The 71,500-nt window shown below is 43.9% G+C and overlaps 2 protein-coding genes and 1 long non-coding RNA gene across 11 annotated transcripts; all 3 read right to left on the reverse strand.

Annotated features, from left to right (window-relative positions):
• Positions 1-1,289: 1,289 nt before the first annotated feature.
• Positions 1,290-7,925, reverse strand: LOC130579757 (M-phase inducer phosphatase 2-like). Of its 3 annotated transcripts, none has more exons than XM_057376803.1 (11): positions 5,947-7,925; positions 5,616-5,737; positions 5,201-5,252; positions 4,963-5,004; positions 4,640-4,676; positions 4,400-4,498; positions 3,359-3,454; positions 2,732-2,992; positions 2,149-2,282; positions 1,938-2,049; positions 1,290-1,720 (listed from the first exon to the last, which is right to left on the reverse strand). In XM_057376803.1, exons 1-11 carry the CDS (start codon positions 6,066-6,068, stop codon positions 1,508-1,510), a joined length of 1,290 nt encoding a protein of 429 aa, XP_057232786.1. In that variant the 5' UTR covers positions 6,069-7,925; the 3' UTR covers positions 1,290-1,507. The 3 variants fall into 3 exon arrangements, with proteins under 3 accessions (XP_057232786.1, XP_057232785.1, XP_057232784.1); XM_057376802.1 differs by having other exon boundaries at positions 2,732-2,830; positions 2,930-2,992; positions 4,400-4,676; XM_057376801.1 differs by having other exon boundaries at positions 4,400-4,676.
• Positions 7,926-7,987: 62 nt separating this feature from the next.
• CAST (calpastatin) lies at positions 7,988-59,084 on the reverse strand. Of its 7 annotated transcripts, none has more exons than XM_057376793.1 (30): positions 58,776-58,868; positions 54,050-54,115; positions 46,877-46,948; positions 32,040-32,099; positions 27,818-27,868; positions 27,483-27,539; positions 27,210-27,326; positions 26,126-26,224; positions 25,501-25,602; positions 24,671-24,751; positions 24,520-24,573; positions 23,756-23,851; positions 23,515-23,610; positions 22,743-22,841; positions 21,578-21,661; positions 20,907-20,954; positions 18,437-18,541; positions 18,036-18,134; positions 17,574-17,675; positions 16,440-16,523; positions 15,893-15,940; positions 15,634-15,732; positions 15,006-15,104; positions 14,158-14,259; positions 12,833-12,925; positions 12,284-12,337; positions 11,805-11,894; positions 10,844-10,923; positions 9,684-9,750; positions 7,988-9,166 (listed from the first exon to the last, which is right to left on the reverse strand). In XM_057376793.1, the coding sequence occupies exons 1-29, from the start codon at positions 58,803-58,805 to the stop codon at positions 9,693-9,695; spliced, it is 2,325 nt and encodes a 774-aa protein (XP_057232776.1). In that variant the 5' UTR covers positions 58,806-58,868; the 3' UTR covers positions 7,988-9,166; positions 9,684-9,692. The 7 variants fall into 7 exon arrangements, with proteins under 7 accessions (XP_057232776.1, XP_057232782.1, XP_057232777.1 ...); XM_057376799.1 differs by lacking the exon at positions 58,776-58,868 and adding an exon at positions 58,260-58,332; XM_057376794.1 differs by lacking the exon at positions 58,776-58,868 and adding an exon at positions 55,781-55,801.
• A 6,186-nt stretch (positions 59,085-65,270) lies between these two features.
• On the reverse strand, positions 65,271-68,381 carry LOC130579759 (uncharacterized). Its single transcript, XR_008966049.1, has 3 exons — positions 68,224-68,381; positions 67,954-68,043; positions 65,271-67,692 (listed from the first exon to the last, which is right to left on the reverse strand). It is a non-coding gene; the product is annotated as an uncharacterized LOC130579759 (long non-coding RNA).
• Positions 68,382-71,500: the final 3,119 nt, after the last annotated feature.

The following is a 71,500-nucleotide window of genomic DNA, read 5'->3' on the forward strand; positions in this document are numbered from 1 at the left end:
CTTTTTAATTGAGGACATGCTTCTTTGCCTACATGTGTGCAGATGTGCCTTTTAAGGGTTTTAAAATAGGATTTTCCCTGAGGAAGGAGCTGATCCGGGAAGCTGTTCACAGCTTGGGATGGAGCAGGATGTGAGTGGGGGGCTGAGGAGATGAAGATGGGGAGCCAGGGGGATTTTGGCCATGGMTGGATTCCTTGTGGGGTACAAACCAAAGCAAAGGTGAGACCCAACACCAATAACCAGGCCACCATCAGCCCACTGGGGAAGGAGTCACTGGTGGGCACATGGAAAAGCTCCTCTGGGTAGTTTTGGAGTGGAATCAACTCATCAGGAATTTGGGGAGGTGGAGGGGAGGACAGGCACTCCAAGGGTGGCTAAAGCAGTTGGCACTGGAAGGCCACTGGCCACGGACAGAATGGGGGACCCTCAATTAAGGACACCCATCCCTTCAAGGTCCCACAGCCCCGGGGGCCCCACCRAGCCCTTTCACCCAAAATAGGATTGTTACAGTCCTGGGGGTCCTGCAAAGGCCAGAAGAACACCCTACAAGGAGGGATGAGGGGGTCCCAGGGAGAGGGATGAGGTGTCACCACCTTAGGGGTCCTGATGATTCCAGCTCCACAAGGAAGGGTGTCATTACTGTGGGGGTCCCATGGAGAGGGGGTGTAATCACCATGGGAGGGTCCCAGAATTTGGGGTGTTAATGGTCCTGAGGTCCTGCTGAGCCCTGACCCCCAAAATGGGGCTGCACAGTTCTGGGGGTGCTACTGAACCCAGGGTCCCCTCCTCAGCAGTGGGTGTCCCAGCCTTGGGGGGGGAGGGGCTACAAGACTCAGGAGACCCCCTAAAAAAAATGAATATCCTGGCTGTGGGGATCCCAGGGATATCACCACCCCACGGGTCACAGAGATCCTGCCAAGCCCAACAGGCCCTAAAAAGGGGGTCCCATGGACAGGGGTGTCCAGGGCCATTCTGGGGCCACCCCACCAGGCAGAACAGCAGCCAAAGGGGCCAAAACCTGCCCCTACCCCACGCACCCTGTCCCTGGGGAAGCCACCACACCCCTTCTGTCCCTGTYCCCAGGGTCCCCAAGCCCCCAGATCCCTCCAGCCCAGCCTGCGCATCCCCCCAGCCCCAGATCAGGGGCTCCCATCCCCGCAGAGCCCTGGTGTGGGCAGTGAGAGCTCAGGAGCCCGGTTTGTTCTCCTTCAATCCGAGTTTATTAAAAGAGACTGTAACTAACAATCCTAACAACAAACAAACACAAAAATATTTATAACAATGAACGAACACAAAATATTTATAGCAATGAACAAACATAAACGTATTTATAACAATAAATTAACACAAAATATTCATAGCAATAAACGAACATAAAAATATTTATAACAGTAAAGAAACACTAAACGTTTGTAATAAACGAACACAAAATTATTTATAAGGGTAAACAAACGCAAAACCAATCTTAACACTACATTCCACCTCAAACCCATCCTGACAAACCAGGCTAAGTCGAGGCGCATCCCCGGCCAGGGGAACAGCTCCCAGCTCCGGCGTTTCCCCGGGGGCGCTGCGGGACTCCCGAGCGCTCGCAGGTCCCGCCCGCGGCCAAGAGCACCCGCCGGCCGGCGCGGAGCCGGCGCTGYCCGCGGAACCGCCGCAGCTCCTCCCTGAACGCCGGGTGCTCCATGGGCCGGTAGTCCCGGGGCTCGCAGTGGCCCTGCAACCCACGGCGCCGTCAGCCCCCGCAGCGCAGCCCCCGGGCCAAACCCAGCGCCTCCCGGCGCAGCCCCGGCGCTGGGGATCCTCTCCCATTGCAGCGAGGATGCTCAGAGCCAGAGCTGCGTCTCCGCACTGCCTTGTGCCCCCCCAGTCCCTGCCCTCTTGGCACGGGTCCTCTGCCACCGAGGGGACAGCGGGGAATGTCGGGGACTCACCGGGAACTGAAAGAAGAACTCGCGGTACCCCCCCTTCAAGACGTAGAGCTCGGGATAGTGCAGCTGCGGGTACACGTGGCAGGACCGATCCCTCTCCCGCAGGAATYTGCACCTGTGCCACGGGGAAAGGTCACGGGATCAGCCCGTGCGGGGATCCGGGCGTGTGTGGGGGGCTGGCAARCCCCACTGTGCCCCCCGTGCCATCACTCACATCTTGGGGCCCCTCTCAACAGAGAACTCGCAGTGGAAGATGATGATCACCCTCCTGCTGGCGTCCGGGGGCACGATAGGCTGCTCCAGCAGGAATTCCTCCACTTCCCGCTGCAGCGGCAGGTTGACAGCGCCCTGGGGAGGGAAAGGAGKCGCCTTGTTCCCCTCTGCCTCCCATTTCATTTCCTGCAGGGAGCCAAGGATGCTGCCCTCCAGACCAGCACCATTACCCAGCCCACTGGGGCACCATCACCCTCCTCTTTCCAGTCGGGGATCAACTCTTGAGGAGGTTGTTTGACACTTTTCAGGGGGCTCCTCCACCCCTCTGGGTTCCCTGAGTAACTGTGGGGGGCTGCTCAACTCCTGTGGGAGCTCAGCACTTTCACAGGCTCTGATTATCGTTCGGGSAGTACCTCAACTGTTCCCGGGGGACAATGAAATGGACAATTAAACCCTTTTTGCAGCGGTCTCTGCACCTCCTGGTGAACTGCTCAACCCCTCGTAATGGGCTCAGCACCTCCGAGGGTGGCTGGGGTGCGGACACCCCCCTTCCTCCCGGCCCGGGGGCACGGGGTGGTTCTGACCTTGACGTGGCCCCCCTCGTACTCGTAGGGGTACCGGCAGTCCACGACGACGCTTCTCTCGATGGAGCCGCCGAACTGCCCCGTCAGCACCGCTGCCAGCTGCGGGGGGAGCGTGTCACCGAAGGGAGGGGACAACGGAGGACAGGCAGAGGGGGAAGCGGGCAGGCAGCCCCTGGGGAGGGGCTGCAGCCCCCTTACCGTGGCAGGGGAGATGTACTTCAGGGCCGGGTCCTTCCCCTCCACCATCGGCAGGAGGTGAGCCTGGAGGAGATAGGTTGTGGGATCATCCCCATCACACGGACATGTCCCGGGGCTGGCAGCTGTCCCCCCAGCCCAGAAGCCACCCCGGTGGCCAGCTCTTCTCCCCAGGAGGGGAGGGGGCCAGTCTGCCCAGGGGACACGTGGCTGTGGCACAGAACTGGACCAGGGGAGCAGTGATGGGGCTCTTCATCCACCGCAGGGGCTGCAGGGTGGGAAGTCACAGTCCCGAGTCCCCGTGTCCCCAAGCAAGGGTCCCCTTTGGACATCMCTTTGGGCTTCTGCAGAGGTGCAGGGTTCTCATGATGGTCCCTATTACAGAATAAGGGGGGCAGCACCCCCAGACCTGCCCCATCCTCATGGCCCTACCTTGGAGAAGTCCCCAATGAGTTCCGGGTCATCGCTGGCCAGCAGGTTCTCTATCTCCTCAAGCCGGACTGACCTGGAAGGCTCCAGCCCCGCGCCCTGTGGAGGCACCAAGCAGAGACGCCCAGATGTCAGCAGGGGCTCTGGCAGAGCCGGGGCACAGCTCAGTCTCTCCAGGGACAGGCTCGGTTTCACCCCACGCCTTCCCCATCACCCACCGGCTCCACCAACGCCTCCGGGCCAGAAGTGCCCGCCACCGTCCTCTGCCACGTGGCTTTGACAGAGGTGTCCCTACCCGAGGGCTGTCCCCACTYTGGGACAGAGCTGGGGACACTGCCGGCACCGAGGGCAAGTGGAAGAGCTGCCGGCGCTGGGTGCGCTTGCCCGGACGCTGTGGGGAGAGCTCTTGCAGCTGCCTGGGGGTCTGGCAAGCGCCCCACGCCCCCTGCCCAAGACCCTGCGCTGGTGCTGCTCACCAACCAGCCCCCACCCCAGGGTCCTCTTTGGAGACCCAAGAGGGGGATGTGGGGCTCCSTCCACGTACCAGCTTTCCCTCCTCCTCCTTCACCACGGACATGGTCACCGGGTTCTGTGTGCCCCGGTGCACGGTGGGCTTGGACAGGGCRGCAGCCGGGGGGACTTGGGGGAGATGGTGAAGGGGGCCAGTSCCACCAGATGCTTCCCACCCCCAGGAAGGGGCGGATCCTGTACCCAGGGTYCATCCGCCTCCCAGCACCTTCCAGTTTTGGAGACGGGGTGTCCCCGTGACCCCCCAGCCCGTCCATCTCCCGCACCCMCAGGTSTCCAGGGAAGGCTGGAGCGGCAGCCCCGGGGTCACCCATCCCCGGTGCCCTCCCGAGCCCCCAGCCTCTCTCAGCGGCAGCTCTGACGTGGGGCGGGGGCTCGGGGATCCTTCCTGGCAGCCCCTTGGCCGGCGGGCAGCCGGCTCCGCTGGCCCAGCTTCTGCAGCTTTTTGGGGACAAAGCCCTCCTGCAGCACCCTCTGCCCCTCCTCTGCCCCACTAGGTCTCGCTGTCCCACTCACCTCATCCTCGGGCTCCCTCCGGCGCCGCCGCCCCCTGTCTCTGCGCACCGGGAGCTGGGAGATGTCCTTCAGGACCGGGCTGGCTCCCAGCTGCCATGTCTGTGGGACAGTCAGGGGATGAGCGGTGCTGCACAGCCCTGCCCGCCTCTCCTGGCTCCATCCTCCTCGTCCCAGTTCGGCCGGGGACTCGGCAGGACCCGGCCTCACCGTGYTCAGCCCTGCACAGCCTCCAGCACTTACCGGGGACGAGGGCATCCTCTGTCCGAGGAGCTTCCTGCTGCAAAAGCCGGGAAAGGAAAGGATCAAACGACAGCAGGGGTCCTGGACCTGTGTGTCCCACCCCTCTGCCATTGTCACCTCTATCGCCAGGTCCTCAGGGTGGTGTAAGACCTCCCAGGGCTCAGSTCCCCAAAGGGACCCGGGACAGAARCACCTCCAGGCACTGAGCAGTGAGTGAGCTGTACCCAGGAGGGGCACGGGGACAGCCTGGCTTTTGGATCTGGGACAGGGACAGCCTGGGCACGGACACAGCCTTGCCGCAGGGACAGAACCCCTTCACTTACTCTTTGAGAGCTCTCCCAGACTCTGGGATCTTTTTCTGGAAGCTGTGGGGTGAGAAGAGATGGGGTTACTGGGGGATGACGTCCGTGTCCCCTCCCAAGCAGTGGAGGTTGTCACCCCCCGGACACAGACGGGGGGTCACAGCACAGCTCCCAGCAAGGCTGAGACCGGGCCCTGCTCCCCGGGAGAGCARGAGAGGGACACGGGATGTCCGCAGGACACAGAGAGGAAGCCACTCACTCTTTGTGCACCGAGGCGGAGTTCTGCTGTGCGGGGGAATCCGGCCCCAAACCTGCGGGAAAAAAGGGCAGGGGTAGCCCCGGTGTGGGGATGGCGGTCCTGCCCCCAGCCCATGGCTCTGGGCAGGATGGGCTCCTGTCCTCCACCAGGCGGGTGGCACTGCCCCTGGGAGCACCGGTCCCCATGGAATGTCGCGCGTCGYCCGCAGCAGGTTCCCCGCCGGGCCGGCTCCTGGCTGAGCCTCAGGGAATGCAGTTTTGAGCTCCCCAGAAGCTCTCCTCTCCTCGTCCTCCTCTCCAGCCCCTCGGCCAAGCCCCCCGCCACATCCCTGATCCCGCTCCGACACCCCCTGCACGACCCCAGGCCCGAGGGGCGGTTGGGGGCGGTTGTGGGGCGGAGCAGCCCYACCCCTCACCTGCATCCGTGGGCTGCGAGGAGATGGAGTCCCGGGGACAGTCCGAGGCCACCGGCTCAGGGGGCAGCGTGTGCCACAGCCGCGGGAGGGGCAGTCCCCGCTTCCCCCTTTTCGGGGTGTCCCTGCGGGTGGTCAGGACGGGGACGTGTCAGTGCCCCGGGTGCCCCTCGCCCCTTCCTCCCGCGGCGGGGCGGGAGCAGGAGATGCAGGAGGGGATCCYGTCCAAGCCCGCTTTGGCACGGCCCCAGCGCGGGGCAGCGCTGTCACGTCGGGGGAGCCCCGGTGGGGCGGGTGGCCACAGCCTCCAGCAGCCCTCCGGCCACCGCCTCACCTGTCCGAGCCCGCCGAGTCCCCCCAGTCCAGCGCCAGCGGCGTGAGCGGGGCCGTGCCCGGGGAAGGCAGCGGGGAGATGTCGGCCAGACAGGGCAGCCCGCGGCCGCCGCGCAGGGACATGGCCCGGGCAGGACCGAGCGGGCGAGGAACGAGCTCCGGCTAGTGGCCGCCGACACGGGACAGGGGACAGGTGGCAAGGAGTGGCGAAGAGGCAAGAGGTGAGAGAGGTGACAGGAGGCGACAGGTGACAGGTGACACCCGCCCGCTCCTGTTTACAGTAACAGGAATAACAACAACACCGGCACCTGCAGCCAATGGGAGACCGCGCCGGGCACGAGGCGACACCCCTAGCCAATCAGAAGCCGCGCTGGCCGCAAGGGCATGCCGCCGGCCAATCAGAGATGGCGGCGGCGCTGGGGCGCGGAGCCGCAGCCGAGGGGGCGGTTTTAGCGCGCGGCCAAACACGGAGGGGGCGTGGCCATGGCTGGAAGGGGCGGGGCCAGCCGTGTCCCCACGCGTGGCGGGGCCGCACCTTGTCACTGCAGGGGACACTCGCTCACCACTGATGGCCCTCGTGTCCCATCTGCAGGGTAACAAACTAATGGCCTAACACCGCCTTGTCAACCAGGCCATGGCGCCGCGTGACTCATCCAGTCTTAAGAAACGTTGAAATCTTGAAGGTTGGCTTTTTACTGGTGGAGTGTCTTTTTCCTAAAGGCAGTTGTGAACGGCCTGCACCGTTTACCTGCCGAAAACTTTTATTTCTGTACCAAACTTAATAAAAAAAATATCAAAATCAGCTCACTGCCACTCATGCTTAAGGACACTTTTTTGCTCTTGCAAAGATGCTCTTGACMCAAGTCCCTGATGTTTATTTCCTCTGTGCTTCTAACTTGCCTCAGTTTCCTCATGAATGTGTYTAAGCAGACATAATTTTAACAGAGTTACAGACTGTGGGGGAAAAAAAGTCTTAATCCTTTTCTCCAACCTGGAGATCACACCTGCCCAAGGACTTCAAATCCATTTGTCATAAAAGCACCCCATTCCTTTGCAAAGGGCCAACAGCTGTGACACGACCCTGCAGGAAGCACCATTTCCTTGTGCTTATGGCTAATTTCCRTCATTTTTTATATATACATGTATTTATATCTAAATCAGGAATTCTGAGAAAGCTGTGCGTCACTCATGCCTGTGACATTTTATGTTATTCAAGCACTGACGACTGCTGCTTCAAAAACATTTTAAGAGCCAAAAGGGGAATTCAACAAAAACTCAAATTGCAGGTGATTTCAGATGCAGGCCTTTGTTTGTGGCCATTTGTGCAGTTATTATTTCTTTCATGAGCGGTAATTGACATTTCTGCTTTCTGCTTTTAACTGCTCAGCTCTGGGGAAAATTAAGTGGCCTTCCTGGTACCCCACAGGCCCCTAATTGCTCTCTTCCCACCCTTTAATTTAGGATGTGCCTGTTCTCCCACATACAGCCCTCCTACAGAAGAGATGTGACTTCATACACAGGTATTTCAGGACCTGTGAATTTATTGTGCCTTTATCTGGACACAATAAGTTTCAGTGATTTACGTCTTTCAGCTGCCTCCCKGCACAGTGACCATCCTAAGTTAGATTTGGTCTTGTTTAACCATAATSCAGCATTGAAATCCAAAGGAAAAGGGGCAAAAAAAACCATAGCAGGATCTTGATGAACTTCTGAGGGCTTTCATGGAGTGTCACAACATATAAAGGGAGAGGGATTGAGCATTGGATGGGGCTGTGCAGGACAGTGGTGGAGTCAGCATCCCTGGAGGTGTTTAAGGAAAGACTGGACATGGCACTCAGGGATCRACAAGGTGGTGATGGSTCACAGGTTGGACTGGATGATCTCAAAGTTCTTCCCCAAACCAGATCATTCTGTGATTCTGCATGTTGCAGGGACTTTCCAAACATTAGATGCAATATGCCAGCGTTTGCGTGCTTTTTAAAAAATTACTTCTAGGCTTTCTTCTGCAGCAGCAGCATTTAAAAAAAGCCAGGGTCGGCACAGCGCATCCTTAAAAACTTTATTGGAGTGGCACGGTGCAGACTGCAAGTACAGTCACGAGTCTAAATATCCCCAACTTCAGCCCCCACACCAGCCCTGCCAGCAGACCCCTAGGCACGGTAGAGCTGTTTGAGTGTCAGGATGTGCAGAAGGGTGTCCTGCGGGGCAGGGAGGCAGAGGGAAACCCGCGGAGGCGGTGGTGGCCGACCGGCGGGAGGCACCTGGCCGTGCCTGTCCTCGCAGGGAGCAGGAGAAGGGGGCTTTGCTCCCTGCAGCAACACCTTCAGCCCCATCCTGCGTTCCCTGCTGGAGTGCCAGGAACAGGAGGACTAGAAACAGTGCAAAATAAGGTAAAAAGGAGCCTGCCCGTGGATCTGAACTTTGATCGCTGCTGAGGCTTGTGCCCTCCTGTATTTCCCCCTCTGTGTGTTGGAAGCTGTTATATTTGTTATTTGTCCAGTCCAGGAGACTCCTGAAATTATGAGATTAACAGTACAGATACAAGTGGAAATAATGGTAATAATTAAAAAAAAAAAAAAAAGTAGTCCTGCTCTAGTGTGTTTTAACTACATCTAAAGGCAGCAACCCAAATAACTGCTTTATGTCCAGGCGTGCTGGATGAAGCGGCTAATCCCCAGTTTCTCACTTTTTAGCCACCCCACAGCCAGCCTGCAGCCTCCCACCAGGAAATGGCCTAAACAAAAGGCTGCATAGCCCAGCTGAGGGTCACTAAAGCTCACCATATTCCAGAATACTTAATACATTCACTGCAAYGTTAAAAAATGCTAGCGCATATGAACTCTTCAGAAATTTACAGGCACTATGTGGAGATTATGTGCAAAAGTCTGCAGATTTTTTTTTTCTTTTTTTCTTTTTTGGCATAGCTCTTCCTTGATGCAATATATTTCCTGCAAATAGAAAGCATTCTTTCCCCCTGAATGCTCTAGGAAATTACAGAAAAAGTCAGACTATATGAGTCTTAATAAACTGAACTKCCAGGGGAAAGAAACAAACCACCTGAGTCTACTACTGGAAAGAAAGAAAAAMTGAGAGAAAGTCCAGCAAGTATCACTGTACAAAAACCACCCAGAATAACTATGTGCTTTCGGCATCAGCTGTTGTTCTTCAGGAATAATTATCCACCCGCAGAAAGAAGACATTTTACACAGTGCACCAGGATCCTGGGGCGAAGAAAACAAAACAAAACAAAAAACAAAGTCAGAGTGCTCATCTTCTATAAACTGGAAATAAAATTCACAACATAAATCTGGGAAGAATTTTGGGAAACTAAGTCTCTAATGATGCCCTGCTCCAGATGGGTCCAGAGCAGAGGTAAGGATACAAGCTCAGTATCATAAAGATCAGAACCCCCAGCTGAAATATGCTCAGTTCTCATTACTCTGTGAAAATGTCTAAGGGAAGCAGCACTTCACACCTTGGGATGCCTGGAATTCCACCAGCCTAAAGGAGTTTAATTACATGAAGCAGTTCTGTACAAACTGAATGGACAAAGGATGTGAAAAAAGGCCTTTCCTGCTGGGGGACACTGAAGTRCAAAGTCATCCCAAGCACTGCGTCTTAGCAGAAGCTTTAACCATGTCTTGGTCTGGATCAGGACTGCCAGCAAAACTCAGCTTTAATCCACAAGCGTGAATTGTGTTTGTGGTAGCACAGGGAACAGGGAGGAAGACATCTCACCTGGTGAGGTTAATGTTTAGCTTGTTTTCTGCTTCTCAGATTTGCTGCTGGAGGACTGTCCCTTTGCCTAACGAGAGGATAAGACAATGAGAAACTGAACCAAGCCAAAACYTGAAATCAGGCAGTGACAAGACACTCTATCAGAGTCACAGTTCAGACATAAATACAATCTGCACCTGAAATACAGAAAGCCTAGCAGGAATATTTGTGACTCCTGTTGTACAACAGTATTTTCACCTTTTCACCATCAATTGCTTTCTTTCAGATAAGAAGGGCCTGTGCCTGACCTCATCATTCCCTCTTCCTCAACACCCTTTTACCCACACTAGTGATCAGGTCACAGCTCAGAACATCCTCCTGAAGAGGAGATAAGGACACTCCCCAATTTTACAYTGAGAATTGCAAGTCAATTCTGTGGTCACACAAAATGCACCTGTGGTGATTTAATAATAACAATAAGAAATCCCATCACTGACACCTGAAATTTTCAGAGCAGATTCAATCAGCTAATTCAGGCATCCACCTGCACATGTCCTGTGTGAGAACAACATGATGGAACAAATTTCACCCTAACCTGAATCCATTTTCTGTACTTCTGGATAACAAAGACCAAGCAAYCCTTTTCATCTTTTCCCACCCTGCCACAGCTTCCCTTTCTTCTGAAATTACGAACAGCTGCCTGCCTTTCCCCACCGTATTAATTCTGCATACTGATTTATGAAAATAYGTAGGTCTTCATTCATTTTGAAAAGTAAGTTATTATCATAATTGGGGAATCTGGCTGTGGTTGTAGGAGTACTTTTAGGATGCTATTACTCAAAACTGTCAAGAAATGAGAGAAGTGGTGGGGATTCTGCCCAAGGCAGCTATAGGCATGCAAAGTGGGACTCTTAAATCAACAAATCTGGGAAGGAGAAGCTGTGGAGCAGGCACTGAGTCCCCCTCAGAAGACCACACTCTGTTTGAAGATACTTTTTTTTTTTTTTGCTTCTGCTTATCACTAATTTCCCTTGAAATAGACAGGAGCCTTTCTCCTATGTGCATGTTTACAGATATGGATCAAGTTCAATCTATTGATGCAAAACTCTCCCCAAAACAAGAACCCTGTAATAAGCATCCAAAATCCAGCTGACCCCCACGCTATAAATACATGTTTGTACCTTTTTAGGGTCTCTGGGCTTTCCTTTGTCCTTTGAGCTCGGTTTCGTGGTCGTAGCTTCCTTTCCACTTTTGTCCTACACTCCAAAGAAAAAAAGAATAATTACAGTTACAAGGAGAATACAGCACTGGTGGCTCCTACTTTGGCATTTGCCAAAACATTTTTTTTTGAATGTGGCTGGCAGCAACACAGGCTGTGTTGGCTGGAGACTGCCCCTCAGAAAAACCTGGTACAGATGGGCAGATTTTGTATTTACTCCAGAGCAATAATGCTGCTGCAGCAGCAGCAAATTCAGCTCTGGAGTTCATAAGCASAGGAAGCAGCATTTGAAACTCCCATGGTCCTGCCTTCAGCTGCCTGAGGATTCTGTGCCCAGGGAAGCACTTGGGGAAGCACTGCAGGGTCCAGAAGACCTGTTTGGGAGCACAGCTCTTTCCTCCTGGGAATCACAGCTGATTTGAACGCCTGTTTCAAAGCTGCCACTCCTTTTCTCACTGCAAGGCCTTTCCAGTCCATCCCTTCTGAGTCTTTCTTGTCAATTCTAGTGTTTTCCCTAACATATCTAGAAGTCTTTGTTGCTCCCACAGAACTTTTCTCTCCACAAAACCCTCCTGAATTCTGTCTCAGCTCCAGCCTACAACCACTGCTGTGCAGTCCCTCTTATTGAAGAAAGGTTTCTCTGCTTCTCTGCAGTTTTTGGACATTTTCATCTGTACAAAAACTGTTACCATATTTCTCTGCTCAGCTTACATCTTCAAAAGGCTCTAATTACCACAAACCTTCCTTCTTCCAAATATTTAGAATACAGAACGTATAGCAAAATGCATCCAACTTCCACTGCAGTGGTAAAACAATCCCTGCACCTTGACAGCCTTCCTGTAAACCTAAACTGAGTGACTGCAAAGAAAAGTAAGTCGTGAAAAACTGTTTATGTTGTGAGCTATTAGCAGAAAATGTCCTACCTTTGAGTGCTGGGGTGTAGCAGGAGGCTTTGCACAAGTATCAAAGTCACCTGATAAGGCATCAATAGCTGCACTGTCATCCGTAGGTTTCTGCAATAATTTTAATTTTGAAGTCACAGCATGTACAACCCAACTCACCACAGTCAAATTACTGGTTCAGGAATTTATGTCRGCTTAATTATCCCTTTCTTGAACAAACTCTACACATATGGCAGAGATGTCAAAAGGCTTCATTTCCTGAACATTCATAGTGCACTTGTACATAAAACTGCATTTATTGTGAAGTAACTCCTCATGAARTTTTATTGTCCACACTGTTTCTGTTACTTCCTGCATCTATGACTATTTGCAATGAATCACCCCTTAATTCTACAGTGACCCAACTTTGAAACAAAATCAGAGCCCACAGCATGAAAAAGCACTGAATAAATGTCATGTATATAAAAAAAATCCTCAATAAGCCCCATCACAAATGTTACCTTCTGCTCTTTGTGCTTCACGTCATCCTTTGCTGTCGGCTTTGCTGGTTTACTCTTAGGAAGAAAAAAGCACATTCTCATTTTGCATTGGCCAAATTAGTTTCATAACACAAGTATTTACATACGGCACATTTCCAAGGAAGCTGTACCATTCTGAGAGGATAGCTTTAGTAGTTCAAAGATTTATTTGCTCAGACTGCCCAAAAAAAAAAAAAACAAACCCAAAACAAGAACAAAACTCCTTTTTTCCCCCCCTTTTGTTTTTTGGAGGCTTTTTGGTCTTTCTAAGCAATCATGGTGTTTTGTTCTGGATTGTTAAAGATAATTCACTCTGTACTACATGATGCTGAGTTGCACAATNCCCCCCTTTTGTTTTTTGCCTTATAAGCATGCAAGGATGGAGCTACTCTCATTGTAGGATATTTCCATGTTTAACCCATGAGTACAGACACTCACTTATTCAACTTGTAATTCCAAAGAGGACAGACTGGCTCAGACATACCCAAATTTCCAGTGCTGCAAATAAAAACCAGGGAGGCTTTTCCTTACCTGCTCACCTGACTCCAGAAGTTTTCGGTAGTCAGGAGGGATTGTTTCATCTCTCTCTCCAAGTTTGTCTCTGTGTTCAGATTTAGCCTTTTCCTGAAACCATTTAGGTTTTTAATAACTTTAATATCCATATTAGAAATATTAACAATTAATAAGTCAGAAGGCATATCAGACTTAGGACAGATGGGCTTTTTCACTTTAAAGTTTTAAACCTACTGGGAAAAATCCCCATTTATTCATTTCACTAAGAAGCATGTTGCATGCCTGAAAGTTTTAAAACTACATTTGTCTTTCAGCTTATGCTGCTCTGAGTTTTGGCAGCATACCAGAAACATGCCACACAGAGCGTCACAAGGATGTTTTTTAAGCTGACTACTGAGGAACATTTTTGTGTGTGTTAATGCAGACATTTTAAGGATCTCTATTTTCTTTTTTTCCTTTTAATTTTTTTTTGTAAACTTTAAATCTAAGCATTGTCTATATCTTTGTAAAAAACAATACCTGAACACAGCTGGGCTTCTACAACCCCACTGAAGCAGAGGAGCTGCTGAGATCTCACACATCAGGTACTCATGTGCTACCCAAACTGCATAAATCTATTCCTAAGGCAGCAACAATTTCCACCTGATCTGGAAACAGAAACTCCCTTCGATATTCCAGTCTAAACTTATTGATAGGCAGCATGTGGTGGTTTTGTTTTTACGTACTTCACCTTAGGTATTCAGATTACAATTTATTACCACTATTATTACTATTATGTAGATATTRATTTTCTTATTAGAACAAGGGTCTTCATAGGATTTTATTAAAGASTAAATGAAACAAAACCAGGAAAACCAGGGAAGTTTAAACAGTGACTCATTAAATGGACTTGATATCTGTGGTCATAGAAGTCAAAGCTTGACAAAAAGAGGGCCAGAAAACCAATTTTAGAAACTCAGGCCTGAGGAGACACCCAAAAAATGATGAGAACAATGGCAATGAAAGGCATTCAACTAAAATTATTTAAAATCTCCTGTAACATTTCAATTTGCCTCCACATGGCCAAAGTATATTAACCAAATTAACATTYTTCACAGAACACACAAATAATCCAGATGACTGAGGAGTGATTGATATACCTATTTGTAAGAACATGGATTTTTTTTTCCTTTAAYCTTATCCTTACAACACCTAAAGTCCCCATGCCATATACTCCTGTGAATATATGAGAACTATTACAGATTTTGAGAGGTTTGGTGGGGCTTTTTTTTGTTGATTTGGTTTACTCCATCCCAATCCTCCCTCTCCCCAGACTGCTCAAATTWCAGAATGACTTTTGTTACCTTTACTTTATCCACAACTGACTTGTTCTCATCAGGGTCAGGTTCCCTCTCTCCCAGGGAATCAGACAGGAGATCCAAGGCTTCATCCATCTCTTTTCCWCCCTAACAAAATGGAAATACTTTGTGAAAGCAGATCTACTGCAAAAATTATCTAATTAATCAATCTATTATAAGTACTGGCTGGTGAACTGTACAATTTGAGTGAACAAACAGCTCTCCATTTGTAATTGAAGTGTAGTGCAATAGCTGGGGAAAAAATACAGAATATTCAGACCCACAGAAAACATAAATTCAAGAAGGGCTTATGGAATTTATTCTAATGATTTTCTTTTGTCATAAATAAGCCTAGCTGCTGTAATGAGAAYAGATCTATAAAATTATTAGCAATTGTTTGGCAATGATTGTTTGGCAATTGCCACTTGTTTAGCAATTTTATCCAAAACCTGGATAGAAAAAATGCCCTTAAGGCCAACACAGGCAGGGGGAGCTTTATATTCCCCTTCCAAACCAGGCTGGGAACACCAGGGGAAGATTGCTCTGCATGGATCAAAACTTGTATGCAGCACCGCAATAAATACCAGGGAAGAAACTTCGCCTGGTATTCAAAGGAGGTCATGGTGTTGCCTGTGGACATCTGCTGAGAATGGAATGTTCACTCATTCTTTTTCCTTTTTCTTTCTTTTTCCCCCAGGGCACTATTTTTGTTCCTTTCCATAGCCATTTTTAGCAATAAATGATTAAATTTTGCAACAGTCCACAGTGAYAAAACTGTTCTGACCATGCTGCTACCCCTCCTCACTACTCAGCCCCYCATTTTGGGGTGAAGATGCACAGGAGAGGTTTCTTACTGAGGTAGAAGGTGCAGGAGCTGCTGAGTGCACTGAGGAAACCGTAGCAGCAGTGATCACATCTGAGGAACCCGCGGGCTTGGCACCCTCCTTGGATTTCTGGAAGCACAGGACACACAGGGGACGAAAGGAAAGCACTYATCAGACTCCACACAGCGCCCACACAATTAAGGATTTCATTTTCCTTAGGATCTTTGCTTATTTCAGATTAAAACACCCCCCAGACTGTGCAGCTGTCCCTCATCTCAGTTTGTTCCTCCCTCTAAACCACTGGGTTAAATCTCGCMACAGCTGAAGTTTTAAAAGGTTAAAACAACTCCACAAAAACTAAGACTTCACCCAGCCCATCTAATATTCCCAAGAAACACTTCTAAAATCATCAGCTGCAAAGGACTATCTAGGCAACCAACTATTAAAAAAAAAACAAAACCAAGTCACACAACTTAACTGATTTTTTGTTTGTTTTTTAAAAGTCTTGCTCTTCTAGTAACTAACTGCAAGAAGTATTTTAAATTTTTAGTTAYTGGATTTCATTTAAGGAACTTCACATAAGGAAAACATACAAAATGTTCCAATTAGTCAAACAACTTGAAAATAAAACCAATTTTCAGACATCTAATATACTTACCTTTGGTACAGTTGATGTAGGTAATGGTTCAGGTGGTGATGGAGAACTGGAAAATCCTGCTGTCAAACCCTCTAAAAGATCATTTTCACTCATAGGCTGCTGTTGAAGAGAAAAAAAAGAAGATTGTAAATCTCTTCATCTCTTAAAAAGTGAAAAGGTAACACAGTCCATTTTCCAACTGAACACTGCGTAACCCTGCTCGAGATTTGGTAAGAAAGTCACAAATTAAACAGTTATTTGAAATGGTCACTTTTTTTACCTGTGACTTTTCTTCTGGTTTTGGTAGGAGTGATTTTCCATCTTTGTCCTACAAAATAAAAAATCCCTAGCATTACACCAATCAGTCCTTAAATGAGAGTACAATACAAGCATTCTGAGAACATCCCCTGAGCAACAGAAAATGTTACACGGGGCAGGGATTCAACCAGCAGCCTCTAAAGCATCTACCGCTGCTACTCAAGATGCTTCTTAAAACATTCAGGTCCCTGGGCTTTTGTAACAGCTTGAACCCATCACAATTTATTTAGTTCTGAAAGACCAGAGGCTGCTGAAACACTCTAGCACAATGATCTCAGACAGAATTATTAATCTGTAGGTATTTGCAACAAAATCACTTCCATGCCCATGCAGACATCCAGTGATAGATGTCAGATATTTGGGAACTAAAAGTGGAATTTTTACATACTATAGAAATGGCTGAACTAAGACATCAGTGTTTCAAAATGAAACGGGAGCCTCAGTTTTTATCCACTTGTTCTGAGGAATGAAAAGGAAGCAAGACTAAGACAGCATGGTAAATAAATTACTTTGGCTTCTGCTAATCTGTACTCTGGAGGAATCGTTTCTTCTTCTTCACCCAGTTTTTTGTGTTGCTCCTTTTTGGTTTTCTCCTGTGAAGGCAAAACAGAAATCACAGTAAGRAAAACAACTGACTACAGCCCAGCAGAAATGCACATGAGCAAGCACTCAGACTTCAATCTTCTGATTCAAATTGGTCTTTCTCTTTCAATCCAACCACCAGATAAAAAATAAAATTAAAAGAAAGCATTTTTTCTTGAGAAAACATCMACTCCTCTGCCTATTTCTTCCTCTGTCTATCAGGCTCAACCTAATTCAATGAAGCTAGCAGAGGTAGGTAAATAGACATGASTGGACCAACAACAAAAACAACACCTCTGAGTCTTAATTCTTGATTTTTTTTTTTTGAGATCTACTCAACATCTGTCTGGGCTGCATGAAAAGGAAGGCTGAACAGTGAAATCTGTAGTCCACTTCAAAAATTATTATCCCCACACAAATTACGTTGGAAAAATGCCAGCTAAGAAAAGARACTGAAGACAACTTCAGGAACTTCTGCCTGACACAATTCCAGCCACCAGAAGGGCTGGTTTCTGACTCCAGTTTCTGGTTTCTGACTCCAGCCAAATCCATCTGGATCAAGGTGGGATATAGTGACATTCAGACTGTGCCTGTGAACAACATTCCCTTACACAGGATTTCAGTGACTTATYTATGGCTCCCTATTTAAATATATAAACCTTTAAGTTTCGTGCRTAATTATTAATTGAAACCCCTCATCATAAATTTGTTTCCTTCAGAAAAAGGACCACACTCTGCTMCCCCTGATGTGGATCTTAATTCTGCTTCAGTTCAGCAGAAAGATACAACAAAAGCACAGTTTCCCATGGAAACTATGTTTTCCCACAGAAACTGAGGGAACTGCTACACTGAAACAGTCAGAATTATAAAGTGTATTCACTGTGCTGAAATCYTGCTCGTACTTCCTAAGCACAACAGAACTGGTTTCAACAATACATTTTGTTTTTTGAAAGAAAGTAAAAATACTGTGTCTACATTGTTTGTAACCTGAGGAAATCGGGTAACATTGAACATAATTATATCAACAGTCTATTTTTTGAGGTCTGATTTTTTTTCTATACCTTAACTTTGTCCACAACAGGCTTTTTCTCATCTGGATCAGGCTCCATCTTTCCTAGGCTACTGGACAAGGCTTCCAGTGCTTCATCTGCTACAGGACCAACCTGTACAGGGCAAAGAATAATTCTCAGTTTGGAGATGAAGAAACCTGKTTTTTTTTCCCTCTTAGGTTCACAAACATCATCCCTTTAGGGCAGGAAGAGCTAGAGGAGACCACAAGAACCATCAGTTTTCCTTCCTCCATGGGAAAGGTCACTGACCATTCTGTTTGTGCTTGACTTGGCTTCTTTTTTTTTTGTTGTTTTGTTTGGTTTTTTTTGTGAAGCACTCAGCCTTTGTGGGTTACSACTGTGCAGGAAGAACTTGCAATTTTGAAATTAGCATCCTGACAACATCCCCTGCCATTCCATAGATGAAACACTGAGTTTTGCTTTAACTCCAGCTGAAGTGGCTCTGTTACTTACTGAAGACTTGGGAGCTGCAGACTGCACAGTGCAAGCTGTGGCACGAGGGACCACTTTATCCTCAGTGGCTTTTGCCACAGACACAGAGCCCGATGGCTTCTGAAACAGAAGAATTTACACTGTTTTACTGAAYATGCTTAGAAACACAAAATGTGCCAGTTAAATGTTTTTTTTCTTTCTTTCTTTCTAAATATAGTACTAAACGAGAAAGAGAAGTCTAAATTTAAAGGCAGAAGATGCTTAGTGAAGAGCTGAATGCCAATAGCACACGTTCCACTAAAGGCAACAGGGAGGGTAAAACAAGAAGAGAAGAAAATGTTTTTTCTTGAAAGAAGAGTAGCACAACCCAGTCTTAGCAAAACTATCAGAGTCAGCTTCTCCAGGGACCCAGAAAGACATACTTTGGATATGCTGCAGGGTTTTGGTGCTTTGGGTTGTACTGTAGGCTGTGCAGGGGAGGCAAAGTCCTTTGAGAATTCATCAACAAGATCAGATTCGCTCAAAGGCTGCAAAAAAAAAAGAAAGAAAAAGACATATGTAGCAAAGGTGACTCACTGYTTTTTTAATTTAGTTTTTCAAGAGCTGTACTTTAGCTGCTCAGAAAGCAGGGAAACATCTGCAGCCTACACTGAAACAACCTTTCACAATTATGTGCAGCAAAACAGCATTAATTTTGGAGCGCATAAAATCAAGAAAAACACAATTTGAAATAAATCAGTTACTTTGTTATGTTTGAAAGTCAATATAATGTAGTAAACTGTACACATAATACAAAACACAATACAGAGAACCAGGTATATCATGTTCAAGACTGTTTACAGGGCTGCTGAAAAGGAAAATACAACCTCTTAATTAGGAAGAAAATGCTAGTATCCACTAGCAGAAGTACAGCTCCCTGAGAGTTCCCTTAGCTTGTCCACTGACTGTTGAGGCTCAGTGGTTTTCACTGCATGTTTTAGTGAAAAAAAATACAGTTTTAGTTTCCTGCTGTGAGTGACCTATTACAATCCCCTGACACTATGTGAACTAGGCCTCTGAAATCCATACATCTCTACACCTGATGATCCTACAATTCCACCAACTACTCTTCACAGCTAAATGTTTAAATCTTTGCTAGGAGTGATGGCCATTCACCTGCTGCATTAAACTTAACAGCTTCGGTGCAGACTCATAGTGCTAAAATGACATTTCTGAAGGAGAAATCCCTCTCTCATTCCCTTCCCCAAATTGTTTATAAAGTGTCTCAACACGTGGARCACCACTCTTCAAAATGCCTGGAATCCTCCTTCAGACCCTAAAAAAAGGCACTTAGGTAATAACCTTTCTTCACAAAAGTAATGCCACTGAATGTACTTAAACTTTGCAGAGTGGAGGCCCAAAGCAAGACAAACCCTAGCTGAAATCCTTCACCAGAAATCACAAAAGAACTGCAAGTGACTGATGGTTTCCAGCTATTTACAYTGCCTTTTTCATTTTGCTGATTTTGGTTTCACTGATCTAAATATCAGTGGTGGTTCCGCAGGAGTACTGGTGAACACACCTTGCTCAAAACCACCTCCTTTAAAGGTGGTGCTTATAATAAAGAGGTGCTGAGAAATGATATCAGAAATTATGCCTGATATTCCCATGATTCAACTACAGAACAAGGATTCAATCATTTTTGTGCCTCCCACCTAGAGAGGTGGAAGAGCATGGGAATACCTATTTTTCTAGTAACCACTTAACAACCTTCTGGCATAATTCTGAGTTTATGTTCTGCCCTGGTTTTCTACAGGACTTTAGCCCAGCTGTAAACAAACCCCCTTTAGCTTATGTTCTCTTTTGGAGCTTTTCATGTGTGCTATCTCTTTGAGCTCTGTGTGGAACATGAAGGCTTATCTCCTGAGGCTTATCTCCTGGCAGTAAAGCCTTCTTCCCCCAGAGCAGACCTGCTCTCTTTTTCTCCTCATGACATGCTTGGCAGGAATTCCCTTCTGTGCAGCTCTCACACATCCACCACTCAAACACACTCCAATGTCTTGAGACCTGACATAAACATTTTTAGAGACCAAAAGTCTTTTTTTCCATCACTGCCTTCTCATTCCTCCCCTCCCSACACTTCAACCCTGAATAATAGGAATGACTTCACATTTCTGCTCGGAAGGCACAGCAGAGTCATTCTCACTTAAACTGGTCCTGRCTTTCACACTCGCTTCAGGAGAGCGAAGATTTCCTGTGCTTTTCCAATTTTTGGCAGCACTCCTCAACTCACAGTATTTCCAAAGTGGTGCCCTCAGTTTCTCCAGTGCACAGCTCCTTTGCTTTCTTCCTGTGCCTTTAAAACTGATCTTTGCAACTCTCAATATTTTAACGCTCTCTTGCACTTTCTAGGCCAAGATGGATACTCTTTGCAAAGTCCAAGTTGCTTTTGTGATCAGAAAAATGTCCACAGCAGCWTTTTTTTCTTCTTTCCAGTGACATTCCTTTATATTTGATCACTAACAAGAGGAAACTGTCAAGAAAACAAAAGATTTTCCTGTTTCATCTCTCTCTGTCCTTAAGAACTCCAACAGATATACTTTAATTCTTTACAGAATACTTTACACTAACTTCCCCCACAGTTTTCCTTTGAGTCAGCACTGATTTTTTTAACTCTCTGCGATCTTGGTACTCTCTAAACATTTTCTTTATATGAGCTCTTCATTCACAGGTAAGTGAATTTCCATAAAACCAACTTCCATTTGATGCTTCTGACCAGCAGGTTTTGTGCAAGGAAGTTAAAACACACAAGCAGACCTAGAGACTTACATCGTGGCACAGAGAGAAGTGATGACAGAGAGGGASAAAACAGGTTATCTAGCCACACTCCTATAATATTGTCAGTTTTCTAACCTTTGGTTTTTCTTCAGGCTTTGGCAATATTGGTTTTCCATCTTTATCCTAGAAGTAAAATAAGTATTATTGACATTTTACTRTTGTTACAGGAAGTGCCATACTCAGTAGTCACCAGCAAAATAATGTGAAGTAAATTACATATACCAGATTAAATCACTGACAGGAATTCCCCTAAATGGGCAATTTTTACATGGCCAGGTAAGTAGATCAAAAAAGCAAATATGATGTCAGCACAATACAAAAGACCAAAAAGTACTCTGAGGTTGTTTTGGCTAATCTCCACCACTTTGAGTGGCAAGCCAAAAAAAAAAAAAAAAAAAAAGCTGCAATTTTCCCATCATTTTACTATAGTGTTTCAAGATTACATTACAAAGTGATACCAAAGAGCACTTCTGCAAAGGGACAGATTTTACAATTATGAGATTTAATATCAGAAAAAAGAAATGCCACTCTTCAAGAACGAATGGGTGACTTGGTAAGAACAGATCTTTGCCCAGAATGCCTGGAAAAAGCAGTAGTGCCACAAAGGATGAGGAGGAAATCAGAGGTACAGAAGTCACCAAGGAAAAAGCTGTTGATTAAATACAAGTTCTTTCCCTCTCTGTGATGAAATAAAGTGTCAGATACAATGCCCTACCTACAAAGCAATTGAGATACGAAAAGCTTACCAACTCTGGAGTTAACCTGTACTCTGGAGGTATTGTATCATCACGCTCTCCAACCTTTTGTTCCTTTTTCTCTTTGGCTTTTGCCTTAAAAAGAAAGAATAGGGGGAAAAAAACACTTAAAGGAATTAAAATAGAAACTCAAAACACACAACTTCACTATCATGATTCTCCAGCTTACTGTGTGTAGAAGAACTGGCATGGCATAAAATTATTCCATGTAACAAGATACTAAAATCCCTCAGTTTATCCCTGTCAGATGTCTGTGGTGAATACAGCTAAATTATTTTAAATCCTAAAAAACTTAAGACAGTATTTGGAGCTCTATCTGTGTGACAGGCACCTACAGAWTTTTTGTGTGTACAAATTTCTCAGGTTTTTTTCCATTTCAGCACTCTGAATTACACAAGCCACAATTCTGCACCWTTTTCCATCACTTGCACGAAAACAAAACTTTTGATTTTCTGGGCTTCCTTCACGATGAAATGCATCCACTAAGTTATCTGAAAGTGCAGACTCACTAGATCTGCTATACAAAAAGCTCTTTTTTTGTCAAAATTGAGCTCATCAACAGGAGGTTTTTCACTATTTCCCTGYCATTTGTTTGCTCTGAGCTGTAATTATGGTTGTAGGCAAGTTTGCAAAACTAAACTAAAAAATAAAAGTTAGCATGCAAACACAGGGTTACTGTTTAAATTCTGTCTGTTGAGGAAAAACAAAACTTTCAGAAGATAGTGAAAGGCCAAGACTCAAATTAGAAATATAATGGAGTTTGGTAAATAAAGGAGCACACACACATTAAAAATCAAACAGCAAATATATCCAAAATGAAAGCTTGCTATAAATAGTACACAGTGCAGGGGAAAAAACCCAAACAGAACTGTATCTACCAGTGCATGCACATATGTGTGTATATATGTTTGCTTGCATAAGCAAACAAATTATATGATTATCATTTTACAGACCATCTTACTACGTTCTACTCTACCTCTATCCACCTGAGACTCTTAATTTTTTAATTTTCTTAACCACGGAAGACTACACATTCTGTAGGTCTTGGATACGAAAGTCACTTTCCTGTTATTTTACATATTTGTCCAGTGTCTAACAAAGAGAACTCAGGATTACACTGTCAGGGAAGCCAGGGTAAAGAGGAGTAAGATGTTACCTCTGACACCTCTACAACAGGAGTAGGATCTTCTTCAGGTTCAGGTTCAGGTCCTCCAAGAGTGTCAAGAAGAGCATCCAGTGCATCATCTTTAATTTCCTGTATTTAAGAAAATGCACAAAATGTTTCATTATTTCTTTAAATTGACACGGGTTTTACCTCACATATTTTTATGCTTATGTGAAGCCAGCACCAGATTGGTCATTTTGCTTTGGCTTTACCCAATTTCCTTAACACCAAATTATGTGATAGAATTAGCACAGTTTCAGTCAAGATATGGCTTAAGGAGAGAAGAAAGAAAAAAAAAGGAAGCAAAAAAATCCCCCCAAAACCCACAGTGTCACAATGTCATGTAACACAATCCTCATATGCTTTGACATGGCAAACCAAAAAACAGTAAGGTCACACTCAGTCTATTTACAGGGGAAAAAAAAGAAGGTTCCTAAAATATGAGAAAATGACATCACATCCAAGTTTTAAATATAAGTAATGACATTTTCCTGCTAATGTATCTACTCTACTGCCTCTAGTCAGAAAAACCACAGTTATTATGCAGAAGATCCAGAAGGAAAATCATCTGATTCACTAAAATCAGATCTTCAATACACAATGGAGTCTGAGCAACGGCAGTTCTTGATATTCCATTCTTTCCACAATAAAGAGGATTTCAACTGAAAATGGGAATTATGAGCATCTTCATGAGACCAGGAGCACATACTGGCAATGGCCTGTAACTTTTAATTTTAACTAATGGAAGAAYAGTTATTTATACCTCTTTTGATTTTGTTTTCTTCTCCTTAGGAGGAACTGAAGTGTTGACTGAACTTGTGGCTTGTGCTTGCACAATTTCTCCTTCTTTATTTGGTTTCTAAGAGTGAGATGAAATTACAGGCAAAGTCAAAAAACCAGAAAAGAAGCAGGAAATTTTATCAGTTTAACATGAATTATTGTGATTACAATTGTCAATTTTTCATCACAATAAATGCATGCAATGGCAAGGAAAGCGTCAATACCTCTGTCAGACCTGTCTTATTCTCATGAGCAGAAGCAGTACTGCAGGTGAAGTCAGATGAGAGTGCCTCTGCAAGTTCATCATCCGTCATTGGCTTCTGAGCAAGGAATTGCAAACCAAGTCATGACCATGAGAAAGATCAAATATCAACACGGGTCAAGCCCAGTTYACAGACTGACTGTGTCCTACTATTATTCACACAGTGACCTTGTTGGCACAAATTCCTGACATAACAAAAAATAAAGGTGGTGCTTGCCCCCTCTGGTTGATTCATGTTTCAGATAAGCTTTTATTTACAGCATGTCGAACTTCCTAATGAGCAAAATTAAGCTGGATGACAGAAATCTCTTGCCAAGTGTAGAAATACAAGAAGCCCCTGCTGAAGGCATTACATCCCTGCTTGCACAAAATTTCTTCCCTTTGTCACACATATGCCCAATATCTCTATAAGCATTTAATTGACACATTTCAGCTTTAACGTCCTGAAAACTCTTAAACCTTTATTAAAAACATCTGTGCCAAGTTCCRTTTAGTTTTATCAGTAGCCAGGTTACCAGGATACCCCACATCCCCCTGCTACTGCCTGGGATTTTCAGAGAACAGGCAAAATTTATATTTTCCTAGAAATCCAGCAATAACTAGATTCTTTTCACCTGGGCTACTTTCACCTTACTCTATATATATATCTATATATATATATATATCTATATCTATATCTATATCTATCTATCTATCTATCTATGTTAAAAAATAAAAAAGTCTTACTTCATCTTGCTCATTTGCTTTCGGTGGGACAACATCTTTGCCATACCCCTTGCTCTAAAATGAGAATTAATTTTGCAGTAAATGGGGAGCAGAAATATGCAATATGAAAGAAAATATGCATAAAAGATTGTGKTTTTTTTAACTCACTAACCTTCAACAACTTAACATACTCTGGAGGGAGACTACCTTCCCGTTTGCCCAGTTCTTCCAAATATCTTGAATATATATCTTCCTGTGAAAAGAATGCACACATTAACGTTTGTAAACTGTTCTTTACCGAAATGAATTTCCAATAAAGCTACCTACAGCAATACTTCCAAAAAGAAAATGCAAAGGTTGGCTAAGACACTGCATAGAGTCTTTCAGTACCTATTATCATACACACACATCTTGACCAGCTTCAGCAGTGCACATTATCCAGCAGAACCCTACAAATCTGCACCCAGATTATTAATTTAAGCCATTTCAGTGTCTCAGATCATAGGATGTATTGCTGAATCTAGATTGCTTTTCAAATATTTATAAATTCCSAATTTTTTATCATGTTTTACTGAGCCACTGAACTTGTAATTTTAATCCTTCTTACAAGGCTCTCCCATTCAGACTCAGAAAGTTATGCATCCTTTAACAATTGCCCAGTTTTGCTCAAGCAGAAATGAAATCTTCTAGGTTGTTTACACTCTCTTGTACTTCCCTCCATCAGTCTTTTGTAAAACCACTCTGGAACTTGCTTGAAAATCAACTCAAAAAGGCAACAAACTTACTTTGTTGACACTTCAGTGTTTTCTACTGCAATAGACCTAAAACTGAGTAATTTCTGTATTAATAAAACCAACATTAAAATCTGACTGGGCAAACTCTGTTTTAACTTTGGCAGGTCACAGTGACAAGTCCTGGATCAACATACAGGATCAATGTACAGCTACAGATGCAGTTCAGGGATAAATCTTCTAMGAAATAAGAATGAGAAGTGTAAAATACCGTAATTTCCGGGCCAGTGTAAACAGGAGTAGTGGGCACATCTTCCTCAGGTCCACCGAGGGTATCTATTAGGCTATCAAGTGCTGATTCATCCATACCAGGCTGAAAAATAAGCAAATCATTATAGAGGTTACCAAGGTGTACACAGGGGGAAAAAAAAAAACCCCAAAAACTGAAGCATCTGGTGAATCTGTAAAAGACTCCAAGAAACCAGCCTAAAAGCTTTTTTTCAGCAGCACATGCATTTGCCAAATTTCTCAGTAAGAACTTTTCTAAACTCAATTCCCCAGCATCATTAAAAGGGTACTTTGTATTTATGTACCAGCTGATGCACATACATATTCAAACATAACCAGAGATAGAAAGTAACTAATTTGAAACTCATGTAATTTTAACCTAGCTTCTAAAGAATTCCTATTTGACAAAACACAGATGACACGTTACTGGGTTTTACCTATTCCTTCACATGGCCCTTCACCATCATGCGTAATAAGACTTTATCAATACTTCAGCAGTTACCCTTTTTTTTTTTTTTGTGTCCTGAAACTGAAGTGTTTCAGAGAGAGAAGCAGCCTCTGAGACATTATTACAAGGAAAGCCTCTGTCTGGGGCTATGTTTACCAACCTCAGTACTCGATTTATCAGCAGCAGCAACCACGCTGGCACCAGCTGTGCCTGTTCCAGCAGCTGCACCAGCCACTGTGGATATCTCCTTGGACTTTTSCTGGAGGRAAAAAAAMCAGACACAAAAAACCCAGAAAAATKAAGAGATTATTTATTGCAATGTTAAAAAAGAGACAAATCAAAGTAAAACATTCAACGCTGAGGCTGAGCACAGTTTTTGGGACTCAGCTGGCTGGTGCATCTGTACAGCACCCAGATGCTTTGGCAGAATCAGCTACCACCAAAAGCTCTGATTCCATGTGATTCTGCTTCTATTTTAACCTTCTTTTTACCCTCCCAGTGACAGAAATCTGCAGGGCAAGAGAGACTTTGAGGCCCCTTCCAAGTCTCTTTTGAAAGCTGTCATTGMCTCCTGGCAATGCACCATTAAACTCCAGCTGCAAAAGGTGCTCAGGGTGGGGTGAAAACTGTGGCAGGTGGGCAGGTGGAGGAACAACACCACATAAAATGCAGGATTTTGTATTACAGGCACTTCTCATTTACTGTCAAAGATAAGTGCATTGTACTAGATCAGCAGCAGCCCTTCATATCACCCAGCCTTGWCACCACACATGCAGGCAGACCAAGAGACCAAAACATCTACATCCTGATGCCATGACATGCTTTTTCTTCACATTTTTTCTCCTTTTGCCCTGTGGAAATAAGCCCTCCCCAACTTTTCCCCCAACCTTTCTCACTTCAGTTTTTTCCACAGCCTTGTGTTCAGGGCTGACCCATTGCACTTGGAGCCAGCACTGCAGTGAGAGAGCAAGGGAAGAGCCCGACAGACTATCAATGACAAGTATGTAGCTTACAAGGAACTTACCAAAAACCAGAAAAAAAGAACCAGAAAAGCCCCAAACACACAGGAACAGACCTAAAACTGCAATGTTCTTAATKCCGTTTGTCAGCCAACAGAATATCTACACTGAATTCTGGGGGCCCAGTCTCACTTGACAATATCCATCTTGATGTGGACTCCTAACATTCCCTCAATAAAATAAACTGGCTCAAATAATAAAAATTGGTTGCTGCTTCCATGATACCTTCGCTGTCTCTGTGGAGGTTGCTGGTGGAGGCTGGTCAGCCTGAACTGTAGTTACTTTKCCCGTGTTATTTGGTTTAGAAGCTGTTGTCTCGGTAGAAGGGGTTTGGTTTTTTCCCTGTGTAGAGATAAACTATTATCACTAGATATGAAAGGCTGGCTTTTATATTCTTTTAGAACTATTTTTTAAGAGAAAGGCAGAAGAAAAACAGCAGAAGAACCCCTCATTAAAAAATTCAGTGAATGAGATTGAGAGTGAAATTATAAAACTTACATCACTGGGTTCCTTTTTCTTCTCTTCCGACAGTTGTTCATTTTCAGAGTCTGTCRGCTGTCATGAAACAAAAAATTGAGATAATTTACCCTTTCCGCTCTTCAATGCTACAGAACAAGATGCATGCCAAGTCTAAATAAGCACAAGGCAGATCTAGGATGGCTAACAGGATGCTTCTTGGGCTGTCCTGAAATTTGTGCACAGCTATGTCATTGACCACACACCAGCTTCACGATCACACACAGAGAAACAGCCAAGAGTTCAGCCTCTTTTTTCAAAGTTAGCAAAAGACCAAAGTGCACCAACTCTKTTGAGGTGAAAGATTAAGTATTTACCTTGTTTGACTGGCTGTTTTTTTCAGATCCTGCTTTGGTTGTTGGTGTAGACTGAAATATAAACAATTATTCAGACAGATGTCAATGTGTGTGGCTCTTTGCAGAAGATCAGATTATGTAAGGCAGAATATCAGACAGGTTCACACTTGTCAGCACTCACACACAGATTCTGCAGTTTACAACATCCTAACTCAGCCTGCCAGTCATTTAAGAGTACATGAAAGTGTGCAAACATGCACACACAGACACACTCACTCCTCACACAGGSGATTGAGGGGGAAAGAAGATGTTGAATATAGCGGCCACCTTGATAACAAACCCAAATTGCCACTATCTGTTTCAGAAATACCCTCAAGTATTATTTAATCAATTATTTTCCACCAATTTATCAATACAAAATATCTAAAATAAATAATGATAAAAATAAACRTAGCCCTGATGGAAAAGACAATCCCTTAGATTCAGTAGGACGTACATGGGATGGGGTATGTTCAGTTACTACCTTTATATCACACCCAAAGCAGAAATTTCATATATTTCCACTCCCCTGTAACCTCTCAATGCTCTTATTTTACAACAGAAYTGAACAATCTGGCTAGTGTAGTAACATGACTTCCAGGATTTACGCCTGAAACCCTTCTACAGCCATGCCACAAAATCAGTTCCTGTGATTCACCCCAAGTCAATGTACAGTAAGTAATAAATTACTACTAGGAGAAACATGTAAGAACTAAAACAGAAAAATTAAAGAGTATGAAGTATGATAATTATTATATCTGGAATTAAAGTTTTATCTCATAAGGAAACAGAAACATAAAAATCCCAGCCTCTTCACCATGTTTTTCTTCCTTTTTTTCCCTTGCTCTTGGTACCTCAGCTGTGCTATGAGCAACACAGAAAGAGCCTTTCATCTGCCAAACATTCACTACCATTTGTAAGCATTCAGCTTCCGTTTTCTGGCTGACCACACAGAGAAATTTGGTAAGTTTGTTTACCGTTTATTACGCAAGTATTCACACCCTCACACTGAACTGCTGACACTTGGCTGGGAAATCCTGAGCATATATTAAATGCAGATGCCTGGGCATAATCTTGGCAAAGGTCTCGAAGCTATGGACCAAGGTAAAGAACACATATCCACAAACCAGTGGGAAAATACTGCTGGAGAGGGAGAACCAAAAATCCTCAAAGTGAGAAAAAGATGTTAAGGAAAAAAATTTAAAAAATCAAAATCATCACTCAAGCTCTGAAGATTCCCACCTCGTCCCCAAATTCCCTGCTCTGAATTTTGTCTTGGTGCCTAAAGCCTGATTAAAGCACAACACCTCTCAGGTTCAGTCATGCTTTGCTTTATGTGCTCCCACCTGTACATCCTTATTACGTGACTCTCATGGGGTTAACTCAAAGACACACACATCCATATTTGTACCGGTACACTAGATAATCCTGTAATGCAAGTATAATCCTGAATTTTCTCAGATTTTAAGATAAGGTTGGATGTGTTTCTGTAACATCTATAGCAAACAGTCAGTCAGATATGAGATGTTCTTCAGCAGCAAAGTGCAAAAAATGTAACAGATTTGTTCAAAAGGATGAAGTTCAAAAACAGAGAGTTTGACTTTTCTTGCTCTGAAACTACTGACAGTGAGGATTCTAAGTTCCCTGCTAAGTACACAGCACAAATTCAGGTTTTTCTTCTCTGCTTTTCAGAAGAAGACTAAGCACACCTTATTTTTGCAGGACAACAAAATACATGTACTTGCACTTCTGCCCACACCCAACGCCACCTGCACAGAACATTCGACACAAATTCTCAACCTGCCAAACCAGTTACCAACTACAAGTTTCCTATTCTGTAATGTAAATATTATTTTACTATATATCTAATACATTTTTCTGTGTAAGGTATACATTGTTCACTATTCTTTTGCAACTTTCAAAAGTGCACGATTGCCCATACCACAGACTCATGTTTGACAATGCTGAAGAATAAATGGATCTATATGGGCAAGGGTTTGATTCAAGATTTACACACAAATGCAAGCTGAGGCCACAATAAAACTCGTGATTATAAACACCTGCTCACACACAGATTCATCTATTTAGATATACTTTCAGCAATTACAAAGTTCAAATATAATTGAAAAAGAAAACAAAAAAACAGGCAAATCAAAGCAATATTTTTAGCGTGAGACCATTCATTCAGAGGATTGTTCAGCCATCCCTTACACAGTGTCAACAGTGAGCAGCACAGACTAAAGTCAATGGCATCAACTGATTGTGAGCACTGAATTCCTAGGGAGGAAAAGGATGTTCCACTTCCCCTTCAACAGCCTGCTCCCACCTGAGATCCTGACTGAAAAACAGTCTGGAAATAAAAAATAATGTTTTTTCACTAGTTCTCTGGTTCACAGTACACTTGCAGCMCCTTGTTTCCTCCAACCCTGTATAATTCACAGGGTGCTGGCCCTACACCCTGGTCCTCTAAACTCTCCATGTAACCGCAGGCTTTGCCCACAGAACAAGAAATTCCACATTCCTTCCTCTGCCACAGTGAGCTCATGGCTTTCTCAGACAGGCACAGCATAGAGGGATCATTATAGACAAAGGATATACACACAGAACTGAAAGCTGAACCGAGTCCCAGAGGATTTTTAAGAGCAGTGGCACACTAGAGAGACTTCAGGAAGGGCAAATAAGACTTGGTTATAGCAGGCAATTGGGAAAGGGCTGTTAATTTGCAAGGGTTTTAGGACTAGAAACTGAAGTGACTCAGCAAACCTTGCATCTTTTCAAAAAAGCCTACTGTCAAAAATGCAAATTACTTGTTTAATCTGGCAGGAGAAAGACAGTAATAATGTGACAAACATTAAAAGAAAACATTAATTATGTTACACATGCAAATGCAGACCACTGTTTCAAAGGGATTTGTGTTTACCAGTCTCACAGTGCCGAAGCATGCCTTTGTTACTCTATTTTTGGCTCATTTACCACATTCTTCGGAGAGTTGTTTTAAATTTCAAGTAGGGAAAGACCACAGCTGTCTGGCTTAGACCATGTGGAGAACCACAGCATTAATGAACATGACACAAATGAGTTTGCCCACACAAACACAACGGAAGATGAAACCAGAGGCTGGCGGATACCTCCATTTGTGAGTAATGACAATTGTGCACAAATGGAAAATTTGTTTAATTGTCATTTGGCTCTCAGATGTATGTGCGCATGGAGGAAAAGGGTTTTAATAGGCTGAGGGGAATGTAATGGCCAAGTTCAAACGCAGAGATGGAGATGTAGGCCAGAACGATCACAGACAAGAGGAAAAGGCTGCTGCAAAGAAACTTCCCATTGGATAAATTGAAAAAAAACCCCAGCTTTAACAAAGGTGACCAAACCTCAGCACTGCCTGTACCAAAACCCTGTAGGTGTTCAAGATTTGCCTGGCAGGGCCTCCACAACTGCCACTGACCTGCAGAGCTAGCTCTACCTGCACCAGAGCACCTGCACCACTCCCACCCTCACCCCTCCGTGCATCTCTTTACTGGCATTCACACAAGCTGCAGGCAGCCTCAGCCTTTACCATCACACAAGTTGCTGCTGGCCTGCTTTGCCATCCAATTTTTGCTGGATTTGCTGCTACGATTGTGGAAAATGGAAGAGGTGGGGGGAGGATCATTAATCATCTGTTTAAAGAACACACGTAACTCTTGTTAGGCAGCGGAGGCGTAAGGGAGGGTTATGAGTCTCTCCCAACAAGCAGAGGACACGACTGATGACACAGCCCCGACACTGAGGAAGTCCCAGCCACAAAACAAGACAGAACAAGCGTGAAGGGCAAAGGCAAGGCAGCTGTCAGATAGAGAAACACAGGAGATTAACAAGAACATGCAACTGTACACATACAGAAAGCTGAAGCTTTCTGGGATTTGTTGAGTATGTGAAAAAATCCTTGTAAATAACCCTGCAATCACACTGGGGGGAGCTATACACACATCACAAAGAATGGCAGAGCTAAAATTAAACACCATAATTAATTTTCTTTTTATCGCTGTCATAAAAACCTCTTCGTGCTTTGAACAGCAATCTTAAAGATTTTTTTTGCAGAGGAAACTAAACTACGTATGCAGAATATAGGTAAAGTTACTCAGCATSAAAGTGTTAATAAGGAAATTCCATGGCTTTATATATGTGTCATGCAAGCATGATTTTCTGAAATTCTTACCCTGGTTTCAGACGGCTTCATAATTTGTGGTTTTGATGCATCCGCAGAAGGAGACTGCTTCTGAGAGAAAAAAACAACAACAACTTTAATTTTGTTACACATAATTGTATTAAGCAAGCATAAAGAAACCAAAGTAATTTTAGATGCCCAGCTCAAAATAAGAATAAATTATTTTTGAAAATTGGAGTTACTATTTTAGCTCTTTTATCTGACCTGTACTTCTACAATACACAGATGTAGAATTATGACAGTTTGATGAAGCCCACAGACCTTCTTAAAACCTTATTTTTTCTCCTCTGATATGTACTGACAGCAAATTTTCCATGAAATATCAAGACAAACTCAAGTTCTGCTCTCATACTGAAGCACAGGATTCATCCACCGTTCTTTCTGAATTTTTTTAACAAAAAATGTGCCTTTAGATTTACTAGCTCATTACACAAAATGTTTAATGCTAAAGTAGCAAACTCAAATATGTTGAGGTAAAAAGGAATAATATGCAACACATGCCCCCCAATGTTCCTACGTGTCATCCGATCTTTTTGGAACCCTACAAAGGACATGGTCATTTTCCTGGCTTCAGGGATGTCAATCCAAGAACAGCATGGTGTTTATTTTCTTGTGGCTGTATCAAATTTCAAAGCCCAGAAATGAATACTTCAGTTGTCTCATCAATACTTCATACACAAGTAATACTACTCCTCTATTCCTGCTTCATGATCCTCTGCTCAAAGGTGCACTTTTTATTTTTGTATAAGCTCAAAACTGCATCCTATGATTCTGTGATTTGCTATCTCTGTCACAGTAACACATCCACAGGTCATATTTAGGATAACAGCACAAGTTAGCAATTTTTTTTTACATTTACTCTTATCTTCCATTTTTTTACATTGTTTCTGTTTATCGCGCCACTTGCTGCATGAGAACAGACATGCTGTTTGAATTAACTCAGAAACCGTATTACTACTCCACTCTCCAGGGTGACTTCTTACTTCCACATGGAAATTTTTTTATTTTCCTAACTTTTTGCAGTACAAACATTCCTCAGCAACAGAGACTGTTATTCTGTATTACAGAATTTCAAAAGCACACTATGATGATGACAGCATGGTCTCCCCACCCGGCTGGTTGCTCTCTTTCACACCTGAGTGAGAGGTTTTAATATTCTAAATCTATTTTATAGACAATCTGTACTCGTTACACTGCAAAAAAAAGTAAAAAGTAGTTCTGCTTCCATATACCTACAGATTGACTGCTAAATAGATGGGAACTTTTGTATGGGCTGAGATATACTGAGGAATGTACAGAGCCTCGCACATCAGGGCAGAGAACTTTTAATCACCTTTTAACATATTTCCACTAACTCCATCAGGTAACCTGCTGTCAACACGGTATTTTTCTTACTTTGCTCTTTAACAGTTTTTCCTCTCCTTTTCTTTCTTCTYCAAGAAATTAATCTGAATTCTTTCTGCATGACTAACAAATAAGTATCTGTTCTACACCTTCATATTAGTCACCCTAGTCCCTGTCTGTTTAGTAATAAAAACATTTATCTGAGCCCTTCTCCCTTCCCACCCTCAGAAAATTTCTACCACACTACCGTCTTACAATGCACTGAAAAATCCTTACCCATGTCCCAGCATAAACCTGCGGGAACGAGTAAACACCTCCCAAAACCCCAGCTGCCTCTTTCTGCCCGGTACAGCTGAAGGGCAGTGACCAGCAGAAGCAAAGAGGTGAAGGATGGAGGTACTCATGGAGGAAGAGAAGTCTGRAAAGAGGAAACAGCTCAAAGCACGGCTGCTGACCAGCAGCTGTGGAGAACACCAAACCACCATCCCTGGGGACACTCAGGGTTGACCCAGGGGAACAAAGACCTGAGGAGCCAGAGGGGAAAAGCAGGACAGGTGGGAAGAGCACAGGAGCCACCACAGAGCGCCTCGCTTCACTCCCACCACTTCCTGCCTGGGTTCCACAACAAGAGCCCACCACTTCCCACTCTCTCCCAAAAAACAACCACTTGGGGGAAGAAGCAGGGTCCTTGTTCTCCCAGCCCTTCAGCCACTGGGATCTGCAGCCTCTCTCAGTCTCTGCCAAGCTTCCCACACTCACAACCCCTGAGCTCCAACTCCTCTGGCTGCTCTGGTCACCACTGTGCCACCATTTCACCACCAGCCTGGCTCCAGGGATCAGCCTCTTACCACGCGTTGCTCCGGCACTCCCGGCCCCAGGACCCTGTGCTGCTGCCAGCTGTGCCCAGATGTTTCTGCCCACAGAGGGAGCACAGAAGGCGTGAAGCAGTGTGGGGACGTGTGTCAGGCGTGGAGGTAAATATTAAAAGTGCTGCCTGGCAACCAGCACAATACCCAACCTCCTGACACAGAGCTGCTGCGCAGCTGTGGCACACCCTGCTCACACCTCGGCATGGTTGGCCCAGACACCCCCTGGCAGGAGGGCTGACATGCCAAACAGCAAGGGTTTGACTGAGCAGGAGGCAGAGAAAGTCAGGAGATGCTGCACAGGGAGAGTGGRGTGACCCTTGAGCTGTCAGGGATCCCCAGAGGGTGGAGCCAGAAGGGAGAACCAGTGAGATCGGTGCTGATTCCCATTTTCCTGCAGCTGCATCCCTGTGGGTCCTGCCTGAAATCAGAAGCGGGTGCTGCAGGGTGCTGTGTCAGCCCTGGTGCCCTGTGAGTGCACAGCAGCCCCAAATCCAGCCTGGGGCACAGGAAACACACAGCTCTCATGTGAGAGGGGAGGCAAACCCACAGCAAGGCACCCAGGACCACTGCTACCCACCAGCAGATACTCCCTGCACAGGAATCCCAAAACCACCTCAGAAGGGACTCAGAAGTCAGGGAACAGGTTACAGGATAACACTAATTAAGCAAAGACTGATCCCTGTTAATTACCCCACCCTGCCAGCAGAGCTGCTGGGTGACCTGCAGTGTGGGGTAATTAACTGAGATCAGTCTTTGCACAGGAGCTGACCAGAGGACCTCAGGTGCTCTTGAGTTAGAGGATGGATTTCCAGAAAGGGCTGATACCTGGGTTCTAATCTGGTAAGAAAAACACCACCTTTGGAAACTCATTTGTCAAGTTAGCAGGGCACTATTCATGTAATTGTTGAAAGAGCTGTGACAGAASTCAGAAAGCGCATTAGTAAAACAAAACAAAAAACCTGGTCAAAAATCAGTTACGTAGTCTCACTGTGTGTACCTCAGAAATCTGCAAGTAAAATGGAAACTGCAACATGAGAAGAAGAAAACAATGGTGGCAAACATCAACGTGAAAAGGAAAAGCAAATAGCAGGTGAAGAAATCCTGGAAGGCTCAGTTTCACAGAACTAAAAATCACTTGAAGTACCCCAAAGTAGTGAGAGCTTAATTACAAATTCTGGAAATTCATAAGGAAGATTTATCAGACTGGGGAAGGCCATTGCTCAGGAGCTCAATGCACCAGGTGGAAACTCTGAAAGCCAGAAGAGATGCTGAAAACATTTACCAAGCAAACCATTCAGAAAAGCTTGGATGACAAGAAGAGAATAAATATGAATCAACAAGAATTAAGCAATGAACCTCCAGAGGAGGACACACTGTCACTGCAAATTCTCACTGTACTTAAGGCAATATTTTTTCTCAAATAAAACTGGGAAATTGGTCTGTAACACTAGGTTAAGCCATTGCTTTTCAACAATCTTTCTTTCAGCCAGCTTCCAGCCTGAATAAAACAGAGTTCCTGAAGGGATCCCTGACACTGCTGCTAGGGTGAAGGAGATCAGAGGCAGCAACACAAAACCTCAAAGCAACACCAAACCCTTCTAGACAGGCAGCAACAATGGCAAAAAGCATGTAAAGGCCACAATGTCACAGGCTGACATACTCCTGCCAAAAAAAGGGAAGGGGAATCTGGGAAAAAGTATTCTATTGCTGTGACAACATAAATATAAATGTAAAATGTAACTTTCAACCTTTTTGGCTTGAGCTTCTCTAGGTCAAGTGCTAGGACAATTCTGGCCATCACACCAGAGTATGGATAAATAAAGAAAGCTCTGAGGACAGGCTTAGGGGAGAAAAATGAAGAAAAAGTATGTATGAGGGACTTAGTGACAGGAAAGGTGAGTCAGCACCTGATGTTCTGTACTCTGGTCAGGGACCCAAGAAAATGGGAAGTGAAGAAAAAAGTGATTTATCCTTTAACAAAGAATCTCAGGCCTGTGCTCAAAGATCTTCTTTCTGGAGACGAGTCACTCTGTGGRACAAAGGCTGCCTGGACAAATCAGGCACGTCCAGCTCCAGAAGCCCTTGGGAGAGCTTATATAAATATTTATTGGGTGATCTAGCTGACCTCAGCCTAGAATAGAGGGCTGAAGAGCCACCCAAGTTCTCTTCTAAGCTGACACCCCTTAAATACAACTAAACTGGTGCTGCTTCTCAGTCTTAGAGCTCACAACACGAAAGATTTCACAATTACTAACTCCTAGGCAAGGAAAAACCTAATCTACCTGACTACCTGTAAAGTGACTGCTTCTTTCCATGAATGGCTCTGATACCATGCTTTAATTAACAGGCTCATAAGATGTGGGCAGCCAAAAGCTCTTCAGAGAACCATTGTGAAAAATAATGGGTTATTTGAAGTGTGAAATAGCACTTGAGCTGTTAAAGAGGTTAAACCTCCCACTTGCTTTGATGGCGTGTGGCAAGCGCAGTGTGGCTCTTCCATTCCTGAACACACACACAGGAGGCAGAATGAGGGAGAGGGGTGACACCAAGGGGGTGTGCATACACAAATAAATATGTAAGTATATAAACGTGTACATTTAAAGCTACACAGCGTCTAACACATGCAGTCACTTAAAATGGGAAAAAGGATTTAGCGCTGATACTCTTTCTATACTTTTTATTGCTACAGTATCTATAATAGCAGAGTTAAAAAATTACAAATTTGAGTGCTGCTGAGTCATCCCCCATCCCAAGTAATTTTCAGAATATCCTACTATTTTGCAAGTGCTRCTCTTACATACAGTTCTGCTATTACCTTTTTAAGAAAAACAACAGCTTTTTAAGAGAAAGATTAAAGTCCCCACAACAACCAAGAAAACTATATTCTTTTCTAGATTTCAGGCTCTCAGTTAATTTTGTTGAGGCTTAATATCAACAACTTCATGAAGCGGAACAGCATGATGGAGGTTTCTAGTTAGTACCTGTGCATTATACAGACAGTGGTGGATTTGTGCTGTGCTGTTGTGACGGTTTCTTTGTAGAAGTGGTGAGAACCATTTCCAAATGATTTACACTGCAATTTCTGATGGCTGACTTTGTCACATGTCCAAAGCTCATTGTCGTTTCTGAAACTCACCAATGCTGCATGTTACAAACACAGTCCCCTGCCCCTGCAAGCCACTGAGGGCAGGTGGGGAGAAAAAAAAACCTTGAAGGACAATTCCAGTCACTTTACGTAGCTTCATTCTAATTAAATCTAAAACTCTTTGACAAAGTTGTTGTTTTGGCTGGTTATTTTAATTTATACAGATAGTTGTAGTTCAGTTCATCAATATAACTGGTTTTAAATACCTGTCTTTCAAAAAAAAAAAAACAAAACCAAAAATCCACAACAAGAAGAAACCCTAGAGATGCTTTCTTGTGCTTTTTAAAATTCAGAAGCTCAGCTTGTGTGAATATTACCAAAAAATATGTACAATCTATTACGACCATTATAGTTCAAATTTCTGCAGCTGCTATTGTGGAAAAGAATAACCCTGAAATTTCATTATTCTGCCACTTTCTCACCACGCAGAATGAGCATTTGCAGCAATTATTAATCTATACCCAGAAGCAAGATCAACCACCATTCAGAAATGGTAAATGACATAGAGGAGATACAGCCATTTCCTCATGAAACAAAAACATGATAATTTTTTTAAGAGACTGGTTTGAACCAAGAAATTGAGATGCTGATTAGCTTGTAAAGACTCTTTTACAGCCTCAGATGGTGTTACATTTATTGATGATCATGTAACATCAAGCCAGACAACTTCCATAACACAGTCTCACTCTTACTGATTACTTCTACTTTCAAAACTAGAATAAAATTTCTGCCATTCTGGCTCTGAGATGAAACTTTTCAGTACTGCACCACTGAATTTTATGTATCAGCTAAAGCTGGTTAACCACACTTCAAATTTAACGCAACAGGTATTGAAGCAGTGTTTTTCAAGATAACCTACTTGCATAACGTTTGCTTTAATGTGACCAAATTTAAATACTCAGTGAGGCATGTGTGTTTATTTTAGAAAAGGTTGAGACTCTAAAACAGCTTCATGGTTGAACAAAACATAACAGGCCGGCAAGTGACAATTTACTTAAAGTAATTTTTGTACTATTTCACTCCTTGTTTAACTTACAACACCTCAATTTATGCTCGCTTATATGCAGAAAGTTTAGGATTGTGCAAAAAAATTTAGAAGTATCCCACAGCATATGGTAAGAAGCACTGTGCTTGTTTATTTCTTTCGGAAGCAGAGGGAAAGAGTTTGCTAGTTGATCACAATTCAGGCACTATATCACACAGCAAGAACCTTTACATAGTTATAATTCAATCTGTGGCCATGAGGAATCACTCAGACTCCAGCATGCAGCTTGGCTACTGCTTTATAGGCTTTACTACATGCAAAGGTAAACTCTATTTAATGTCCTATTATGATATTGGAAGTGATGTCTGAAGAAAGTCAGTATATTCCAAGCAGGGTAACACACTTCACCTGCTGCCTTCCCATTCTGTTTGTCTTTGGAAACAGATCACTTCAGTATCATAGGCTGCACAATCCTTGCATCTTTTCAACTACATCAACAATCAGCTTTAAACTCTCCATTCTTATTTGTTCTTAAAGCACACTCTTCAATTACCTCCTCTTGGTAACTTCCTGTTTCTGTGGCAATAAATTCTGCAAGTGAGCAAGTTTGAAATTTCACTTTCATTCAGTCATAATCAGATATTAGAAGCAGTGCCCCAGTCCTGTCAAGCCTCTTCTCAGGTTCCCACTCTGCACAAGAGAGGATTACAGTAATGTACTAGACAGTTACTGCAGCCTGGCCTCTCCTCTTTTTTTGCGGCAGCTCAGAAATCCTCTTTTCAGTTTCACCTCGTGCGAACATTTAGCATTTGGCTGCAACTTCTCCAGAAAACTGTTTCCATTTTCTGCATGTTGTTTCGAACACCAGAACGTTCCACAGTTATCTGCAGCAGCAAACTGTGGGCTGGCAAGTAAACACCAGGAAAGCAGGAGATTAGGTGCCAACCACATGCCATGAAGTGTTGCTGAGCTCAGCTAGGATTTGTGTCCCTTAGTCCGCAGTGTCACACAAAACCCTGCGCAGCAGAGCAGGGATGCAAAGGGGGAAATTACGAACAGAACCAGGGAGTCACAAACAGAACCAATACCCTCTAAAGGGGGCGTATCAACACACACTAAAATTACTAAAAGACTACTTCATCTTGACACCAAATATCTCTGAGGTTGTTGAAGTCAATTACTTCTACTGCAAAAAAATTCAAACCAGGCAATATCCAATGTGAGCAGCACTCTGAATGAGAAATAGTTTTTCAGCCCCAGAATGCAGAGAAAATAGGAAGTATTACTCATGAAACTGTATGAACTAACACATACATGGTCACGGTGGCTACTGAAATAAATGTAGAAAACACAGGAGAATAAATAAAAATCACCAAGTCAAAGAACCTTAATAGAACTTCACTGTTAAAACATCATCTAAGTGTAATACTGCATAACCAGGGGTGGTGGTGGTGTATCATTGGGCACTATTGCTTGATCGTTTTAGATAATTTCAATATTGTTTTATTATTCCCACTAAAAAGAGACAGATTGGGATACTTCCTGCTTCAGAACTGGCTTCAACTCAAACTTCAGACAGGTTCTTCAGCATGCTCTGGAGGAATAACTGTATTATGGTTCAATCCAAAAATATGAAATCCCATCTTGGTAAGGTTTTGTCCTGCCTCACAGCAGTTTTGCTCCTGGGGATCAAAAATGTTCATTTTGTAGTTGGTACGAGCAGTTGTACTGAGCATGGCATAAAGGCAGGCAGAGACCTGACTTCTTCTTTAAAACCAGAAGCTTTTCTGAGCCTTAAGGAGCTCCCAAGGAGTGCTCCAGACCACCACCCACCCTCCCTGTCCTCCTAACCAGGTTCTCTTTTTGGCAAAAGAAACTCTGGACAAAGCCCCGAAGTGTTAACAAGCACAGGCACCCTCCACTCAGGGAAACAAAGGGCAGAAATTGTGACAATGGAGAGGCTGGACACCAACCTCACCAAAAAAGCAGCTCCTTTACTTCCCGGAGACAAAAAGTTTCACCTCTACCCTCACTCCCAGTCCTTACAAGAACCACCATCTTCAGGGCAGTACAGCTTTGCCCAGAATTCAAACCGAGTCTGCCTACAGTGCAAAGCTCCACAACCAGAGCTGCGACGAAAAACTGGTCATGGAGTTTGTTTCTGCAACTACAGAAACAGCATTTTCTGCAGGCTCTACATACCCTATATATCGAACCAGTCAAGAGAAACAAAATAAAAACCATGAAGAACGAAAAAACCTAAACCCCAAAACAAAAACTGTTTTACATTAAAGATTAACTGTAACAAATGTCAGTCCAGAAAACAGTATGTCTAATGCAGAAGAAGCTGTTATTACATGCTTTACATCAATCTAAAAAACCACAACATTGAGGAAACTAGTTGTCAAAAAAAAAAAGTAAGAAACAGATAAAAAACTCAACAGAGGTGTCTACAACATTTAAAAATTCTGGGCTATTTAATGCACTATTTTCACTTTTCCAAAGGAGATGCAACACTACCAAAAATAATCAATTACAAACCTTAAGCAATATCTACCTACCTAATTTTTACCACTGCAGAATGAAAAGTATTTAATGAAAAGTACTATTTTTTTCCATCTGTTTGTCATATCAGACGTTTCAGCACCTTTTCGGTCATATTTTTAAGTGCAATAAACTAGTGATACCTGAGCACAGTTCAGCCAAGAAGTCGCTCTTGCAGATCACCACACCCTGACTATGCAATACTCTGTACAGGCACATAAGCTCTGCGTTTGTGTGCCAAAATAAATCATACAGGCCTTGGAAGCCAGAACAGCGTGGGCTGTGAGCAAGGAAAAAATTACCAGCCCCACCCCAAAACAAAAATATAAATACAGAACGACTGAGACACCGCTTTTAAAGCTCGCTCTTCCTTGTCCCTCTCTTCTCCAAACTGCCATGTCATGTGGTTTTACACAGTGTCTGAAAAGGCTGTTTCCAGTATGTTAAAATAAATTTAGGAGCTTATTAACTACACACTGCTCTGGAATGCCTCAAGTCTGCTGACAGGAGAACCACGCCAGAAAACCCTGGAGCTGGCAGCTCCTGTTATCGCAGCCCACAAAATTCCCAGAAGAAGGGGAGAAAATTAAAAAAAGAATAGGAACTACAACGCGAACACAAGCAAGCCTCAAGCAGAGGCAATTGGTAAGCAAACCCAGCATGAACAGCTAACTCACTCGGTAGACGTGTGGCTCCTGTTTCCTGCGGGGACGGCTGCTCCACGCCCAGCACTGGGGCTGTGGCTGCAGTTTCCGGGAGCTGCTGGCCAAGCCAAGCCCTCGGCGAGCCGGAGTAATTGCTGAGCCACGCAATCTCCACCCGGCAGCACGGGGAGGGCACCCAGACCAGCAGGTTCRGGCTTCCACGCTAAGCCACGGTGAGCAAACCCCTCCTCCTCCTTCTGGGGTCGCTTCTGGGGTTGGCCGGAGCAGGGTCTCCCAGCAGGGACAGCTGGCACCGAGTTGGCACAGAAAGCCACGCAGCAAAAAGCAGGAAGGAAGCTAAATTCAGCATAAAAAAAGCAGTGTTTGCCTTCTACCTTTTGATTTCCCACCACTGGTGCCAATGGAAGGAACCCACTCATTTCCCCTCAGCAGAGTAATATCCCTGTTTTAAGTTTACAGTCCCTAAATTTGACTGTAAATTGGTAAAATGATTACCCAGACTCTCTGAGTACATGGATGTTAYTAAGTGAAAGTAATTGTGGTGATTTAGGCCACTTAAGGCCACCAAAACTTAACTGACAAGTACTATTTTTAAGCATAACAAATCCAAATAATCGGTATTAATCTAGAAATTCAAAGGTGCTTCTTGAAATGCCAATAGTAATCTGCTCTCAGGTTTTTTTTTTTTTTTGCTATATAATTGAATTTTCAATACTTGTAGTTGGGGTTTTTTAAAGAAAAAGCCCCTGCACCATTAACAAGCTATTTTTTTAAAGAGCCTCCATGCTGCCCTTTGTCTTGAGGGAATAGTAAGAAACAAGTCAGCTCTGTAAGGAAAGTAGGAAGGGAAAAGCACCTGCAGACTGATGAAAATACCCAATTTCTGAGTGAAGCATAGAATGTTCTTATGAAAGGATTTTGCTGTTTTCACCACTGCACAGCTTAGCAAATTGCAAATCCTATATCTATGCACAAAGCCAGTTCTTGGCACCTTCTGTACTCCAGCAGCTTCCAATTTTTGATATTTATGTCTACTTTKAGCATGCCTCTGCCACCAAGAACGCCAGCACTGTCCTCCATATAGACAGAGTCCTCCTGATTTTCACGTGGAGGTTATGTTCTGGCAACAACTCTGAGGGCAACTTCCAGGAACAGCCTCATGCTTTGTCACAGTCCTGCTGCAGAAAACCTGTGAATCTTTGTGTCATGACACACACGTACCCTAGGGAGAACATGAAAAAGAAGTGCCCAGGTAACCTGAATTATTATTTTTCTAAATAACTTCAAAATTTAGAGACAGTCTTTCCAAGCTCCATAATATGACTGGGAACCTAAGAACATATGCATTTCTGTGGACATTCCCAACCAATTCTCTGACTTCTGATGCCTTCTACTCACTAGTGCTTTCCTTCACAATAAGGTGCCTCTGCAAAGGTCACAAATTTGGTGACAGTTGAGTAAGATGTATAGCAGAAAAAAACATGAACAGTAAATACACTGAGCGTACGTGTCACTTCTGATGATAACCTAAATAGACTTGTCGCTGCAAAAATAGTAGGGATTTCACTCAAAGATTTTAAGTAACTACTCTTCTTTTACCTTGTTTTTCTGTTTGTTGCTTAAGAAAGCAAAGTGAATCCCTTTAAAAAAGTGTTAATTTGGGTGCCAGCTGAAAGTAACTAACCTTAAATTTCTCCAGTCATTAAGGTCAAGAAGCCTCCTCTGAAAATCTGAAATAAAAACACTTCTTACTGCATTTCCACTCTTGTTGAGCTCTCCCAGCCCTGCTGCAATAGTCCATGAAAGCAATACAAATATTCTCACTTCTCTAAGCTATAGCAGACAGCCAGGAAGAAGAAAATAGTTGCTCATTAAGAGCAATGCAAAAGTTCTGCAACGTAAAAAACAGCTAAACTTCATCTGTTATCAACAGAAATACCATATAAGAACACAAAGATCCAGGAAGGGTGCTGGATCCAGCAGTTTTCAAGTATTAGTGCCTTCTAATAATAGATATGATTGAACATTGAGGTGGAAATTGGCTTTCCTGGTGGCTGTGGAACTGGCAAAAACTTTATTAAAGGCTGTAAAAGGAAACAGAGCAGCACTGGCAGGGGACCTTCTGCGGAGGAAGGAGGTTAGTTCAGATTTTCCTCCTCCCTGCTGCCTGCTAATCCTGGCAGCCATGACCTGGTTTGAGCACCTTGGCAGCTGGTGTGCGTACACTGTAGGGGCTGGTCTTAGGCAACCCAGCAAACATTCCTGATGATGACATTCTGACCTGAACCTCCCTTTTCACCCCATTTATCTGGCAAGGCATTAAAAGCCCCCTAGTACAAACCGACAATCAAACAAGACTTCCCCATCAAAGAGGAAAGAGAGGCTTTGTGGCAGGCACAAACGAGTCAGAACATCTGTTTCAGTTGAGCCTCCCTAAATTATTCATTTAGATTTGAGTCACACAAAAACTGGGCACATCCAGGTTGCTAAGTAAGCCTCCGTGCAGAGGAGGAGGAGGCCAGAGAGGCGGCGCTTCTTGCACCACAGGGACACTCAGGCAGCCAAATAATCTCCCTGTAAGAGCACACTAGGCAGAGGCAGTGACTAAACACTGCCTGCAATTCCAGGAACTCGAGAGTGACACARCAGAGAGCGCAGGAGTGAAATGAAGGCACAGAGAACTCATTTCTGATAGACGGCACACCGAAAACAAAGCCAGGCAGCTGAGTGCTTTCCCTTGGACCATCAGGCTGCCCACACACTCAAGCATGACACAATGACAAGCCCTCGTCACACACAAGTTCTTGCATCTGAAAGTCAAAAACCCCAGAAGAAACAAGCCATCAGTTATTATTACTTAGTAGCTGAAAGAAAAATTACTCAGGCCTGATGTGGAGGCAGCAAAATCCCTCTTGGCTCTTCAGTTTAATTAATTTCACCATAAGGTAGGAATAGGTAAAAAAATAAACAGTGTGAGATGGAGCAGCTTAACAATCCCACCTCCCTTGCCTCTAGTAAGGATTTAGAAATTTATCTACGATAAGTAAAGTCAAGTATGTATTACTGAACAACAGAATCATCAAAGATACATCAGGGGAAATAGATAATAGAAGAAACAACGGTCCCAAATTAGCCAAAAACTGGTGAAATATTTTGGATTGCACTAACAGATTAGGTTTTGTTTTGCAGCAAAACAGAAAGGGCTGTCTTGCCTTTCAAGAATACTTCCTTTCCTCTAAAATTTCTGTTAAAAAAATCACTGCAAAATTTTGTTTGCAATAGGTATTTTTAGAGACAAAAACAAAGATGGAGAAGAATACAGCCAGACAAATGGCCTGCAAAGGGTATGGGTGGCACAAACTACAAGAACAGAACAATAAATATCTGAGTTTTACTCTATTTTAAATAACACTAGAGGATCACAGGAGATTGTTGAAAGTAGAAGCTATAATTAACAGATTTAGTGTAAGTGAAAAAAGGTGGAAATGGCTGGGTAAGAACTAAAGAATAAAAAAGACTAAACTTAAATTAGCTATCAATTAGCAGTCAATATTAGTATGAGGTGAGTATTTTCATGGAACATATTTTTTACCAATAAATATGTTGGGAGTGCCACAGAAACTGTAGAAGCACCAAGTACTGATAAAATGCACAACCAAAGCTGCCACAATCTAATATACAGCAACTCCTGGCAATTCCATTAAATTATTTCCATGACACAACCTTCCAGATCTCAGGCTTAACAGCGTGTATAGATTGTGCCTTTCACCTCTGAAGTTCTTTCTACTTATCACAGAGAGAATATGCGCTGAAAAAAAAGACTTAGAGATGTGTTAGTCAGCAAAWTAGATGTAAACATCCCTGGGACCATGCAGCTGGTGACTGATGGAGGCTACAGATGCAGAACGACATCCAGCTTGGCTAGGAGAAAAATCCTGGCAAAGTGCAAGAAAATGGAAAGAAATAAAAAAAAAAAAAAAACACCCCCCAAAAGAAAAAAAAACCCCTTCCTGAGCTATCTTTAGTGATAGGGAAAAAAGACTGGAAAAAGGGGACAGCGGGATTTATATCCTTGTCACCTCGCTCATTTAGTAGCAAGGAAAAAGAAATTACTTAGGTAGCATACAAAGATATTTAGGAGTATTATTTGACAAATGCACTGATTAAGAAAATAGAAAATCCCCTTCAAAAGCAGAAACATTTCCTGTTGTTAGGATCCTTCAAAAAATGGGCTCTCTCCAGACATGGAACACTTTAACACTGTGATGCATCAATGGATCCCTCTCAGCTTGACTTAGGACCAACCAGCCTCACATCTTGTGTGTGGACTGAGGAGCTGGAAAGCCCCTGGCTCATTCATGGGAGTGAAGGTTGGTTGAGAAATATCAAAAGGTGCTTTTGAAAGCCAGAAATTTCAGGGCAACCAAAGAACAGAACAAGGAACCACAGCTAAACAAAGACATTGATTTTGTCTCCACTGCTGACAAGCACCCAAATCCCTCACTCTTGAATACTGCCATTAAAATGGACCCAATCTGAGCTCTCCCTGAATGCAGCTGGAGTTAAGCTTTACTGTCAAACTTCACTGAATTCCACCAAACAGTCAGAAATACTTATTTGCCTCARTAAAACACACTGCTCCCTCTCCTTTGAGTGACCTGCATTTTACTCATCTGTGACAATTATGCACCTAACGATGGCTACCAGGTACAGCATCAGCAAGACGATTTTCAACACCCTCTTTCAACACCCTGCAAGGTCTTGAGCACCCTGTTTCCCTTCAGAGAGCATCATCTGCACTCCTCTGCAGGTGGAGTCGGCTTTAAAATGTCTCTTGCACGGTCAGCTGAACTGCTCCAGGGGCAATGAAAGCAAAGAGAAACTCAGTGCTTCAAACTCACCAAGTAACACCAAGTTAACAGAACCAAAAAAATACACACACCTCAGGGAAAAAGAACCACAGTCCCCCAAAAGCCAAATGTAGGTTGCCATTGATATCAAAGGGGCCAGGATTCTTTAAAAAACCCGGGAGACTTAAGAGAGAACATGTGAAAAGGGAGAATGTTACCCTTTATTCCCTCAGGACATCAATACTGGTATTCTGCTGACTTGTGCTCCCCTTTCATTTCAACTCACTAAAATTTCCAACAAATGATGAAGAACACCCTTGTGGTATTACATGCTGGCAAAAAATCTATTTTCTATCCCACTGCAGGAGATGGAGTCATACTACCTCTTTACTTAACAAAAAGACCATTTCCTTGAGTATGTATTACCTTAGCAGCAGCAGATGCTCCACTTGTCTCTGTTTTGAGGGGCTGGCTGACATTAGCACTTGCTTGTCTCTTCTACAAAAATAAAAACACATAATAAAGGTCAGAAATTTTGATGAGGAAAAAGTAAAGCCAAGCAAAACTGAAAAAAAACCCCAAACCAAACCAAAACAACCAAACCCCAAGTATTAAAAAACGAAGTACACTTAAAAATGTCATTAGAACATTTTTGCAAGGCAAGTCATCAAAGAATGAATTCTCCCGCATGACTTGAATTCAAACAGGCACATTTCASAGCCCAGAAAGTGCACACCCAGGACAGGCCGAGTTCTCTTGCAGTGTTTTATGGAGGACACATAAATCTGTGCTATTTCCTGTTGCACAGAGACTGCATTTTAAGTTAACAGTTAAAGTAACAGTAACTGTATATAAAGTATCACGAAAATAATGGGGAAAGCCATTGCTGTTCAGACAGAATGTGAATGACTAACCAGGAGGTAACATCCACAGGCAGGGAAGATAGAAAGCTGAGGGTAAAATTAGAGTTTTTTCTGAGAAGCACAAGATTCACAAAACAATTAAAGCTTTCACATTTCAACTGCTCTGCAAAGCAGGTCAGGATGCAGAAGGACCAGAGATTCAAACAACAAACTCAGAAGCACCAGTTTTCAATGGAAGGGACACCAGATTTGTAACAGTGGRAAATCCAGAGACCTCTACCACCAACATAATTCCACCTCCTGTTCTCTTTCTGATTTTAGCTTGAAAACCTGGAGATCACCTGGAGCAAACACAGATGCACATTCAATAGCCACCTCCAGTACAATGATCACCCACTGTGGCCATGTACACAAGGTTAACATGACCAATATATGGCCCAAATCTGGTACCGACACTAACAGAGAGGGATCTTACATCAGGGACATCACACTTAGCACTGGTCACACTGGAGACAATGACATCCCAGTAAGACTTCACAGAATGCTGCAAAACCCAAAGCTAAAAAACAGCGATTTTTGCCTGTTAAAACGATGTTAGGAGTGCCCCAGCTCAGAACCCTCCTGCACAGCTGCTGAAGTCCAGTGCTGCCCCAGTCCAGACCTGCCCAGCCACTGGAGGCCAGAACCTGTGGTTTCTGCCCAGGCTGAGGAATGTGGTTAGAGGTAAAAGCAACAGCAAAACCCAGAGACACACAGAATTCAATTCGTCACAGCTCCTCTCCATCCTGTGTCAGACAGATTTGTCTTGATATTTTCTCGTCTGACCACACATTCCTAAGGGAGCACACAGCCTCCTTCCAAATACTCTTCAAACCTTGTTAAAATGAACATTTTTAATTCCCTCAAGGAGGAAACAGTGTTCCAGCACAAGTGGTAATRATCCTGAAGGCTGGTGATGGAGGTGTGATGCCTTAGAATTTTACAGAGACAGTACAGAGAGGCAGAACACCTTGGGCTTTGTCTCTGACATAGTGCTCTGAAGACTCTGTAATTAGCATTATCCACAAATCCTTCAATTTTTTGTTGAGCTGTCCAAGTAGTTTGAAGTGTTAGACCCCCTTTTAAAAGAGGAAGAAAAAAGAGTCAAACAAGCAAAACTCTGAAGAGCAATCAGTATTGTGGGCACGCTTGAGCACCACAGATCTTGACTGCCACCTCCTGCTCAGCCTTTGGCTCGGGGTTCATGGTGTTCAGGATTTACCTGTGCTACCAAAAGTTATATCTAACAGAGCTGTGATGCTCTGAAAATATCACAGGATCACAGAATTCCACGAATCCACAAAGTACAGCTTTAGAGAAGGGAGTCTTTATGACACCTACCAAAATTGCAGGCACAAGGGTAGCTTTCACCACCCCCACCAAGTCTGAGCTACAAAAATACTTCAAAAATCAAAACGAACTAAAACAAACGAAAACAAACTGATTTAAAAAAAAAAAAATCCCAAAACAACAACAACAGCAACAAAAAATCCCAAACCGCTCCAAAATGAAAATAAAAAAAAAACAGGCCAGAAACCAGAAACAGAAAACCCCACTCCCCAAGATCAGCCCCAAAAAACCAAGGAAAAAAAACAATGCCTACCCCCGAAACCAAACAAACAAAAAAAAGCCCCCTCCAAAAAAAACACAACCAACTAACAGGGTGAAATAAATCCTTGCTCAGAGTATGAAGTTATATTAATAAACTTAGCAGAAAAAGGAAAAAAATGYTAATGCGAACATTTGTTTGGTGGTAAGCCAAATGGCAATAAAACATAAAGAAAGGAGAGAGAGAAGAAACAAATACATTCTCCTCTGGAATAGAGAAAGACTACCTGGAGATGAGCCAAGTGGAAAGTTAAGTCACCAGATCAAATGAGTATTAATTAGTGAATCCTGGCCACTACACATTGAGTAATATGTATTTTAGTTCCCAGAGTAATTTCTCAATAGAAACTTCTTTGGTATCTACCCCTCAATACATTTGCAAAAGCAGAAGGACTGGCCATATAATTTAATTAGGTTCATCCTTCTTTCACTCTGATTAAAATAAGGATGTTCTGGTGTTTCCCTAAGTGTTCCCTCCAGGCAAACCAGCTCCAACACCCTTTATTGACAAATACATCAGAGCTGTTCCCATCTTCTCCCCCACCAAGAAGTGGAAAAGTATTTCTCTTCTGTGACAGACTCAGGCGTGAACAGCTGAAAAACTACTTTGCAGCTGTACTCACACCTTACTTCCCAACCTGATAATAACAGAGACCAKGAATCACCAAAGCACAGAGTGTTTATGAAATGAGTTAAAAGAATCATGGGCTTGTACAGAACTGTGCATGAAGGAATAAAAGCGGTGGCACACAGGTACTTATAATCTACTTTTCATTATTAGCAGTGGTTTAAAAAAAAACAACAAAAAACACAGTTTCAGAGTGGAGTATTAATTCTGCAAGTTTAAYAAAGGCAGGGTGAAGTTTACATCCTTCTAATAAGCAGATTTTCTAARGAAAGACATTTATTAAGACTGGCATCCAGAAATGTGGACTAAATGTTTATTTTAGACTACAACATTCAAGTGTTCGTTGTAATATTGCAGTAAGAATGCATACGGCACACTTGTTTTAAGGAAGAAAAAAACCCACAAGAGACAAGAATGTGCAATCTCTGTTCTGAAAATGCTTTCGACAACCATCAGCAGCATTTCAGCCTCCCTCTATCAATCTTTCATTCAAGATCAGCTCAACAGCATTCACCCTATAATCTTTGTGCAGGCAGAGACTTACATTGTAACAGCTCTCAACCTTTACCACAATTTAAGTGAAATAATATTATTTTTCAACTAATTTGGCATTTTAGTCAAAAGAAGCATCAAAACAGAAAAGGGAGACAGACAAAGGAGCTAATGCTGTGCTTTTCAGAACTCTTCCACTCCTCCAGATTAAAGCCACAATCCCCTGTGTCAGTGTCCAAAGTGCCGTGGGGTGTGAGGAGGAAAGAAAACAAACAAACAATGCACTTACATATAAATACTTCGGTATACAAAGTGGAAAGAAACCTCACWAACACTGCAGATGAAAGTTACCCATGCACTTCCCCTACTCAGACCAGCAGGGGGCACCCCAACAGGACTGTCACCAGTTATAATGCCTTTACTCAGCATTAATGCTGTTTTGGAATAAGGACGCCTAAGTGGCAGGTATCAGGATTAAAACCTATGACAGACATACTGATTTCAGAGCAAAGAATCAATTCTAAAATGATTGAGATGCTTTAGCACCAATCATCACTGTCATCCTTTCAAATGAAAGCATGTATTTCCTGGTAAGTACAATGAGCTCAGCAAGCAGCACATGTTCTGCCTACAGTGCTGCAAAGAACAACTCAGAATTCCAGGACACATTAGAGAGGGTCGTGTTTCACACCAGGAAACAGGTAATATTTTACCATTACCTGGTAAAATATGGCCTCACTCTAGGCTGGGGCTTCCAATCCCTAGAATATATGGCTCTGTCTCCACTTTTAATATCACATTCTCACATCCAGACAGCAGCCATGCACAGGCAGGGCTTTTACACAGATACAGAACCTCTCCTTGGTATTTCCCTCTGTGACAGTAAAAAGAGAACAGGTTTTATTATGAACATATATTGTAACATATCAATAATATATTATTAACATAGATCCACTCAGAGGAGTGTTTCAGAGCACAGCCACACACAATGTGAGCACTTTTTCTGCATTGCTCTTGTGAATTTCATTTGGCTGTGCAGCAGAACACACYCTGCCCCCAAAGCAGCCCTCTGACAGGGAGCACTGACTGCACATGGAGTGCAAGAATAGGACAGCAGGACCATGCACCTCACTACAGTGCAAGACCTGCCTTCCTGAGTTTGGGTAAGTTTCATTTTTATCACTTCCCTGTCTCTAGTAGTAGTCAACAGCAAACAGAAAACAAAATCAGTGACGTAGAGCAAGAGTATTTTKAAGAAATATCAACAGTTCATGTTCATACTGATATTTCTTCTAAATACTCTTGCTGGCTCAAACAATTTGTGAGCCAAAGACTTCTTTACTTCAGTGTATTTCATAAATCATCCTGGGTTTTTCTTCAGTGATTTTGTCCCATCTGCTCTTGAAAACATTTATATTTTAGCATACAAGAGCTCCTAGAGCACAAGTGCCCCAATGGCCTCAAAAGTGGAAGTGACCTGTAACTAGTAGAAAGGCACACACATACACGTAAGCTGAAGACAACGTCAAGATGAGGGATTAAATAAACCCACACCAGCTGTCCCTCATATGCTACCAAATTGCTAAAAGCCTTAGAACACCAGAGGGCAAGGGAGAGAAAGGAAATTTACTATTTCAAACATTTAGCAATGGCATGCTGCAAACACGTTGGCTCAGGACCACGATGTCACATCACAGTGAGAGAACAGAGGGACAGATATGKGAAAAGTGCAGGCAATCGCTCACTTTTACAGGGTGACAGGTGCATCCCAGCTGCAGAAATATGCCACAGCTTCAAGTGCATGAGCATCCAGCAATTCCGACAACTACCATACACACACAAGGAGTGAAAACATCTCCATCAAGTTGAACTAGATTTTTGAGAAATGTGTTTTTTTCCTCTTTGAATTGTGAACTCAATAAATGTAAGGTTCTAACAACCAAGACAGGAAGATTTAAGATTGATTCCTGTGGYTTGAGCCTTTGTCCTGGAGCAGTGCCCAACACAACATAACACACGCTTTTACTGACATTTACACTGATGAAGAACTGCCTTTATTTTTTTCAATTACTATTCTAAGACTTCTGAACTTTCCAGCACACCTTGTACCTGTTTCTACCAGGCCCCATGCACAGACACACACTCAGCTGCTAACCATGAGACTGACAGACTGTGTGAATCTCAACCTAAACCTGACCTTTCCTGTGCAAGCAGATTCCCCATCCTATCTAAATTTAAAAGCTCGAGCATCACTGCAGAAATGATGCAGACAAATATGGCAGTATCTCTCCTCTGCTAACATCTTTTAGCAATGAAGTGATGGAGACCAATCTTTCCAAGGACAACATGGCCCTGTCAACCACAGTTTCACAGTTCCATCCCTTCTGTGCAACTCCATGTCTTACCAAACAAGTAATCTATCCACAGTAATCATGCTGTTTTCTTCAGTCTGCTTTAGACCCTCCCAGAAGAAAGGCTTAAGAACTCCGTTTTACACCCTAAATGTTCATTTTGAATTCCCCTTGATGCCGCAGCTAACTGGCATCTCCCACTCAAACCAGTGCCAGGCCTTTCCCACCTTTGCTTTTCAGAGCTCTGCTSTCCTTCTCTCACTCCTTCAGGACACTATACCTAAAGAATCTGAGATACAGAGCTGTTTGTTGTTATACTTAGTAAAGCAACAACCATACTGGATTTTATGTTTTCCTTTCAGTATGGATAAAAACTCTTCAAAGACCTTCAAATTTTCTTGTAATTTTCATAATGCCAAACCTTTTCTACGTAGGCAGGTGAACAAACTCAAGACATATCCAAGACAACACTGCCCATCAACTCGCTACAGTTGGATTATAACTTTCTCCATCAAAAAATTGAAGACTACAGCAATTATCTCTAACTTTTAAATAAAACTGTAACATTGCACACTCCCCAGAAAGTTGCATAAAGATTTTGAGTTGCTTCTCCAGCTGCTTAACAAATCAAGAGTGTTTTGGAGGAAAGTATGAGTCACAGTGGAGTTTATGTCCCTCAATGAGTCTGTGGAAGAGGGTTTTGATCTATTTCYACTTTTAAGTACAGCAGTGTGCATGGAACCAGTAAAACATACAAGGCAATTCACAAGAGGAAACACACACTCAGTGTTCTAAGGACTCAAAAAGCAGAAGTATCCGGACAATAAACTTTAGCACCAGCTAAAGCTTTTCCAGCACTTGTTTTGCTGGAAACAGATCTTCTTAATGAGAGGTCACAAACATTGGCTCCAGCACCCCAAAGTATAGGCCTCTGCTCCCACCCTTCCCAGAAAAATGTAAGCACTTCTCTACTAAGAAGAACAATGTGCAGTCACACAATATAACATTAAACCAAGAAAGTATAAAAGCACAACAGTACTTATGAAAAAAACAAACTCTCTAGAGAGGAAAGGAGGAACACGTTCTCAGGCTAGAGAAGCCTTCCTTGCTTTCTGGACAGGAAAGAAAAGCAATTGCTTAAATCATCTACTTCAGAGGACTGTAATAAAAGCATTCACTGGCCCTGATTTGCYGTGCAGTCAAACAGGCTTAGGCAAAGTTATTTCCCACACAGCTTTTGCTCTGGRTGAAGCATCAGGTGGAAAGCATCACAGTGCTTTCACTCCACCTACACTTCTGGGCAACTGCAAATCCATGCCATCAAATGTGTCCCATACTGTACTGCCACTGAACAGTAGAAAACCCCACTGAGGTAACTTCTACACATGCCAATGTGAAGAATTAGGGAAAACAGGGACAGAGAAAAAAAATTAAAATTCCAGCAAGTTGCTCAGCAGCACAAGACAAAACTAAACATTCCAGGGATGAATAATGACTGACTGGAGTCATTAGTATGTTGTCCAAAAACTACTGCTTTGCTGTCAAAAGGCAAAAATCTGTATAGGAGGAAATTCATTACCAACTTTCCTTCTTAATAAGTTCAAACACTTGAATTTACCTCTCCCACTTCTGCTTTTTTCTCTCCTGACATTGAAGAATCTTCACTTGCYTTCTTGTCACCATGCTGTAAACAGAGAAAATAGATGTCTATTAAGCTATTAAGATCTTAAGTCCCATCTTCTACACAGAGCAATTCTTAAAATTCTTAATGCACGGATGATTCCTTTGTGGTACCACAGTTTGACAGAAGGGAATACTAAGTTTTTCTTCTTGCTAATCGACACGATTTCTAAATGACCTGCTGGATAACTTCTAGAGAAATCAGACACAAGATCATGACTCTTAGAGCAGTTACATGACTGTGAAAAGCTTGGAAGATATTCAGCTTATCATTCATCCCTCAGCACCACAGTACTCTCCAAAACTTGCTTTGGAAATGTCAGAACCACAGGCTTCTAGAAACTGAACAGCTCTCAGAGAGACTAACACAGTGCGTGCAACACACTCCAACATCTGAACTTCACTCAGACACACTGATTATACCCAGCCCTCCTCACCAGAAAGAAAGCTGTTACCGTGATTGCTGTAATTCTGGCACTGACAMAGAAAATAATATATGCTCAAATAGCTCACATTAGGAAATACAGTTCTCCCAGGACCCCTGAACCTCCTGCRTATTTTATCTCCTCCAAGACTCTAAACCACTTCCTTTCACCTAGTCTGATGTACAACCTCAGTTGTGCAGCAATGTAAAGAAAGACACATTTTGCTCAGCATACACACTGGCATTTAGCACAAGTTGTATCTATCTGCCTCTCTGGAAAGAGGTCGATACAGTCACTCAAAAAACCTTTTTCAAAAATAATACAAGAAAAAAGCAAGAAGTTAATGTAAAAGGCAAYATAATACAGTTACTCTCTAGTGTCTCAGCTAGTATAACTTCCCACAGCAACTGAGACAGCTGGGAGGGAGGATTCACGTCTGGTCTGTTTTGTTAAGTAAAGACAGGAGATGATTCAAGACCCATTTATTCCCTTCTGTTTTCAGGACTGAGCAGCAGGAGGTAAAGTCTGCTAATCCACGATGTAATGAGTTCCTGCAGATTTTTCTTTACATGGCTATAGGGAGAAAGTAATGATCCATGTATCACTGCACTATCTTCAACAGGAATCAGTTCCACCACATCAGCAGGAAAAAATACTACAGCAACAAAAATTTCAATAATAGTTTTGAACAACCTCTAACGATTCAAGTTTTTAGAATGAGTTTGGTTATGACTAAGATACTTGACAAGTTTTAAAATTGGAAATGCTATATTCATATTCCAATTGTGCCTCTTTAGAGGAAAAACAAGCCCTATTCAGGTAAGAGATTAATTGATTCACTGCTCCATAACAGCACTTCCAGTACAGATACAATTTACCCAGCTATCTGTGCTTTTTACTGCTACAATAAAAGCAGATCACACACATATCAGTAAGAGCAACGTCAATGAGTGTGCTGTTTCTGACAGAACAGGAATTTAGAGCCAGCACYGCCATATAGCTCAGGAGCTAAAGCAGAACTCTGTTGATGAGGACTTTTCTTGTATGGACACCCTCAGCATCAAAATGCTCCAAAAGCCGAATGTTACCCTGAATCTACTTATAAAAGTCTTYTACTGCTTTTGTTTATTTTCTTCTTCAAATTCAGACATACTTTAAAAGCAGCAACACCAACTGATGTGTAGGGTTTCTTCTGTTTTTCTTTTAGTAAACAAAGTCAGGAAATGTAGGAACGAAATACTTACCTTCATGCTGAGTATGCCAGACATTTACCACAGATRAATCCAGAATTACCCTTCCTCCCTAAGTCCACCTCCTCACCTTCATTCCAAAGAAACCCATAGCAGAACATGGCACCAAAAGGGCACTCAGACCCAGGACTAGGAAGGGAGAGGTATGGAAGGGGACTGGCAGGATTATTCYCTCAACATCACTCAGGCAGAACAACTCTATATCCCTGAAGGACYCCAGGGCAGCTTGTCTGTCCAGGAAGGATATGGAATGCACCAGGAAAAGGACCACAACTTTGCTATCCCTAAACTCAAGTCAGAGAAACATTAAAAGCATGACATCTTCCCTGCAGAAGGCTGTGTCAAATAGCTTCTATAATAAAGAGACTTTGACTCAGAGGCCAAGTATGTTTATTCCAGCTGAGGGAACAAAACACATATGGTCAGACCAAAGTAGTTTGTTGGGTTTTTTCCCCTAGTAAGTTGAGTAATGCAGTGTGTACAGACAGAGTCCTGATACTCTCTGGCCTCAGACAATCAAACAGCATGTGGAAGTACTGCCTCGCAGGAAAGTCTGCTGTCCTGAAGAGGTAGCCTCGGAAAGCACAGCTTCACAATACACCTGAGAAAACCGTGAGGGTTCCCTGAACAGATGATGCATAAGGTATGATAAGTGACCCAATTTCAAAAACACCCTTCAACAATTCTTATCTGCATTTCCAAGCTTTGAACCCTCCAGTAAAAATATCAAATAAACAACTAAAATAAAGGCAATAAATCAATCTGCTTAGTAGGAACGTTAAGTTCAGGTTTTGTGGGGCAGTACATGCACTGCTTTCATATTCACAACTTGTGATGACAAGCTGACCTTTTCTTTRAGCACTTTTTTCTTTTCCTGCTTATCTTTCCTTACAGTCCCAAAGATACATATTCATAACCAAGTCAGTGGATCAGAGCAGCTCCAGCTCTCTCACATCAACAGTGGGTGTACAGCTGAAGTTACATTTCTAGTTTAACTCATGAGCTAACAATTCCTTTTAGCTTTTAAGCTGGCCCAAAATATTTTCCAACTTTACTAACTAAAAAAAACCACACAAGCCTACCCATAATCATATGTTCACAAAAATACATAAAGTGTCATGAGCAAGAAAGTTTATCCTGAGATCTTCATCCTGTTCTAAAGTGCACAAAAAATGTCACCACACTATTGTTTCAGACACATCTTTAACTTCTGACTCAAACAGCATTCAGAAACTAGAAATTAACTGGTGGAAAAGCACAGAGCAAATTACTAGCAACTGAATAGACACCTTTGTGTGCAGAAGTCCAACCCCTCACTAAAGGCTTTGCTTCCAACAAATTCCTTCTAAACCTCAAGAGATTTAGAAGGCATTAACAAGCCTTTGGTTTAAGGCYATTGCACAGCATCTCGGAGTGCTTGTAGTAACTGGGGGAGAAGTGAAATCTTGCAAGTTTCTCAGATGAAGCCAGCCAACTCTGGAGTACAGATGTTACAGGAGATGGGAACCTGACCTTCGCTCTCAGCTGAAACTGGGAGGAAGACAGAGATCTGTGACACTCTCAGGAAACTGTCAGATGCAAAGAGGTGCTGGGGGAGCTACAATCAAGCCAGGTAAGGAATTGAAAGGTGAAACCCAGGTTCTTAGTTACATCCAACCCCAGCTTTACATACACCAGCCAGTAAAAACCTTCCTAGACCCGAATCACGTGAACATCCTTTTTGTCTGTTCTTCTCTTCACCCACCTTTTCTGCCTCTCCTACCTCCCCAGTGTGAATCACATTCACGGGAGAGGACTCCAATTCCAAGGGGAAACCCCGCAACTGCCARTAATCACAACCACGGGTTTCAAAAAGACCAGATGTGGAGCAGCTTTCTTACCTGATCGTAGGCAGTCATATCTTGGTATCTTTTCTCATGCTGGATGCAGTGACACAGAGCTAACAAGGCCTTTATTAACATCCATTTCATCAYTTAATGCTGCTGTTCCCAAACTTACCCCTTTGTCATTTTGTGTCAGCTCCACCACACTGATTTGACTTGACACAATGACAGATACCTGAAAACTCTGCTGAACACTGAGGTGARCTACATGGAGCAACTTGAAACTACAGTTGTAACTTCAAGAGATTTCATCCACCTGAGCATGTATTTAGGAAATACATTAAAGTGATGTKTTCTCTGAAAGCCACCTTTCATAATGTATACTTTCTGTAAAACTTTTACAGAATGCAAATCTTTTTTTTTTTTTTTCACTACTCCATACAGAGACCAATGTTTTCCTCCTATGAGTAATAAACCATAAAACTTTCTTAAAGGCTTTTTAGAGCCCTTTAAAGCAGTCATGGCCTCGTCACAGTAATGAGCAGCGACCCAAGTCCATCCAAACCGCGTGGAGCCATCTGAGTGCTRTAGTTTGCTCAAGGAGGATCTGGCAAGACACAGCTCTTCCCGGCAGCACCGCCACCACCCACCTGCAGCGAAGAACGCGCTCCTGGAAAAAGGCGCAGCACAGTTTTTCCCAAAAGAGGAACAGCCTCACATAAAACCCTGCCTTACACTGCCAATCGCCGCATTCTGGTGCTGTTTCGTCACCTGCGCTATTCGAGAGACGACGATAACACCCAACTACCAAAACCCCGTTTTCACTGTCGATTTCTGACAGAGGATGGGATGCGGAGGGAAAGACGGCCAGAGAGCACTGCGCTTCCACCTGACCTGAAGTTCTGGGCTGTTTTGGTTTTTTTTTTTTTTTTTTTTTTTTTTTTTTTTTTTTTTTTTTTTTTTTTTTTTTTTGCTGTCTCGCCTCCAGCCGCACCACAACCCCCCTTCCTTACCCCATCTCCATGCCGATCACGGGGGAGCGGCGAGAGCATCCCGCCCTCTGAGCCCGCCCCACCCCGCGCCCTCCGCCCGCCGCTCCCGGGTCGGTCCCGGCTCCCCACCGGAGTGGTCCCGGCTCCCCAGCGGGGTCTCTTCCCCGCACTCACCATAGCGTACCACCAGCGAGCGAAAGCCATGGCGCTGCGGTTGCTGCTCCTGCCCGCCCTGCCCGGCACTGCCCGGCCCGGCCTGGGACGCGCCCTGGGCGGTGCCCGGCGCGGAGCCGCTCCCCCTCAGGGCCGCGGGGCACCCGGGGCAGCGCGGAGCGGCCGGGCCGCCCTCCTCACACCCCTCCCCGCGTCCCCGAGCCCGCCTTACCGCCGCGGGCAGCGCCTGCCTGCCCGGCCCGGCCGCCGACATGCCGATCCCGGGCAAGAGGAGCGGGGCTCCCGGCTCCTCGGGCGGCTGGAGCGGCCTTCGGTCCCTCCCCTTCCTGCCGGGGCCGAGCCGGGACGGGGGAACCGGGGGGGCCGCGGCTCCGGCATGAGGCGGCGGGGAGCGAGCGGGGAGCCCGTGGCGGGGCGGCGCTCAGCTGGAACGAGCGTGGCTTTTCTTCAAAATAGCGTGGTTTAATCGGGGGAGAAGAGCGCACACTTTTTTTCTTCTCACAGAAGTCTTGGAAAAGCTTTTGGGTGTGGATAGCCGACCCTAGGCGGGTTTCAGTCTCCACGGCAGCTCCCGGCGTGGATCTTGCCCCTCACGGCCACATTCCCCGGCCGGAGCCGGCCGGAGGGTGCTTGGGGCTGCTCCAACACCCGGCTCCTCCACCGGCCTCCCTCCAGCTTCGGCACCCCTGTTCCTGTCACAGCCTCTTTCTCCAGCCTTGCCATTCTGGCTCGTCCTCTGACAGCTTCCCTCTAATTTCGGCATCCCTGTTCCACAGCCTCTCTCCAGCCTTGGCATCTGAATTGTTCCACGAGCCTCTGGCTCCTGTGCCATCTCCCCTACAGCTGTGCTACCCCGGCTTCTCCACTGGTTCCGGCTTTGGTTTCATCTTGGTGTGAACTCATTCCCACCATGCAAACACACTTGGGTTGGAAGCTGGTTGGGCATCCTGGGGGTTGGTGTGGTGTTAACTCTCCCATCCAGGGGATTTGTTGCAGGTCAGGTTATAAAGTGGAAAAAACAGAGACTCTGTGCAGGAATGGGGAAGCAAAAGAAGCAAAAGAAGTCAGTGTTTGGGATGTTCTGTGTACGGGAATGCCAGGTTCAGGCTGGATGGGTGGAACAGATATCAGATGAGTTGCACTCTACTCCAAAGAGGTAACAGCAGCATCTCCTGAACACATTCTTGCTCAGGAGTCCCTGTCTATCAGCATCCAGAGACCCTGTCTATCAGTAGGAGGAAGGAAAATAGTCCTGGACTTTGGGGAATGCTCAACACCTGCTACCTTGGGGAAGAGGCAGTAGGACAACCCTCGTGGGAGGAAGCCTGTAAACCCAATTAGTGCCTATGGACTTGGCTGTAAGACAGGAGACAAGTGGRTGAGGTCTTCCCTCAAGATCTTGGGAAAGAGCTTTAATTGTAGAGATAGAGGGAATATTCATATGGGTCTGCCTAAATCTACCCCTGCTTTTCCTTTCTGATTAGATCCTTGCTGATGTCTGAAGTGTTTCAGCCAGACAAAGTGGAGGCAAAGGCTACATCTAATGCATAGCTTCTACTAGGGGTTGGTGTATGCAGGTTTACCTGGGGTCACTCTGACAGGTCTAACAGATTGTGCTGCATTCCTCAAGCTGCCGGCAGCAGACCCTCCCTGCTGGCAGAGTGCTCCAGGGAGCCCTCAGGAAGCATCACCCATCTCACTGCAGATGTGGCTGATGACAGACAACTGGAGCTGACAGTAATTGGAGTGGTGGAGTTGCGCAGGAACAAGGCAGTAATCCATGAAACCCTTGATGATATCAGCCTGTGTCATGCTGGACATCCAGGCTTCTGCTGGCCCAGAAGCACATCATCAGTTCCAGCTCTGCTGGTCGGTTCAGTTCATAGATGAGGTTCGAACACTACTGCATAAAGGAGGGGAGCTGTCCCGATGCTTGCCCCGGTTCCTGCAGCTCTTGCAATGTTTTATAAACTGACTGGGCTTCATCGAGCCTTGCAAGGTATTCTCACTTTAGGGCCAAGAGTTTGGCATTGTTTTTGCTATTAGAAGGCTCCTCTAGCTTGCAGCTGTTTCAAGAAACCATTGTTCACTGGCAATTTCTGCCTAAGATTATTCTTAACTGGTTGAAATTACTTTTATATGCAAAGGATGTAGGCAGCATGCATTTACCTGGGGATGGAAAAGCAGGTTTTTGTTCATCTGACAGAAGTCAGCTGATGGATGCCTGAGTCAGATCTTTTAATAGTGCAGGCCTAAACACCACTCCAACAGTTTACTCATTTGGGTAAAGATTTGGGTCTTTGAGCTGGGCAGTTGCTAGTAATTATCCGTCACTCTGATGCTTTAATTAGAACGAGTAAGTTTTGTTTGCAGCAGCATACAAGTGTGTGGTACTAAAATCAAACACTGTTTTCTGTTGCAGTTCCTACTTACTCCTTCCGAGCATCTGCAAATTAACAAATCCATTGATGCTTGCTGAGGTTTTACATGGCATTGGCCACAGAGTTCTGCACAGGGCTGATCAGAAACAGATGCAGGGGATGATGGACAGCACAAACATCAGGCTTTTCAATGTGTATTGGCTAGAAAAAGGGCAGGTCGCCACATCAGAAACACACAGGTTGTTCTTTACTGCAATAATGTGTGATGTGAACAAATATCAAGAAAGAGTTTGTGTGCTTTTAATAGTCACAGATACATTTCCATGTAATTTCAGGTATTAGGAGTCTAAAATTGGAATGAAGAATTTTCCCCGCCGTGCCTTGTCTCCAAAGGGCACCAGTTGACGTCAAATGCCTCCCAATAAAAAGGTGCTCAAAATTCTGGCAGGATGGGATGAAATTTTTGCCAAGCATACATATTTTATTAATATAACTTGCATAATGGTATGACTGCAAGCTTATGAGTCATTCACAAAATCTACAAAATAAAGTACAAAATCTCTTGTGTAACTGAATTTTTATCTAGGGTAGTTAAAAGAAGTCTAAAGTAAGCATAAAGACTACTTAAACAAATAGGTTTTCCAATCTCTTTCCRCGTCTTCCTGTGGTTTACAAAAAAACTTATCACAAATTTTTGTTCTGTTGTCTTCCTCTGAAACTCTAAACCATCAGGATTTCCTATTTTTTTCTTTTTAATTGGATCCATTCAGTCCCACCCAGTTTTAACACACAATAACAAAGACAAGTACCTTTCAATTCTTCCTCTACTCTTTTTGTTCATAGCATGTTCAGTAAATGGAAATTGGAATTTTAAGTAATGGAATTTCTGTTTGTTGATAAGTGTAGTTTGATAACATCCTAGCTCTAAAAAGAAACAATTACAATCCTTACTATTGAAAAGGAAGGTTTCTTTCCATATCTATGGATTCATATATTTCTGCATATATTGTAAACATCTTTAATGACATATGTTATAAACATCTTTAATGACATAAATGGTAAGTCCTCTGTTCAATTATCGAGGTCTGGAGAGACCTCCTGGTCTCCATCCCACTGATGAATGGAGATTTTCTCTCCTCAGACAGAAGACGTAAACTTTGACACCGACCAAGAGAAAATTAGAGTCTTGCTTGAGGTATGGTATTTTGTAATTCCCTAATACTGAGCTGAAATTTAATTTAAAAAAAAATTCAAAATTAATTTTGAATAATTTCTGGAGACATATTTGGGTGATATGCCTGAAAATTTTTATTTAYCTGAATTTTCTCTTTCATTACATTGAAATGTGGCAAATCCCTAAATTTGGTACAATGTATCACATACAAACCTGAGGGAAAAAACCCCCAAACTTTTAGCCTTCATCATCTAGAACTCTGTTCCCCATGCATTTGGTCCTTTCTTCTCTATGCAACTTCTGCTAGGGAAGCCAAATGGCGCTGCTGTCAGTTCTTGGAGTCAGCAGAAATTCAAGGTAGCTAACTTGAGGCCCACATTATAAATTAAACAAATGTAATATTTGCTTTTAGCAAACCACAGGCATTTTTCTGGACTGGGTACAGGCGCAGGCGAGGTTATGACCCCAAAGTGAGTCCAAAAGGAAGAGCAGCACGATGAATGAGGCGTTGCCCCAGTGAATCTCAAACATTGCAGCTATGCAGGAGTGGCCAGCCTGTAGCTCACGTCTGTCTGCTGGTTTTATCCGAAAAGAACTTTCCCAAGATGAGATGCATTCTCTCAGGTGTAAACTAAATTATGAAATTACAGAAAAATATATGACCTATGTCCCATTGCTTTTTATAAGCTTGATTTGTACAAAGATTTATACATATGAGAATTACAATACCATTTTTCTTGGATTCTTAAACTGTAGGGTTAGAGTACTCTATAGGCAGAAATTGCAGATSGGTGAGCTCTGTGACTGGTGAGACAGAAAAGCCTTGTGTATTTAGGAATATGCTTTAAACTCCTTATACTCTAAGGGTTTCAAAGTCAATAGGAATCCATGCTAACAAAATAAAACACATAGCTTTTAAGTACAGCTTACCTTGTCAACTAGCAGATTTTTGGAAAATGCTTTTATCTGYAATCATAAAATCCATGCAGATTAAAAATTCTGTGTACTCGTTGGACATTCTCTCACTTAATCTCCATTTGSTACAGAAACAATGATTTGCTTGGGACTGATAGCATTCCCTCCAGTGCCACAGTGCACTTATCCTTAATCATCAAGGTGAATAATCCTCCCCTCAGGACACTAGTCTTCTCCAGGTGAAATTAATCCTGAGATTCTTGGTATTAAGGGAGGCTTCCCAGAGGAGGGGTTGCGAAATATAGTTGCTGTTTTGTGAAACGGATCCAGTAAAGCAAGTTAAAAATTGTCTGCTTTGGTTTGCAGATGCAGTGGGTGACTTTTGATCCCAGGATGATGAAGAAAAGGTTTTATATGTCATCACATCTCTGCTTCTGTTTTGTTTTGTAGTTTCTTTTCCTCCCTATCTTACCCATGCACAGATTTAAGTGCAATCAAGGTTGAAAAAGCCCATAGATTAAACTATGRTTTATAACAAATCCAAAAGCAAAATTAAACTATTGTTCAACTATTTTATATATAGTGTGCATATATATTCATACATAAATATCTTGCAATTGTTTGGTACAAGTATATGATGTAACGCACTACATTACTAACCAATGTTCTCATGATTCACAGGTTGAATAAAAGACTAACTAACTGAAGAAGAACTCAAAACAACTCTGATAGGTATAATAAATTTGCACTGAAGTCACATGACAAAATGTTAGCATAAGAGASAATTTTGACAGAAACCTTGGAGATCATCTAGGGCTAGGAATGTGAGGAAAAAAAACCTCATCCATCTGCCTCCATTCAGCCTTTGCAAGGGTTATCCAGGCCATCAGCCTGTAGATGGGTATCACCTGTAGCTGTCAGTGACAGAGGCAGCACGCGTTGACCATGGTCCTTTAATACAAAACAAACATGGTCACTTTTGCAGCTGTTCCTTGGGGCTTTTCAGGACCATGCTTCTGGGAGAGTATTGGCCACTGCTGGTTGTTATAAAACACAAAATGCTCTTTTGCCAGGGCTGCAAAAGAGCTCTTTTGCTTCCTGCTAGGGTTTGAAAATTCTTCTCTGATCCCTTGTTTGGGGAGTGATCCAGGGCAGGGGTGGAGTCACCATCCCTGACAGGATTTGAGAGAAATGTAGATGTGGTACTTCGGGACATGGCTGGTCTTGGCAGTGCTGGATTAAGAGTTGGACTCGATGGTCTCAAGGGTCTTTCCCAACCTAAATTATTTGGYGAATCTGTGATTCTTCTCATATTCTTTCAGCAGCTGTCTGGGAAAGAAGATGTCAGTAATTACAAAAGTACTCCCATAGTGTTTCCTTCTGCACTTGTGACATGGTATGGAAAGAACAAAACCTCTGGCAAACAAGAAATTCCTGTTGAGAGGGAGGGAAATTACAATGCTGGGCTCTCTCCACTCCATAAATGCAGGTTGGCTGGATGGGGGTTGGTGGATGCGGAGCATTTAGCAGCCTASTTAGCATCTGGTTCATCCTGTGTTTAACTTAGTTAACTAGGGCCTCATCTGAAAGTGACATTAACATGTTTAGAGCTGCATTAATRTTAACAATCTTGTATCTGCTTACAGTCTACATCCCTGAGTCCATTACATACACTGCTCTGCCATTTCTTCCCTCTTCAGATGTTTTCTCAGTTGCATGGATTAAGTTCTTCACCATCGTTGGCATGGCTCCCTACAGACTAAGTTTCACAAGTCTTTTCTTAGGTTAATACCACACTGGTGCCTCTTAAGAAGCTCAGTTTCTTGTCAAAACAGTACAAAGGAAGCCGAAGCAAGGACAGACTGGTACAGGAATGTTTTATGGGAAATTGTGACACTGCTTCCCAGTAAAGTATTTCTCTTTTCAGAAATGTGTGAAAACAAAGAGCTGGGATTGCTTGGAAGGGAAACATGGGCAGCACGGGAAGTATTTTACAGCTGTGTGTTGCTTTGAAGGCAGCAGTTTTCATCGTTAAACAGGCAAGCAAATTGAAGGGGCATTGAGCTAAACCATGGATAAGTGAGTATGAGGGCCATAGCACTTGGTGCAGCTGGGTGAAAGCCTCTGTGATGCACTGCTCAAGAACATCCCTGCTTGCAGCAGCTYCCCTTCCTGCCCATGCTCCTCTGAAATCAGACATATGGCGTTAATGAAGCCAAAGCSCGGATAGCTTCCACTCAGCACCATGGCTTTCTCTTGGGAGAAGTTGTCATCTCTCCTTTCTCTTTTAAGCTGCTGGCTTTGCATTGGCCCTGAGGWGTGTGGCTGAGTAGCCGTGCACTGCAGCAAAACCCAGTTCTGCACACGTTCAGGAGCAAGCATGAGCATGGGGGTGCAGAGAATTTGATTTGCGGTGAAAGCACTTGGTAGAACAACGCAGCACGATTTATATGTGGCTCGTGTGCAARTCATTATTAGCTGTGACAGAGGAGGAGAGTCTTTTTGCACATCACAAACCCACAAATCTATCATTTTTACGCAAAGCCACGTGCTGTTTCTCAAAGGAAAACAGCACTGTGAGCTGAGGCAATGCTCTGCTCCCTGTGGGCAGTGACCACCCTAATGCCACCTRTGGGTGTCCAGTGCCCTGCGCCGTGCTGTGTAGGTGACAGGAACTCCATCTRCAAACACACTATGGCTGTCACAAACGTGGGCAGGCAGCTCTGGAGGAACTTGGGTTTTGTGTGCAGCAGCCCCAAAACGTTGCAAAATCCGGAGTATTTCGAGTCACCACAGAGCAGCAGAGGACTAACAGCTTGGGGAAATGAATGTGTGTAGTGACTGGTGATGGCAGTGCCTATGACAGAGGCACCATGCCCAGGCTTGTACTGCCAGAAGCAGCCTGGCCACCCCTGCTCATGGCAGTGCTGTGCTCTGCCCTGGCACCAGGAAAGAAACCCTGCCTTGTGTCTGAATTCTCAGGCTACTTCCAGATGAGAAGCACAAAAGCTCCCTGGCAGGGGAGTGGAGCTGGACCCCCAGCATCTGTGCTGGGAAGTGAATGACACCCTTGGCCCATGCCTGCTCTCCCCTCACAGCTCTGCTGTGACTCACCCCAGTGAGCTTGATGACAGATATCTCCTGCTCTTCTCTCCTGAGGCTCCAGGCCGTAGTGTAGCAGTATTACTCCACTTCAGGGTGGAGTAAAAAGTTAAATAATTAATGTGCAATTATTAAGTGTGGCAAAAATAATAGCCTTGAGTGAGAAAATAAACTCATCCTTCTGTTAAGACCCTGAAAATAGATTATATTTTTGCAAATAACACAGTATGAGTGCAAGTGCCCACCTACTACACCAGGCAACAGGAAGTGCCTCCTCCATCACTCAGAATTTGTCGAAACGGGAGGAAATGTGGTCACTTGTTCTTGCCAGGGACCTACTTCAAACCTCTGCAAATATTGGCTTCCCACTGCCCTCAGTGAGTTTCAGATMAAGTCCAAAAAACATTATTTCTTCAGCGGTAAAGCGTGGAAACAGCACTTGGCATGAGCCAGGTTAAGAGACTTGCACATGCGATAATCCCCTTCCCCCGTGTAGGGGAAAAACCGGAAAAAATGGATAAATCAGGACACCAATATCTGTTAACCTTTTAAATAGGATTCCAGAAAGTTCTGCCAGCATTCTGTACTATTGTCAGAAGATACCCGATCCTTTTAAATCTCAAATCTGCTGCCAGTGTGTGTCATCGGGCTGCTAATTTGTAAAGAAGAAAGAGTCAAAGAGTTGTGTGCCACCTCGCCTGCATCTGTGCGGCGATGCCGACGCAGACTTTTCCTCCACATCCTCTGCTTGTACTGCCCAACCATGTGGGCTTACAGCAGGAGTCGAGAGACTGGCTTCGTATTCCGCAGGGAAAATCCCTGGGGAGCCAGGACGCCTCTGGGGATGGGAAATATTAAATACAGCCCATACAGCAAAATGCGAACGGGAATTCCAAAGCCCTGGAGGGCTTGGGGGAATTATGGCAKTGGTCTGAGGTGAGGAGCAGTATTTTTCTTGGACAGTGGTTTATCTTGGGGGACGGGTGCCCTGTTCCCAGATTTGGACGGGGTGAGTGCGTGACTGCCGCTGATTTTCCTCTCCCTCTGACCGCAATCCTGCCGTTCCCCGCTGCTCCTCGCTGCCTGCGTTCCGCCGTGTTTACAGAGCAGATCTTTATGAGATGCACAAGGCGTGACTCACCCGCAGCAGTGCCCGGGCTCTGGCAAATTGGATTGTTAGAGCTGAAACTTTCCTTTCCCTACCCTGACGCTGCAGACGAGCCGGGCTCCGCTCCACAGACCTRTTGACAAGACGGGGCTTGTACGCTTTGTTTCTCTTGTTTGTCTTGCCAAAAATCCTGTGCGGGAAGGTTCTCAAGATTCATTCTCACTCGGATCTGAATTTCTGGGCAGAGAGACATTTTTTAGACAAGTTAGACGCTACTGTGCTTGTGCTGTTGGGGTGTCTCCCGCCTGTTTGTGGGACAGCCCTGCCTCCCTCCTCCCATCCTTACCATGTAGGCCAGGGCTTTGTAAAACAGCCAAAGATTTTATACCCTTGTCTTTCACAGCTGAAGATCTGAAGATGTCTGTTAGACAATTTGAGACTTTACCAAATAGATTTCACCANCCCCCCCAGTGCTGGTTCTTTCAAGGTAACTTATACCTGGGTTAATATTGCTGTATACAGGCTTCTGTCTCTTCAGCCACAAGTCCTCCGGAAAAGGTCCATGATGTACCCTGGTTCCTCCCATTCCTGGGAATAAAAACAACATCAATTAAGCATCATTACTTTGGTTAAATTATATTGTTCAGCTATTTTTTTTTTCCCCAGGTACTCTGATGATATTTGTGGTTCTTAAGCATATCCCTATCATACTGAGAAATGCTGAAAGATGTGGCAGAAGGAAAGAATCTGAGGAATGTAAGCTCTTACACTAAAACAGCCCTTTCAGGTGCTCAAAATGGCTCAGAGCATCAGTGCCGTGATGGTGGTGGGCTCTCCTGTCTAGGGGTACACTTCCTCCCAGCTTGAATCTCCTCTTTTTCAGGGTGCCCCAGGAGGAGAGCAGGCTTTGATTTTTGCTGCTTTTTCTCTGGGGAACTCCCTTTGCCCCGCTGGGGCTGTGACTCATTTCCTCCCTATGGCTCATCTCGTCCTGTCTGCTGCCAGAGCTTACAACTCGCTCTTCCCCTTTGCAGCAGCAAAACTTGTTACAAAAGCAAGTGAAGCCATCACGTTGTCGGAAATCTTGCCCCCTTCCCTGCAGCACATAGAGAGCTTTGTCTGTGAGGTTCTGTATACGGTGTGATATGTAAGGAAAAGTAGGGGAAAAATCCAGTTATTTGCATGGCAAGCCATTTTATATTCCTGTTGTGCAAATGTGGGGGGATGCAAGGGCAATAATATTGGTGAGGCTTTAAATGGTGAAGAAGCCTCAAGATTCAGTCTCAGGTTTGTTAACAAAAATTTGAAGTTTCAGTAGTGAATGAAAGTAGGCTGAAAATTCAGAGTGAATTTTCAGTAGGCTGAAATCACCATGCTGGCAGTGACAGCYGCTGAAGTTCTTGAGGTGAGAGGCATCCTGAAAGCGAGCTGGCCAGGAAATTGGGGTGCACATTTCCCTGCCCTGTGGGTGGGACCTTTCCTTTGCACGTGCAGCAGAACTTCGGTGTTTATGTTGTTCAAGATAAGTGATCTTCCTTTGCCTATGAAACRAATACTTTCTGAGATTGAAAACACAAAAATTTTAGTTATTTTCTTGCCTTCCTAAATTTGTTTTCACCTGTCACTCATATTTAATTTGTGACATTATTTATATAAATTTTGGAGCAGGAGGCAAAGAAAACTGAGTGGTAGGAGTCTTAAAATTATTCAATYATCTCCTTTTAAAATAACTGAACTCTGGCTTTTGGCTTCCTACAGCTACAGGGGAAAATAAGGACTTTTAGGGTGGATTTTTTTTTTTTTTTCAATTCTTCATCTGCTTGAAAAGCCCACTGATGATGTGCCAGTGAGTTTTTTTGCTTCTGTGAAAAGTTTCTAGACCTTGCCACCTCCAAAGAAATGGGCTGATGCATCCTAGAGTGAGATGGGCTGGTGGATCCTGTAGCTGGAATTAAAGGATTTCCCTCATGTTGTGCCTGAGATGGGATGCAGCAGGGCTGTGAAAGGTGGAAAAAAACTAAAATCAGTCTGTGAAATAAGTGTCAAAGCTTGTGGAGAGAGACACATGGGGAAACTGTCAGTCCTCTTACAGCTGAGAAAGAACAAACTGCTGTGGACTCTATCAGATCCATCTTATTTTTCCAGACTTCAGTTTTAACAGGTAAAAGGGAGCCGTGTCGCAATGATGGTTCAGTGTTATAAATAAAAGCATGAGTGTTCCAATCTCAGAACTGATTGCAATTAAAATTTGATCACAGAGTATTCTGCCAGTATACATGTGAGGACACAGCTGAAATGCCAATAATACAGAGCCTGTTAAACTTTATRTTTTTTTTAAAATGCATTTACTACTAATTGCAAACTAGAGCCAAGCTGGCAGAAGAGGGATTTTAGTCATGGGGGCATAGTCTGTTGATTCATTCCTTGTTTTCTCTTGAAACACTTTAAATGTGTGCCATTTSGTGAGGACATGGTGGCTGTTTACTATTTTTTAAATTTTTACTCCTTTTCCTGTCCTTTTCATTTTTACTCTTCCTCTTCCTTTCCCTTTCCCTTTTATCTTCCTCTCCCTTTTTCTTTCTTTTCCTTTTTATTTTCCTTCCATCTTCCCTTTCTTTCTTCTTTTTCCCTTTATTTGTCTGCCACTTTGTTTTTGCTCTTTCCTTCCATTTGGAGACAGAGCAAACAGCTGAAAACTAACCATGGCCAAGAGATTTCTACATGCAGCTGTGTGCCCACACTTCACCCCTAACACAGTGCTTTCTGTTCCTTGCTGCCGTGAGCCTAAAAAAGCTTTTAGGCAGAGGGGTATGTTGGAGGGAGGGAATGCTGAACCTTCCAAGCTGTTCTGGGGAGGGAGACAAAGCTCTAGTCGTGGGCCAAGGAGACCCTTGTTGTGCCTCAGCTCTTGTGGTGCCCAGGAAATGGAGACAGTGGGGACAGGCACAGCCCTTCCAGTGCCAGCAGCTGGCTGGGGAACGGGGACAAGAGCCCTCCAGCGACACTGAAGTTGGAAAAAATGTTCAGTTCTTCCTCCATTCCTGTAGTAGCTCAGGATGGCTTCACTTTCCTATTCCAAAGTTCGTATGCAGCATGTGGGTGCTAGGAGCCTTGGAATGGGTGATGGATTTTGGCAGGACCAGAGCTTCTCCCACACTTCTCCTGCACTTCTCCCGTACTGCCATCGCTCCCAGGGTAGGAGCGGACTGTCAGCCAGGTCAGATTTCATCTTTTCCCCCTCAAAGCAGCTCACTTTGTAGCCATGGCAACTCGCTGCCAGGCGCAGGCAGGGCCCGGAGCTGGCACTCTGCAGCAGCTCTGGTCCTGCTAGCCGCGGCTGGCCAGGCAAAGGAATTTCCAGGAGTCCCCTCACTAGCTTACAGTCACCTGTACGGGTCTCCCAGCAGACACTGAAGAGGCTGAAATGAGAATCAGAGTTTGTGAGCATCCCTTCATGGCTCACAACATCTCTTTGCAAGATGCAGCATCTCCTCAAGGTTTGCAGCATCCCGTCAAAAGCCACAACATCCCCTCGTGGCATGGTCCCACATCCACACAAGGGATGGAGCTGCAGACCTTGGATGAGACTCAACACTAGATCTAAGCAGGGGAACAGGGCYCAGAAAGGGCTCAGTTCTCCTCAGAAAGGCTGTTTGTGTTCACTGCTGTCACAGAGAGCCCTGTGCCACAGTATACCTTCTCTCTGACCCACAAATTCTTCACTAACATGTGTCTCCTTGAGAGGAGCAGGGATTTGATCCTGCTCCAGCTGCCAGCTCTAAGGGGTTAAAGGATGGAGTCTTGCAGCCKGGGACTTTGCTCATCTACTTCTTGCTGCTGTTTGTTGTCGCAGACTTTTGTTATGCCCTGCATTAATCATGTTGTCCTTTAAGACACCTTCCTATTACAGCAGCAACCTTCCTTAGTTAAAATGCCTTAATTGAGATTTCTTAATGAAAACTTTTATGTTGCTCTTCTGTATTCACATGGGCATTCCAAACCCTTTCCTTTCATTGGCTGGAGGAGTTCTCCTCCTGAGGGCAGA

Source organism: Malurus melanocephalus, unplaced genomic scaffold, assembly GCF_030028575.1.
Source record: "Malurus melanocephalus ecotype Western Australia unplaced genomic scaffold, MMel_1.1 scaffold_291, whole genome shotgun sequence".
Classification (NCBI taxonomy): domain Eukaryota; kingdom Metazoa; phylum Chordata; class Aves; order Passeriformes; family Maluridae; genus Malurus; species Malurus melanocephalus.